We start from the raw sequence: 72,089 nt of genomic DNA on the forward strand, positions 1-72,089 counted from the left end.
GCGGAGTTAACACTCCCAAAGATCCTACACACTTTGGTTCTTCACACGACCTATCGATGTATTCGTTCGATAGCATAGTTTTCCCTAGGCAAGACCCAGCGTAAAATACAAATAATATTTACAAAACAAACCAATTATACATCGACATAAATGCATAACTCTCTCTCTCTCTCTCTCTCTCTCTCTATATATATATATATATATATATATATATATATATATATATATATATTAAAGCAATTACAATATATAAAGACACAGAAATGTTATATCTTCAGGTAACAAAATAAGGAAAAAATTATGGTACAATAGATGGAAATAGGAGGATATGCATTTCCGGCGTTACACGCTGTTCACAGTATATATAAATGATCTAGTAAAAAGCGTCGAATGCTCTTTAACGCTATTCGTTATTGATGCAGTTGTTTATACCAAAGTAACAATGCCAAAAGATAGTAAGAATTTGCAGAACGACCTGTTGAGAATTGATGAATGCAGACTCTGGAAATTGACCCTGAACGTAAATAAATGCAGCATATAGGGCATACATAGGAAAATAAATCCACTACTGTACAGCTATACTATTGATGACAAACAGCTGGAGACAGCGTCTGCATAAAATATCTTGGCGTAACAATCCGGAGCGACCGTAAGTGGAATGACCATATAAAACAGATAGTGGGAAAAGCAGATACAACACTAAGATTCATCGGAAGAATCTTAAGGAAATATAACTCATGAACAAAGGAAGTGACTTATAAGGCGCTTGTTCGCCCGATTCTTGAGTGCTGTTCATCTATCTGGGATCCCTATCAGATAGGACTCATAGAGGAGATAGAGAAGATCCAAAGAAGAGCTGATCGTTTCGTCACGGGATCGTTTAGCAGGCTTGAGAGCGTTACGGAAGTGCTAAACAAACTCCACTGGCAGACGTTAAAAAACAGATGTTGTGCATCACGGAGAGATTTACTACTGAAATTTCGGGACAGCGTTTTTCAGGAGGAGTAAGACAACATATTACCTCCTACCACATACATATCGCGTATTGACCACGAGGAGAAAATTCGATAAATTGGAGCCAATACAAAGGCTTACCGACAATCATTCTTTCGACGTACTATTCGCGAGTGGAACAGGGTTGGACGTATCAGACAGCGGTACCGAAAGTACCCTCCGCCGCAAACCATTAGGTGGCTTGCGAAGTATGATGTAGATGCCTCTTTAGCTGGTAGCTGATATCGTTGGTGCTACGATATGAGACCTGTTTAATTTCTCTGTGGGGATGAGCTTCCGTATAGACAGCAGTATTCGTTGGCTGTTATGTATTTCTTGCCGGAGAATAATATCTTTGCCACGTTTACATTCCGAGAGTCAGACCGCGGTCTATACCACTGCCACTCCACCCGGTTTTCGAGGTAGTCGGGGAAACCATTCTCAGTTTCCTACAAAGAATCTGGTTGTCAAGAAACGCGTTGATGAGCAACTGTACAACACTGAAAGCACTTGCAAAAATACGTTTGAAACGAAGATCACTGCAACTTTGGACATAATTATCAATAAGGTGACCATATTTCTGGGAGTCAAAACTGGGACCAATATTTATAACTGCACACATAGGCATCAAGTGACGACATAACGAATATAATGTAAAAGAGAGGAACATTCATAGTTACTGTATGATTAAATCACGCTTAAACGCTGTGCTAGTATCTGCCACATTGTGTCTGTTCGTTTTCACATGAGACTGTGTCTCACACTTCCCCACATGGGCTAGAGAAAACTTGCCTCGTACAATGAACATCGTAGTTTGTTCGACCTCTCTTTATTGTCAATGGATACATGTTTCAAATGTAAATAAATGGCAGTGTACGAGAGTTTGTTTTCAATTAAATCAAATTTAATTAAACAGTCATATCACATCGTTTTTGACACAGGATAATGAATAGTTTACTTACTTCTCCTGAAATTTCGAACTGAAAATGCAATGCCATTTGGGCATTGCGGAGTTTGTTACAGTCAAAACTAAGTGAATAAGAACCTAGTAGCTGTGCTATATGCGCTACAATACTCACGCCAACGAAATATTTCGTAAGAGAGCATTACGGTTACTGCGAAACAAATCTAACTCAGTAACACCAACTTCTGCGCAAGTATTATTGAAAGTCTCGAACTTCAACACAGCGTATGTTGTGAACGCATTTCATAACACGATGTGACATGGCATGTTAGACTAGGGATGTTGTTGTTGTTGTTGTGGTCTCCAGTCCTGAGACTGGTTTGATGCAGCTCTCCTTGCTACTCTCTCTTGTGCAAGCTTCTTCATCTCCCAGTACCTACTGCAACCTACATCCTTCTGAATCTGCTTAGTGTATTCATCTCTTGGTCTCCCTCTACGATTTTTACTCTCCACGCTGCCCTCCAGTACTAAACTGGTGAACCCTTGATGACTCAGAACATGTCCCACCAACCGATCCCTTTTTCCAGTCGAGTTGTGTCACAAACTCCTCTTCTCCCCAATTCTATTCAATACCGTCTCATTAGTTACGTAATCTACCCATCTAATCTTCAGCATTCTTCTGTAGCACCACATTTCGAAAGCTTCTATTCTCTTCTTGTCTAAACTATTTATCGTCCATGTTTCACTTCCATACATGGCTACACTCCATACAAATACTTTCAGAAACGACTTCCTGACACTTAAATCTATACTCGATGTTAACAAATTTCTCTTCTTCAGAAACGCTTTCCTTGCCATTGCCAGTCCACATTTTATATCCTCTCTACTTCGACCATCATCAGTTATTTTGCTCGCCAAATAGCAAAACTCCTTTACTACTTTAAGTGTCTCATTTCCTAATCTAATACCCTCTGCATCACACGATTTAATTCGACTACATTCCAATATCCTCGTTGATGTTCATCTTATACCCTCGTTTCAAGACACTGTCCATTCCCTTCAACTGTTCTTCCAAGTCCTTTGCTGTCTGTGACAGAATTACAGTGTCATCGGCGAACCTCAAAGTTTTTATTTCGTCTCCATGGATTTTAATACCTACTCCGAACTTTTCTTTTGTTTCCTTTACTGTTTGCTCAATATACAGATTGAATAGCATCGCGGAGGGGCTACAACCCTGTATGACTCCTTTTCCAACCACTGCTTCCATTTGACGTCCCTCGATTCTTATAACTGCCATCTGCTTTCTGTACAAATTATAAATAACTTTTCGCTCCCTGTATTTTACCCCTGACACCTTCAGAATTTGAAAGAGAGTATTCCAGACTAGGGATACGATGTTGAAATAAAGTGGGCTATAGATACTTAACTCACGAGGTATGGTCTCTCAGACTGCGCGAAAATTTTCGAACTCTCTCCCCAAGGCCATTTGTGGTGGAATGCTTCTATACTGCCCCTACCACCCTTAAATCGCCAAGCCTACGATGTTTTGCTGTCGGTTGCGTAATCGCCTTCTGTGTTTATTGTTGACGCTTGTTACTCATAGATGTTGGGGTATCCTACACCGCTCCTCGTGAACTAGATGCGTGTTTTTTCAGTACGGTACCGTATAACTCAAAATGAGTCGGCACGAATAGTCATTTTCAACTTCCCCGAATTTGATGATATTGTTAGTCGGTCTATGGAGGAGGGTGTCAGTGATACAGTTCAAGAAATAAACGAAAGAGAGAACGATTTTACATTAGCCAGTGATCACAGTTCTCCTATCGAACAAGAGTGTCGTTGAGAGGAAGTTGGTGATGGGGATCTGTCTGTTTCTTAGGGTCTGTTAAAATCGAATGTGTTCTAGGTGGTGATAAAAATGTAGTTCACATCAACGAATCTCAATCTGACAGACTTTCTTTTAGTACCTGTCGGGTGGAATTTTTCTGCGCAAATGTAAACCCTGGAATTCAGTTTTATTTGGAAATTTATTTGCTACAGAGATCGTATAATTTTTCAGAATGTAAAATTCAGTACTCTATTTATGTGTACTATTTACAAGAACCATAAAAAATTATGCGCTTTTGTGTGATAAACAGTAAAATGCTACAGCTTTTGTTGAGTACAATAAAATAAACAGGAAGGAACCACTTCAAATGGTGTTTGCCTTAAATCTCAGTTCAAACACAGGGGTTCAAGAAATCCCACCTAGTGGTATACTTTACAGCAGGGCTTCCAACGTGTGGTCCGCGGACCCCTTAGGGGTCCGCCGGCTCATTCTAGGGAGTCCGCGGCCACCTTTCACCAACTCGTGTAAAATAATGAGTAAAATTGTTGAATAAAAATTTGAAAATCAAATTCCTCACTATTTTTTTTTCGTGTGAAAAACATGTGTACTTTTACTTAAGGTCGTATTCCCAAACAGCCTTTGCGGTTCCTAAGTGAGAACGGATACACAGTTTAGTGTCGGAGAATGCGGCTCCTCTGATCGATTGTTTCGCAACAATATGGGTGTCGTTTGTGCTCCGGATCACGGCGCTAGATGCGCTGAAACCTTTTACGCATGCGCGGAGCGAGCTTTGTCGACCAATCACAGCGCTCGCTGGCTCGTATGCGGCCGCAGGCATTATTAAATGTTAAACTTACTTTGTCAGTGCACTACCTATTTCATGAGTCGATTTTTGACCTTCAAATTTCTTCATTCATCTCTAAACCAATGACTATTGCTACTTCGGGGAGGGGGGGGGGGGGGGGCTTGGGAACGTGGAACTTGCATTAAGAAGCTTTCAGTTCCCATGGGTTTCGCTCTGAAATTTAAAATTACTGTGCTCTTGACTGACTAGGGGTCCGCCATGGATTTTCGACTGAAGAAGGGGTCAGCCAGCTGAAAAGGTTGGGAAGCGCTGCTTTACAGAAAAGTCACCTCGCTAGTTAAGGGCTAGGAATATAAAAGTTATGTGCTGAAACCTCACATGATCGAGAATTTTATTTGATTTTTTAAAAACCAGAACATTTAGACGTTCTGCAGAACTCATTATGACAAGGGGACTGGACTCTAAAAATCGGAAATACACCGGCGAAGTCCGGACTCTGGTCGCTTTACTATCAATCGTGAGTACTGTGTGGAGGGTATGTCGAGTCGCTGCCTACGACTATTTCCGCATGTTACGGACGATATATCCCCTTTCCCAACACAAGCTTTTATCTACATTACCTGCATTGACTCAAAGACGAAGTACAAGAAATTTTAAGAACAGCTTGTAACGTCCCCTTAGAAAAATTAAAGAATTACTGTGTTGATAAACCTCTTACATTATTTGGTTTTCTAACAGCTGAGCAGAACTGAACGTACTCAGACATTTCTATCTTTACTTACCCTGATCAACACTAAACTGACACACAATATTTTTAGCGCAACGCAATCTGACTTTCAATAATCCCAACAAATAATGACCCTGACTAACATTAACCCATACCTTTCACAAATCACTTACCTCACAAAAATCTTCGTTACTCGAACTACTGCAACACAGCGAGCGCCACTACTGCCAGCTAAATAAAAGATTCAAACTATTAAAGGCACTAACTACTGATAGGCATAGTTAGCAAATTAAAGATTTTGATAGAGAAAAAACAATGTATTTACCTTAATATTGTTCAAAAGTCATATTACATATATCAGTTCATGACATCCAGTCTTACAAATTTACTGTCTCTGTCCAGATCATCTTGCTCTCAAAACTCCGCCATCTCACCCCCCACATCCACCACTGCAGGCGGCTCACCTCCAACTGCGTAACGCTACGCGCTGTTAACATCTAGCTGCCCAACACTACACTGGCAGACAACAATGCAAACTAGCCACAGACTGCACACAGCACAGCCAATGATTTTCATACAGGGCGCTACGTGGCGTTACCAATAAGAAAACCTAAACTGCCAACTTAATCGCTTCAGCTAAGTAGGAACCTGCCTTGCCAAGTAGTTATCCATTCCGTTCTTTTGCCTCTGGAGGTACTGTTTGGATTTTGTTAACAGACAGGCTAGTCAAGGAATTCTCCTTATTCTGTGTTGTAAGAGCTAGGAAGTAGAAGGCAAGTGTCCAGTCAAGGTCCAATGAGACCATTACATATTGTACAACAAAGGAGAAACTTCATTATTGAAGCATGTGTGGTGTAGTGGCAAGTCGACTACCTACACTGGAAAAGCGCAATAGATTTTCTCAAGCTGACGACAACTGGAACAGAATTTGAAGTGTTACGTTACATCATCGAAGAATGATCAGAGACCGGGAATTTAAACCACGCATTATTTAACAACGTTCTATGTACCTTCCGCGATCGGGATTTTACTAAATTTAACAGAGATACACAGTTTTGGAAAGCACTGATACACCAACAGCCCGAAAGAATCAGTAAGTAATGAAAAATTTCATCTGCTTGTAACACGAGAGCATCGATTAAATTACGAAAAGAAACTAAAAGGCCAGAATGAGATTTTCACTCTGCAGCGGAGTGTGCGCTGATGTGAAACTTCCTGGCAGATTAAAACTGTGTGCCGGACCGAGACTCGAACTCAGGACCTTTGCATTTCGCGAGCAAGTGCTCTACCATCTGAGCTACTTCCGTGAAGTAGAAGAGGGAAAACGTCTGGCACAAGGAAAATAAATAGCTACAAAATGCAGCAATAGATGGCGCTTTAAGCATTATAATTTAATAGTGGTCGATTACAAATGACAAATGAATCATACAACAATGCCTGAGGTGTACGTCTGACGTTAAACAAACTGTAAGACACAGTGTGCGTGAGTGCACAGGTGTGATACTGTTAGCCCGCATCTCGTGGTCGTGCGGTAGCGTTCTCGCTTCCCACGCCCGGGTTCCCGGGTTCGATTCCCGGCGGGGTCAGGGATTTTCTCTGCCTCGTGATGGCTGGGTGTTGTGTGCTGTCCTTAGGTTAGTTAGGTTTAAGTAGTTCTAAGTTCTAGCGGACTGATGTCCATAGATGTTAAGTCCCATAGTGCTCAGAGCCATTTGAGCCATTTGTGATACTGTTAGTTACGTAAACCCGTCCACCACGGCAAGGTCATATCACATCGGATGGGAAAAATTGGTTTTCAGTTGTCTTGAGGCCAAAAACAGCATAAAAAGCGTCAATCAAAACCAAATCTGATTATTAATATCCGTGTGACTGGCGATAAACATGTTCAATATGCTGTCGACCGTTTTCTGCAACAAGTTGAAATCGAGAAACAGCATATTCCACAACTGATGAAAGTGCTTCCGGGGTCACGTTCAGAATGTGTTGCGCAATGCGTGCCTTCAACGCAGCGAAGTTTGCAATCGGAACACTGAACACAACATCTTTCAGATAGCCCCACAACTAGAAGTCACACCGATGAACTGGTTATTGGGGCGGACAGGCTGTAGGAAAATGGCGACTTATAATTCTAACATTTCCGAAATGGCGTAACTGCAATGTGCGGAGGTGCGCCATCTTGCATAAAAATTATCCCATCCACACATTAACACTGTTGAAGATCTGTAATGACGCTCATAGCCCTTACCACTGACGGTAAAAGTAACAGGACTGGTAACACCTGTCTCTTCGGAAAAATATGGCCTATGATAAATGATGCCGTAAACCCGGACCACACAGTGGCCTTTTCAGGATGAAGTGGTACTGGTTGATTTGCATGTCGATTTTCCGTCCCCCATATTCGACAATCCTGTGTGTTGACTTATCTTATCACATGGAAGTGGGCTTCGTCTGTCCACAAAATCTTCCACGGCCCGTCATTTTACACTTCCATGGGAACATTAAATTCTAAAGTAAAGGTCTCTCTTGCTAGCAGGTCAACAGGAAGCAACTCGTTGAAAGGTGGCTACACTGAGTCACAGCGCCAGAGATTGCGCCAAAGAGTATTATTCAGCCGCCTCCACTGGCAGTGCTTGTTGAGAAGTGGTAGTGGACAGTGCTTGTTGAGATGTGGTAGTGAAGAGTGCTTGTCGAGAAGTCGTGGTGGAGAGTGCTTATTGAGAAGTGGGCAGTAGGAGTGCCGATGTAGCCGTGACTAGTTGTGAGCATGTTGTATGCAGTTGTTCTGATGGGCTAGACAGTCGATGCTGTTCGATTGCGGATGTTGTAATGACCAGAGTGTATGTTTCGTCAATATATATGAAGTTAATAAATTTTTTTATTTTTATTTCAAATGTCTTAAACAATAATGCCTCTTGGTCACAGGTTCAGTCAACAAGCATCTGGCTTGTGTCCATGTATTACAGTGTAATTCTGGTTTCTATGTGCAAGTATAGTATTTCAGTTTTATTTAATAAATTCAGTGTAAATGGTATTTAAAATATCTTGTCTTTTTGAGGAAGAACCGTGCCAGATGTGTACGTTGAATCACACTTCCACACACAGAACAGTTACACTTGTGCTTTGTTGTTCGTAGACTTTGTTTCGTAGCTTTATAGTTGCTGGGGACTTAATTAATTAATAGTGTTAACGGAAGTTTTCTTTCATTCTTTGTTGTTATTCTATGCAGTCAGATTGCGTACTAATACTAATCAGGGCCAAACGGTTACGAGACTTCGTAGCCGGACATTCAGCTACTAAAATTAAAATTATTTGCATTATATTTAATTAAGCCCCCATGCATCGTGCACATGGGTAATTTTGAATGGATAGCAAAGAAGCATATTTCGTAGGATCCAGTGTTCAATGTTCGGACAATTCTCTCGCACTACACGTTTGCACACCACCACTCTTCTGCATTTCTGTGGCCATTGCTTCCGCTGACCTCGAATCAATTCGTTTCCTTCCTCCACCAGGTCGCACACCAAAAGAACCCGTCTTCTCCAATTTCTGAATCATTTCCTTCAGACCGACGGCAGTCATCGGACCAACGCCTTTTTGAAAACCGTCAGTGTCCGGAACTTCTGCACAACGACGTGTGCACAGTCATCATTCTTGTAATACAGCTTTAGAAGCAGAGCGCGATCCTGCACTGAGACAGTCATGGCGAACGTCGCAGACGCGAAAGGAGGAAAAGCCGTGCACCCGGCGTGTTTATACCAACTTCAATGCGTCGGGCGCACAGTAGGAGTTTTATTTATGTATTCTGACACATACAGCGCCATCTATTGATCGATTTTCACAATTTTTTCTTCTGTCATACGTTTTCTCCTTTCTCCGATAATATTCCGTTGCAGTTTGACGTCATTGAGACCAGTGGTGTTATTTCTACAGCGGTTTAAAAGTTTAACTTTAATTATAATCACCCTGTAAGTCTTTTTGGGTCATGTTCCGAATATCATTTTTAGCTAACTTAAAAATTGTTCCGCAATTTATGAGTTTGGGTCAGATATATTGAAATTCTGGTAAATAAGTGCCCGCAAAGTTTGATATACGGTAGAAATCTTTTATGACGTGTTGTTTAACTGGCGATTTTAATATAGTGAAAATAAAATTGTCAATAAAATTCTTCTGGGTTTGCGACCGCATTGTCAACTATAAAATTCCGACGTTCCGACGACTATTGCAAGACCCCTTCCTCAGGCGTATTGCTAACTGCTGAATGGGCGCTAGTTTGATTACTTATACAGGGTGAGTCGCGTAAGACGTAACACCCCCTTTATTCAGGGGGCGATTGCTCGTATCGGCACGCGGTTTCCGGCGAATCATAGCGGACTATGGGGCACATACGTTGGTACATGAACAATAATCACAACGCTTATATTGACCGAGATAATGAGGCAAGTACATGTTTTTTAAGTGAGACGCTATACTTTTTGCACCATCATTCGAACGCTCTGGAAAAACGCGTATAGTGATGTAACGAATGTTGCTACTGTGATTCAAACTTTGATTAAAAGAGGGCGGATGAGGATTTACCTACGTAGCGTAGGCCGTGCATGCTGCATAGAGCACGGCAACTCGGCCTGCGGGTCGCGCGAGGCGTGTTTACAGTCTGCAGCGGCTTCCGACCGCATCGACCTTCAGTCGTACAATATTTCGCAGCGTCTTTTAAGCGAAGTTTGCATCACAATAGCAACTTACGTTACATCACTATACGCGTCTTTTCCAGAGCGTTCGAATGATGGTAAAAAAAATACAGCGTCCCATTTAAAAAACATGTACTTGCCTCATTATCTCGGCCAATATAAATGTTGTGATTATTGTGCATGCACCAAAGTATGTGCCCCATAGTCGGCTATTATTCACCGAACACCGCTTGTCTACACGTGCAATCGCCAATGCGGCTCAAAAAAATGGTTCAAATGGCTCTGAGCACTATGGGACTTAACGTCTATGGTCATCAGTCCCCTAGAACTTACAAGGGGAGGCCGCCAATTGTGAAATTCAGATTCGATTCATATTGCGCATAATAAAAGCTCATAGCCAGAGGTGTAATGTGGCAAAGCACCAAGATGCACTTCTCAGCCGTTGTCGAGAAAATCGAGAGTTAAAAGAAACCGTTGAGGTGAAATACTCTCTACGATTTGTAACTTCCTACAACGTCGTGGCGCAGCGGTAAGCGCTCGGGTTCGTAATCCGAAGGTCGCCGGATCGAATCTCGCGCCATGCAACTTTTTTTTTAGTATTTGTTATATATATATATATATATATATATATATATATATATAAAATTCCCGGCAATCAGTTGCAACAATTATGCATACAATAAGTTGTTGAAAGTCGTTTGTCGTGGAAAAACTGGCGACTTCGAACATGATTATGTTTTCTGCAAACAAAGTTGTATTTCACAAATGTTATTAATTGTGTTCATAATGTTTACACGTGTAGTTAACGGAAGACGTAGAAACGATATTCCGAAACGAATACGTATAGTGTAAGTCAAACTTTCGAATTAGAGACCCCATGATATATATATATATATATATATATATATATATATATATATATATATATATATATATATATATTTGAATTACAAAAAGCATGGCGCGAGATTCGATCCGGCGACCTTTGACTTACGAACCCAAGCACTTACCGCTGCGCCACGACGCTGTAGGAAGTTGTACGTCGTAGAGAGTATTTCACCGCAACGGTTTCTATTAACTGTCGATTTTCTCGACAACGGCTGAGAAGTGCATCTTGGTGCTTTGCCACATTACACCACTGGCTATGAGCTTTTATTATGCGCAGTATGAATCGAATCTGAATTTCACAATTGGCGGCCTCTCCTTGTTAGAACTACTTCAACCTAACTAACCTAAGGACAGCACACAATACCCAGCCATCACGAGGCAGAGAAAATCCCTGACCCCGCCGGGCATCGAACAAGGGAACCCGGGCGTGGGAAGTGAGAACGCTACCGCACGACCACGAGATGCGGGCCGCCAACGCGGCTCACCCTGTATACTGTGGATGAGTGCTTTCATTGGATATGAGGGTAAGGAGGAAGGGTATTAGGTACTCTTTATTGGTCTTTGCGTTGCGTGTTGTAATTGGCGGAAATATGCGTTTTCCATTGGAGTTTCCGTTTTTGCTTGCCATTGGTGGAAATCGGCGAATAGGAAATTGAGCGGCGACTGCAGTCTACCGCTGTTTACTAACTGCCTAGTATCAACTAGGGCGCGTCAACCCTCTGTGCACCCTCTGCCATTGTATTCTACTGCGTCCCTGTTGCTATGCGAGAACTGCCTTCCGGAAAGCTGACACTCCTGGCAGCCAAGACGCTTGGAGTCGGTACCCGTCTTCTCCACTCATATTATCGGGTCGTTTAGCTATTTCTGTAGCCTCTCTGATCTTCCTCCTCGAGCCAAACGCCGGCCGCAGTGGCCGTGCGGTTCTAGGCGCTACAGTCAGGAGCCGAGCGACCGCTACGGTCGTAGGTTCGAATCCTGCCTCGGGCATGGATGTGTGTGATGTCCTTAGGTTAGTTAGGTTTAATTAGTTCTAAGTTCTAGGCGACTGATGACCTCAGAAGTTAAGTCGCATAGTGCTCAGAGCCATTTGAAGCCAAGCCAAACGGCTGTTTCGCCAGTAAGCAGGCCTCTCGAAACTGAATCTTCATCCCGCACTGTTTCTGGTGTTCCGCCACGGCTGACCGCTGATTTGTTGTATTGTTTCAGACGGATATATCTCTCGCGTCCAGATAATCTTGTGCTTATTGGACACTCAGTGTCCTACGTAGACCAGTCCTTTTTCTAACCCGATACATCAGTCTCAAACAATACAACAAATCAGCGGTGGCAAAACACCAGGAACAGTGCAAGATGAAGAGTGGGGCAGTTAGTAAACAGCGCTACGCTGCAGTCGTCTCTCAATTTCCTACTCACCGATTTCCACCAATGGCAAGCAATAAAGGAAACTCCAATGGAGAACGCTTGTTTCCACCAATGACAATATGCAATGCAAAGACCAATAAAGAATATCTAATACCATTCCTCCTTACCCACATATCCAATGAGACCACTCCTCCATAGTATATAAGTAATCAAACTAGCGCCCATTCAGCAGTTAGCAATTGACCCTGAGGAAGGCGTCCTGCAATAGTCACCGAAACGTCGGAATTTTATAGCTGACAATGCGGTCCCAAACCCAGAAGAATTTTACTGACTGTTATAACGGCTGCGAAAGCCTACGTTTACAGAAAATAAAACAGTTTGCTTAAAGAGATATTACACTGTTTCCATTTATATTGGAAAAGTTATGTTTTGGTACGGTTTTTATTTTATTTTGAGTGACTTGTTCGAAGCAAAATGATAGGCTTCCTCTAGTTTCATTGGAAAGTAGTTCCTTTCACATGGTGGCAAGACGAACTGGGAGGGCAAGGTGTAATTATACGCGAAGTTCCGAGTCGTTTCTTGCGACACTGGTTGCGGCCACAGAAGTGGTCGTTATCTCGTCCGTCCGCAATGCCAGATAATTGTGACTGGAGCAAGAGCTGGTGTTTCGGTTGCCATGGTGAGTTCGTGTCAGGAGGAGGATGCCACAGATTCCGGCGAGTTTCAACGAAATCCCCGACGCAGTTGGAGTGGAGTAACCGAAATTAGTGGTCACTGAGTCTTGCTCTCCGCCTCTGTAGCGTAGCGGTAGCGTTTCCGCCTACCACGCAAGTGGGCTCGGGTTCGATTTCTGGTCGGGGACTGAGTGTCGTGTGGCCTTCATCATCATTGTGTGATGTCCTTAGGTTAGTTAGGTTTAAGTAGTTCTAAGTTCTAGGGGACTGATGACTTCAGAAGTTAAGTCCCATAGTGCTCAGAGCCATTTGAAGCCAAGCCAAACGGCTGTTTCGCCAGTAAGCAGGCCTCTCGAAACTGAATCTTCATCCCGCACTGTTTCTGGTGTTCCGCCACGGCTGACCGCTGATTTGTTGTATTGTTTCAGACGGATATATCTCTCGCGTCCAGATAATCTTGTGCTTATTGGACACTCAGTGTCCTACGTAGACCAGTCCTTTTTCTAACCCGATACATCAGTCTCAAACAATACAACAAATCAGCGGTGGCAAAACACCAGGAACAGTGCAAGATGAAGAGTGGGGCAGTTAGTAAACAGCGCTACGCTGCAGTCGTCTCTCAATTTCCTACTCACCGATTTCCACCAATGGCAAGCAATAAAGGAAACTCCAATGGAGAACGCTTGTTTCCACCAATGACAATATGCAATGCAAAGACCAATAAAGAATATCTAATACCATTCCTCCTTACCCACATATCCAATGAGACCACTCCTCCATAGTATATAAGTAATCAAACTAGCGCCCATTCAGCAGTTAGCAATTGACCCTGAGGAAGGCGTCCTGCAATAGTCACCGAAACGTCGGAATTTTATAGCTGACAATGCGGTCCCAAACCCAGAAGAATTTTACTGACTGTTATAACGGCTGCGAAAGCCTACGTTTACAGAAAATAAAACAGTTTGCTTAAAGAGATATTACACTGTTTCCATTTATATTGGAAAAGTTATGTTTTGGTACGGTTTTTATTTTATTTTGAGTGACTTGTTCGAAGCAAAATGATAGGCTTCCTCTAGTTTCATTGGAAAGTAGTTCCTTTCACATGGTGGCAAGACGAACTGGGAGGGCAAGGTGTAATTATACGCGAAGTTCCGAGTCGTTTCTTGCGACACTGGTTGCGGCCACAGAAGTGGTCGTTATCTCGTCCGTCCGCAATGCCAGATAATTGTGACTGGAGCAAGAGCTGGTGTTTCGGTTGCCATGGTGAGTTCGTGTCAGGAGGAGGATGCCACAGATTCCGGCGAGTTTCAACGAAATCCCCGACGCAGTTGGAGTGGAGTAACCGAAATTAGTGGTCACTGAGTCTTGCTCTCCGCCTCTGTAGCGTAGCGGTAGCGTTTCCGCCTACCACGCAAGTGGGCTCGGGTTCGATTTCTGGTCGGGGACTGAGTGTCGTGTGGCCTTCATCATCATTGTGTGATGTCCTTAGGTTAGTTAGGTTTAAGTAGTTCTAAGTTCTAGGGGACTGATGACTTCAGAAGTTAAGTCCCATAGTGCTCAGAGCCATTTGAAGCCAAGCCAAACGGCTGTTTCGCCAGTAAGCAGGCCTCTCGAAACTGAATCTTCATCCCGCACTGTTTCTGGTGTTCCGCCACGGCTGACCGCTGATTTGTTGTATTGTTTCAGACGGATATATCTCTCGCGTCCAGATAATCTTGTGCTTATTGGACACTCAGTGTCCTACGTAGACCAGTCCTTTTTCTAACCCGATACATCAGTCTCAAACAATACAACAAATCAGCGGTGGCAAAACACCAGGAACAGTGCAAGATGAAGAGTGGGGCAGTTAGTAAACAGCGCTACGCTGCAGTCGTCTCTCAATTTCCTACTCACCGATTTCCACCAATGGCAAGCAATAAAGGAAACTCCAATGGAGAACGCTTGTTTCCACCAATGACAATATGCAATGCAAAGACCAATAAAGAATATCTAATACCATTCCTCCTTACCCACATATCCAATGAGACCACTCCTCCATAGTATATAAGTAATCAAACTAGCGCCCATTCAGCAGTTAGCAATTGACCCTGAGGAAGGCGTCCTGCAATAGTCACCGAAACGTCGGAATTTTATAGCTGACAATGCGGTCCCAAACCCAGAAGAATTTTACTGACTGTTATAACGGCTGCGAAAGCCTACGTTTACAGAAAATAAAACAGTTTGCTTAAAGAGATATTACACTGTTTCCATTTATATTGGAAAAGTTATGTTTTGGTACGGTTTTTATTTTATTTTGAGTGACTTGTTCGAAGCAAAATGATAGGCTTCCTCTAGTTTCATTGGAAAGTAGTTCCTTTCACATGGTGGCAAGACGAACTGGGAGGGCAAGGTGTAATTATACGCGAAGTTCCGAGTCGTTTCTTGCGACACTGGTTGCGGCCACAGAAGTGGTCGTTATCTCGTCCGTCCGCAATGCCAGATAATTGTGACTGGAGCAAGAGCTGGTGTTTCGGTTGCCATGGTGAGTTCGTGTCAGGAGGAGGATGCCACAGATTCCGGCGAGTTTCAACGAAATCCCCGACGCAGTTGGAGTGGAGTAACCGAAATTAGTGGTCACTGAGTCTTGCTCTCCGCCTCTGTAGCGTAGCGGTAGCGTTTCCGCCTACCACGCAAGTGGGCTCGGGTTCGATTTCTGGTCGGGGACTGAGTGTCGTGTGGCCTTCATCATCATTGTGTGATGTCCTTAGGTTAGTTAGGTTTAAGTAGTTCTAAGTTCTAGGGGACTGATGACTTCAGAAGTTAAGTCCCATAGTGCTCAGAGCCATTTGAACCATTTTTGAACTTCTAGCTCTTTATGTGATAGTAAACTAAACGTCACTCCTTCAGCTATTTCTTCAATTTACAGCACGATGGACTAGTTGTCCAGCACCACAGCTGGAGCTGCCGGCTGGCACACGTAAAAGAGCAGGTAATGTTAGTTTCAAGATTTTATGGTTGCCATCTGATGTGCGTAGTGTAGTTTGTTCCGTGGGAGGTATGCATGTGCGAGCTTCCAACGAACAAGTTTTCTCCGCTCGCCTCCCCGCAGGTGGAACATGGAAGCCCAGCTTAGCACTGATTTTTCATTTTCTGCTGCCACCTGTGATGAGTCAGTGCGATCTTTCCTCTAGGGAAGGGTTTACTGCTGATGCGACCCTTACTGACGCTCTCCCGTCAGTAGACACCTACTGTCGGACTTTTGTGCGCCCATCTCTGGCATCCAGGATTGCTGACAGTTACAGGTATCACATTTGATTTCGGAAGGTCAGTTTGGGTTTCTCGTGTTGTTCCAAACCCGCTTTCGATAACTACCAGTTGTGTGTCACGAACGTGATCTTCGCTAATGACTATGTTCATTGCGCAACGCCTGGTTCTACAACCACAACTAGATCAAGCTCTTTATCACATATAACAGTCTGACTTTGTAGTTCATGCTTTCAAAGGACATTAGGTATCTCTGAGGAAGGCTGAAGTCAATTGCGGGTTGAACCTCGTTAGTATAATTGCAAATTATTTTGCGTAACTTGTGAGCGTGTGGGTGCTATTCTGTCATTCTGCGCAACGGATTAATCTGAGATATACCCTTTACCCTGTGGCTCCTGCAAGATGCAATTTCCGCCCCCACACTACAACAGAAGTCAGACAGACGCTCATAACGTTCTAAAGAGAAATGCCTGAAAAACGTTCAGCAATAAATATCTTCTGGAGTCGTCCGCTGTAAGGAAATGACACAAAAACTCACAAACTTTCTTACGTAACTAGTGGGATACTTGGGTACTGGAGTAGTGCTAGTTAGTGTTAGAAAAATATGAAACAATCGAAAATTATTATTTATTTTGCTAAAATTCTGAGAAATCACACAATGGCACGTTTAGTTATGAACTGAACAAGTTATTTCTAGGCTCTTTTCGGAATGTGAAGTTACCTCTTAAGGATAGGATTCGCTGCTGAAATTTCTGTACAAAGTTTAAGATTGTTATTGACTTGGCAGAATGGCTGAGAGCCACGCCTACTCAACTTGAATAATTATCCGTTAGAATGTTGCTAGGTACGGTCGAGGCTGTCGCATGTGAAATACAGTGAAGTGTGCTGTTGTGGAGGAAATATGGAGCTTGAAAGAGCTGTAGCGCACAATACCGTAAACTGCGATGACTGCTGTGTGCGCCACTCGCTGCTGACAAATAAGATAACTCTAGTTCTATCTGGATTGACCTTCGCCAATCAAACTCTCCCCACGCCTTGATGAAGTGAAGGACTCCTATTCGCCCATAGTCTAACTATTGGCATGGTACACCAGTCAGATAATCAGTCCACCGCAATGCCACTCAAAAATTCGCTTGCAGGCGTTTAACTATAACTCTGTCCGTTCACACCGCACAGTAAGTGTGGTGGTCAACACAGTGAACAACGCTTAATCACAAGGAATCAATATAGAGTCGCACTCCGATTCGCTCTTGACAGAGGTGCTCTCCCAGTGAAGTACTGAGGAGAGACTTGTTCCTTGCTCTTTGAGTACACGTACTAGCACACACGCTCTCGTTACGTGTTCTCGCTCCCAGAGCGACAACGGAACGGCCCCTCTCCACGCCAAATGTGAAGGGGTATATCTTTCGGTCTCTTCCATTACTCCTTCAGCTCCATGCGTCAGGAATATCGTCTGCCAATCAGCATTGCTCTTCTAAAACAGGAGAATGACGTTTCGTTTAAGGCGACCAATCCGGAAATCTGTAGCATCGGCGATTGGCGTTTGCTGTCTCCCTGTGGAAACCTCTGAAACTGCGTGCTATGTTTGTAAAGAATGAGTAGGCTGCACGCTCCCACACAATGTAGCAGAATTTGCTTTTAAGCCGAACACGGGGTCGGTCGTTCTCCCTATCACTCGGGCAAATACTGTCAGCTCCACGGACGGTCGGCGGTCGACGTAGATAGGTTGACTCGTCCTCTGAAAGGACTGGCCCCCCTGGCGTGCGGTTTGCCTCTCCCGAACTAAAAGCCCCTGATACCGTTGTGTCTTGAATATTTGTGTGTACGCCAGCCTCGAGTATTTCAATCTCGGTGCGCATTTGCGATTTACTAGTTATTTGCATATCGTTTACATGAATTCATACAACATTGACTTTATCTTATCGAGTTTGGGTTCGAATGAAGCGTCTTGATGTGCGGAATATGATTGTGAGGGCGGAATATGTAAGCAATGAAGGCCAGGAGACCATGACGTCTTACAAACTCAACACTTAGTTGGTGTTTTTTTTCCATCTGCATGTGCAATGTGACCCTTAGCGCAGTTACTAAAAAGCGATCCTCTATTTATAAAATAAACTGTATTTCTTCTTTCTGTAGTTTACATGTAATACTTTACATTAATACAATTCATAAGTGGTAAGCTTCGCCACTTAACACACATAACGGCGAATTCCCAGGCTCAGCAAAACGTGCGGATCTCTACTGTCCATCTGTTATCGGATTCTATACATTATTCCTAACTCCCAACATTAAACGTAACATGTGGTTTAGGCGCTGGTGAACAGCATGTAGGAATATTACGAAATGCTTAACACAATGATGTCTATGATAATGATATTTATTGTGCAACCGATTTCGGTCTTAAACCATCTTCAACGGCAGAAAAATAATAGCAGATTTATCGCATGTCATACATGCTTTGACATACATTACTACTGAAAACCATGATTGCCAATAAAAATGAAAAATCGTAGCAAGATTATAATATTGTGATCCTTTGACAAAGGACAACATGTGATGCAGAGCAACACAATTTAAAACATATACTATGGCTGTGACTTCTGTTACTGTACCATCACACGTTCCCCTGATCTGTTCATGTTCATTGTGCATTCCGACGAACTTGGGCAATCCGAGCAGGACAATGCGACACCCCACACTTCCATAATTGCTACAGAGTGGCTGCAGGAATACTCTTCTCACTCTAAAACACTTCAGCTGGCCACCAGATTCCCCAGAGATGAACATTATTGAGGATATCTGGGATGCATTGCAACGAGCTGTTCAGAAAAGATCTTCACCCCTCGTAAACTTACGGGTTTATGGACTGTCAATTCCGTCCAGCACTACTTCAGACATTAGTCGAGTCCACGCCACGTCGTGTTGCGGCACTTCAGCGTACTAGGGGGGCCCTACACGATATTAGGCAGATGTACCAGTTTCTTTTGGTATTCAGTCTAATAGTCCTCCACGACACTCCTGAGAGAGGTCTGGAACTTATCGCTGGAGACTGTCACGAAATCTGATGAGCTAGAACTTAAAATAAGCGTCAGTTAAATGAAAACCAAACAGCCATCACAGTCGAACAATGGGTTGGTTCCATTTGAAAGTAATAATCGTATTACCTTAGATGTTTGCCCCACAGGGAGACCAGAAGATCAATTCTTGTATCGTACACCGCTGTCGGCTGCTGACGGGCCACCAACATCACCCGTTCTTGCACTTACTCGTTCGACTTAACCGACGTTTTTCAGTTCGCCAAAGTTGTGAAACTTACACGGCGAAAGTTCCGGGCTGAAATGAGGATGTTGCAGGGTTTCCCAAACAATCCGCTGAAGCGTAACCTTCGTCCAGTTTGCAGTGAGGGGGTCGGTGGGTATTATTGTGGAGCAGGATGATTTTGTCAGACAACATTCCGGCAGCCCGAGGGCAAACTGCAAGGCCAACATTCCCCATCTGTCCACGCCAACGAAATCAAGTGCTGTTCACACAAGGTCCAATGACCACCTCTTTTGGCTAAAGAGGCCATTTGCTCAACTTCCTCGAGCGTGGAACCACAATCAATGCAAGGCTCTATGAAGACACCTCGTACAAACAGTTACGTGAAGTAACTACCAGGAAAGTTGTCGGACTGACTGATCCTCTTACACGATAACACCCGCCACCACACTGTCATTCGGACGAAGTCTACGCTTCAGTGGTATGGTTGGAAAACAATGCAACATCCTGCGTACAGTTCGGATGTTTCACAGGCTGATTTCTCACATCTTTGGCGACCTGAATAAAGACATGCGTGGACTTCGGTTTCAGTAGAACGAGAAAGAGGAAGATCGGGTGCGACTGTGGAACCGCTTTCTACTAAACAGGAGTTGATCCTCTCGTCTCCCGGTGCGTTAAACATCTTAACGCGTGTGGTGATTATTTTTGGATGGAAACCTTCATGGACCCATTGCGGCGGGTAATCTATTTCCAGTTGACTGCCCCACACACAACCTGTCTTCCTTCTGGGAGTTATACAGGGTGGTCCATTGGCAGGGACAGGGCCAAATATTTTACGAAATAAGCGTCAAGCGAGAAAACTACAAAGAGCGGAGCTCGTCAAGCTTGAAGGGGGAAACCAGATGGCGCTATGGTTGGCCCGCTAGATGGCGCTGTCGTAGGTCAAACGGATATCAACTGCGTTTTTGTAAATAGGAACCAGTATTTTTATTACATATTCGTGTAGTACTTAAAGAAATATGAATGTTTTAGTTGGACCACTTTTTTCGCTTTGTGATAGATTGCGCTGTAATAGTCACAAACATACGGCTGACAATTTTAGACGAATAGTGAGTGCAGGTAGGATTTTTAAATAAAACTACAGAGCGTAGGTACGTTTGAACATTTTATTTCGGTTGTTCCAATGTGATACATGTATCTTTGTGAACTTACCATTTCTAAGAACGCATGCTGCTACAGCGTTATTACCTGTAAATACCATATTACTGCAATAAATGCTCAAAATGATGTCCGTCAACCTCAATGCATTTGGCAGTACGTGTAACGACATTCCTCTCAACAGCGAGTAGTTCGCCTTCCGTAATGTTCGCACATGCACTCTCAATGCGCTGAAGCATGTTGTGAGGCGTTGTCGGTGGATCACGATAGCAAACATCCTTCAACTTTCCCCACAGAAAGAAATCCGGGGACGTCAAATCCGGTGAACGTGCGGGCCTGATATGGTGCTTCGGCGACCAATACACCTGTCATGAAATATGCTATTCAATACCGCTTCACCCGCACGCGAGCTACGTGCCGGACATCCATCATCTTGGAAATACATCGCCATTTTGTCATGCAGTGAAACATCTTGTAGTAACATCGGTAGAACATTACGTAGGAAATCAGCGTACATTGCACCATTTAGATTGCCACCGATAAAATGGGGGCCAATTATCCTTCCTCCCACAATGCCGCACCATACATTAACCCGCCAAGGTCGCATATGTTCCACTTGTCGCAGCCATCGTGGATTTTCCATTGTCCAATAGTGCATATTATGCCGATTTACGTTACCGCTGTTGGTGAAAGACGCTTCGTCGCTAAATAGAACGCATGCAAAAATTCTGTCATCGTCCCGTAATTTCTCTTGTGCCCAGTGACAGAACTGTTCAAGACGTTGAAAGTCGTCGCCACGCAATTCCTGGTGCATAGAAATAAGGTACGGGTGCAATCGATGTTGATGTAGCATTCTCACCATCGATGTTTTTGAGATTCCCAATTCTCGCACAGTTTTTCCGTTACTGATGTGCGGATTAGCCGCGACAGCAACTAAAACACCTACTTGGGCACCATCATTTGTTGAAGGTCGTGTTTGGCGTTTCACATATGGCTGAACACTTCCTGATTTCTTAAATAACGTAACTATCCGGCGAACGGTCAGGACACTTGGATGATGTCGTCCAGGGTACCGAGCAGCATACATAGCACACGCCCGTTGGGCATTTTGATCACAATAGATATACAGCAACACGTTATCGACCTTTTCCGCAGTTGGTAAACGGTCCATTTTAACACGGATAATGTATCACGAAGAAAATACCGTCCGCACTGGCGGAATGTTACGTGATACCACGTATTTATACGTTTGTTACTATTACAGCGCCATCTGTCACAATGTGAAAAAAGTGGTCCAGCAAAAACATTCATATTTCTTTACGTACTACACGAATATGTAATTAAAATGGGGGTTCCTATTTTTAAAAAAACGCAGTTTACATCCGTTTCTCCTATGGCAGCGCCATCTAGCGGGCCAACCAAAGCGCCATCTGGTTTCCCCCTTCAAGCTAGACAAGTTTCTTTCTTTGTAGTTTTGTCGTTTGACGCTTATTTCGTGAGATATTTGGCTCGGTCACGATCAGTGGACCAACCCGTATTCTAGCGCAAAAATTTTGTCACCCACCAGTATTTGAAACAGCTACCCCCGACACGAGTGCCGTCGTAGTAGTAAATTACTCAATTTCCACACGAGATGGTAGACACGTTACACTCGCCCCACCCTGTGCTTTAGGCGGCCAGACCGACCTCGACTTCCTTGACGGGGTTCCGCTTTGCAGCTCGCCGGCGCGCGGCGGAGAAAGGCGTGGGAGCCGCCGGCGGTCGATGCGGACATTCGGCAGGTTTCGGCGCAAAATAAAAACGAGTAATTGGTGCAGTTGTAAGGATCGGCGAGGACCCTCGCCGGCTTCCACCAGCAAAAGGAGCCGCATGAAAGGGAACCAATTACGACGCGCCGCTGCCATTCTGCAGTCACAATGTCGCGCCGCGTCTCTAGATGTTTCCCGTCCGACGGCATTCCGGATCACGGCGCAGCGTAGCGACCAAAAGCGACGAAAGAAGTCGATGCACCTGTAGCACTTCACATCCCATTGAAGGTTCTGCAGCGGAAATAAACACAAATATTTTAAGTAGCAGAGAAAGGGAGAACAGGTTTTTTGTTCAAATGGCTCTGAGCACTATGGGACTCAACTGCTGTGATCATAAGTCCCCTAGAACTTCGAACTACTTAAACCTAACTAACCTAAGGACAGCACACAACACCCAGCCATCACGAGGCAGAGAAAATCCCTGACCCCGCCGGGAATCGAACCCGGGAACCCGGGCGTGGGAAGCGAGAACGCTACCGCACGAAAACGAGATGCGGGCAGAACAGGTTTTTAAGGGAAAAGCTAATGAGTGCTGCTTTTTCCCTATTCTCCCCCCTCCCCCCCCACACACACACACACATACACTCCCATCCTGCTTCGTTTCCATGTCGTCTATACAGCTAGGTAAACCTGACAGAAATACTACAACATAGACTTTCAGCACTACATTAATAAAGGTTCTTATAAACTGTCGCTTTGGCAATAAACCTATACGTACAAAATATTTTTATCGATGTTGCTTTCGTGAGTGAGTGCTGTTATTGTGAAACCTTCCCGTCTCCTCTATATCTCTTTTGTGTTACGCCAACTTTACCTTCTACAATAACCTATGGAACATTCCCTTAGGATTTCTATCTCTTGCTTAATAATAACAAATGAAATCTTCCCTTTGAAATTTATTCTCTTTCTCAATCTTTGCATACAAATTTAATTGCTGCTTATTAAAAGTGATTTTCTGATTATTTCGACAAAACGTAGAATGTGTCGTCGTCGTGGCCCTCAGTCGTTATCTGCAATAACCTAACACTGTTCCTTACCATTTTTACTGTTACTGGATCGCCATCTGACTGCTACATCGAACTGCGACATGAATATACTTACTCTGGTTTACTATACTCTATTAACTGCTGGTGGGCTGTCATAATAAGTGGCTGTATTTATTACCAAAGCTGATGTTATTCTTTAATAGCAAAGCTGACGTTATTCTTTAATAGCAAAGCTGGCGTTATTCCTTAATTAATTTGACTTAAGTTACGTAATTCGTAGTTACACTTTTTCTTGACAACAATAAAAATTTTTTCAAAGTTTTACGTTGATGGTTTTTGGGATGGATTATACTCCGTAATGCAACATTGCTGGCAAAAATTAATTATATTCAAAAAATGTTTCTTCAAATATTTACTGCTGGTAATGAAATGATTTTACAAACGTTCAAATGGGACTTACTTTTAACAATAATCTTACAACTAGCATTGCGCAAACATACCTTCAGTAGTCTTGAGTTTCACAAAGAAAATAATTCAATAATATTAGATCCTCTTATGATAATAGTTAGCTGATATCTCTGTACATTTGTTTATAATCTCTTGTAAATCATAGCTGGTGGCTGACAGGCACACCGCTCCTCTCAACCTCTCGCTTCAGACCTGCTACCAACTCGCTTCACATCTCGCTTACTGCTGACTTCCTACGAACGCTAAAGTGCGGTCTCTCCTGCCAATAATGCTTTCTGGTGCAGACAATCCCTGCTACCATTACAAAATGTATCAATGCGCGGTCTTTCCCGCTCTTTTCTTAAAATGTATCCATACGCGGTCTCTCCCGCCCTTCTTAAAATTATGTTAATGTGCGATCTCTCTTGCCAACAATACTTTGGTGTAGACATTCCCTGCTACCACAATTATTTCCAACATGACAAATATTAATTATTCCTACTTAATCCTATTAATAAAATATAAACATCTTTCATAAACTGTGGTTTGACAATAGACAATAGAAATATAGAAGTCTTACAATTGGCACAGTAATATGCCTTTTACTAAAAGCCACTTTTCATTGCTGGCGTTCCGGAACCTCCCAGGATTTTTTTTTTAACTCGCTGGAACAACTGAAGATAAAATCTTCACTTTGATTAGGCCTCACCAAATTTCTTCTATACGTCTGGCGTTTCGGCACCTATGCCGAGAACTTAATCAGGATCTTCTGGTGTCCATGGTTGATTGATCCGAGGTCTGAACCACGTTCTCTTTTCAAGGGGGAATTTTCCCGCGCTTCTGTTGGAGAAGTGGAATAATTGGTTAAAATTCTTTTTGCTTTCCTTGCTCGTCGATCACCATTCAATAGAAATGGATCTATCCCACATTTATGCTGGAGAGGTATTACTGGTTAATACTTTTCCTGCTGCGTTGGTGGGCCACCTTCGATGGATAGAAACGAAACGGCTTTGTAGAAAGTTTATCAAAAATGTTTTTGTCCCCATACGTGGCTTCCTGGAAGTTGTTTGTATTGCTCGCACAATGCGGCTCCGTATTCACTTCCATGATGGCGATTAGCCTCGTAGCGGGAAGCCTGTAGCCATCGTCTCTATTGAAATTACATGTGTTCCTAGGAAGTTCAATCGCTTCTCGAACATTCCTTCTACAAATGTTGATTTTCTTAGCCAGCACACGTTATTGAAATCAATGTCAAGGCTACAGTTCTCATGTTGTTTCTCTACATGAAAATTCATACTTCATTTTAGCCGCGTGTGTCGTCCGTGTACTTTAATACGTTTTGTAACAGTCCATCCCGTTTCACCTATATACACAAATGAACCTTGCGACGGAACCGGTTTATAGAATTTTGTGACTTTAATTACTTATAAATGGTATTTCAGGAAGATCAAAAAATATAAAACCAGTTACCTATTGTCAGCGTAACAATTCGTTTGACCTCAAAAATGATTATATTTGCAAATATTTTTCACTCTGCTAAAGAAATCTCCACTTGACGTTGTGTAGAAATGTTGTCTGTAAAGTCGTGTGAGTGGCACTAAATTTCACATCATTCAGCAGATTTTACACAACTGTTACTTAAGATGGAAGCACTTTTCTCTAGCAAAAGGAACATTTAGTCACAAAACACTACCCGCGCACAACACTGACATATGTCTTCTATTAAAATATTTCATGAAAATCGTCCAAAATAATTATTCTTCATACATCAGCAAATAAGAAATTGATATTACGTAACGTGAAGTGAGCACTATTTTTAAAAGATTCAATCTGAGTTGAATTCTGTCTTTTAAAGTAGATTCGGAACCACCGGTGCACATTTATTTCCATTCATTTATATCTAACAACATTTATGTTTGTTAAAATTGTCGATTCAAAACTGCCGCGGAGATATTTTTGCTAAGATGGCGGCAGACAGACGATAGTCAGTTTGTCTATTGTTATTCTCGATTCCTTTTATATCAAGTTAATATATTTAGATAAAACTCGTTAAGCCGTTTATCTCTATTCTTTAGCATTTAAAATTATTTTCAATGGAAGTTACGTCATATTTTTTAATACCAGCTACTAGTAAACTCCGCTGTAAGTTACTAGCGCTAATGGCTGCACTCCTAATTGCGGAGCTGAAAATTAACACTTAACAACATTAATTAGATTGGAGTACAACTGAAATAAATACAAATCCACGTTTAGGCAATAGCGACTCTATTTTTCAAATAATAATTAACAATATATAGTTACAGGTTTTCTCTTTACAGACCTCACACGTCTCACGTCCGAGTTGCTCATCAGTTAGCACAGGAACAACAACTGCACTACAATTAACACAGATAACAAAAAATATTATAATTGTCGTTGTCCATGAATGTAGTTCTCTGATAATAGTTTTAATTCACACAGAAATTGAGTTATTACAGAAACAATGAAATAATTATCGTCATTTTTACGCGATACAGTCTTTTTTATACTTAGTATCGACAATATTTGTTGAAGTTTGTACACTTGGTTCATTTTAACATCTTGTGGCTAGAACATAGTGTTGTGGATATTACAACCTACACCTTTTGAAACATGTTTAATAGCTTGTTTCTCGAACTTTGGGACGAAATACATCTCTGACTCATGCGTATCATTGACGCGACAGTTTGTAGGTAGTTTTGTGGAGACATGTGACATTAAATAGCCACCCACATCGTTTCCGTAGGATTTATATCAGGCGAATTTCGTCCCAGAGACACGAACGCGAGTGCTCCTCAAACCACTGTAGCACAGTTCCGGCACCGAGACACGGACAACTATACTGCTGCGAGATGTCAACTCCGTCGATGAAAACATAAAGTATGAAGGGATGCAGATGGCTCGCAGCTGTCAGCGTGTCTTCGATTACTACCACAGGTCCCAGACAAGCGCAGGAGAATGTCTCCCATATCACAGTACTACTCCCACCAGCCTGCGTCCACGACACGATGCACGATTCGAACCACCATTCACCTCGATGACGGCGTTTGTGGAGGGCCAGCGACCTGGCGTAGCAAAATGTGATACATCCGAAGGGCAGGCGCGTTTCTATTGATCTACGGTCGAAACCCGGCGGTTCAGTGCCCACTGCAATTTTAATTGACGATGTTGTTGGGTGAACACGTGAAGATGTAGGTGTGGTCTCTGTGGACACGTTCAACAATGTACGATTAGCGGCGTGCGGCAGCGTTCTGCTCTTTCGGCAACACAGATGCTACAGGTCACCACCAATCCTACTTTACAGATCAAACAAGCCTCCGAACCTCACGTTCTATGAAGAGTCGTAGACGTCGAACCATTTACTGCCTAGTGGTAGTTTCACTGTCCTTCTACCTCCTCGCGTAGACGCTCACTATAATTGCTGTGTTGGCAGAAGAGCCAACACCGTGTTGCTAGAGGAGGCCGAAATGCACGCGTTTAATTACACGCAGACTGGCGTGAGGTCTGGAACAGGTCAGAGAAATAAGACTAGCAAAACAGGAGGTAACTGGTAGAATACTTAACTTTAATCCACAATTGGAGAACATTGCTCTTTTGTATACATCATTTCCATCTCAATATAAACTGGTAATGGCGCCTTGCTAGGTCGTAGCAAATGACGTAGCTGAAGGCTATGCTAACTATCGTCTCGGCAAATGAGAGCGTATTTGTCAGTGAACCTTTCCTAGCAAAGTCGGCTGTACAACTGGGGCGAGTGCTAGGAAGTCTCTCTAGACCTGCCGTGTGGTGGCGCTCGGTCTGCAATCACTGACAGTGGCGACACGCGGGTCCGACGTATACTAACGGACCGCGGCCGATTTAAAGGCTACCACCTAGCAAGTGTGGTGTCTGGCGGTGACACCACAATAATAGTACATGAACATTCGACCAGCATCGCCGTTTTGAGATAGTCGATCGGAGGCTCTGCGTAATTGTAATCTGCCCTTTGTCAAAGTCGCTTCTCTCAACGGATTTGCCCAGCGCCCCATATCTTTGCTAGGGTGATTCCCCGCCCCTATCTACTCGGCTTGAATATTTTTGCTATCGGTCACATGCCCATAACGTCATCAGGTGGCATCCAACGTCGTGGTGGGCAGTGATCATAATGTTTTGGCTTATCAATGTACAGTGCGTCAAATCGTCAACAAAAATTGAAAACAGTACGGGTGTATTAAGTCGCAGCGTAACTATAGTTTGGCGCTGCGCGGCACCAGCGAACGTATCAGTGGGTGACCAATGGGATGGATGGTCAGGAACATGTGTGTGTGTGTGTGTGTGTGTGTGTGTGTGTGTGCGTGTGTGTGCAGCATAGCCGAAACTGTGATCGGTACATATCGCCTTTTGTTTGCGACTGCCTCTGAACTCAGTGATTTAGTACCATGGCGACGTAAGGAGTGTTTGAACATGAGCGTGCGCATAATGTGCTTTCACAAAATCTTATTTCTTCCGTGTGATGATTGATGCCATAGTCGCTGATCAACTGCGCGCAAGCGCATATATGCCGAAAGGTCGGAAGCCATTCGTTCCGATACACTGTAGAAATGGAACCACTGCTCAGAATGAAGTCAAATGTGTACAGCGTATTATTGGCATAGGGGGAAATGCCATGCACCAAAAAAAAATTTACGAAAATTTTCCTACTAGATGGCAACAAGTGACGGATGAGTCGCATTACGACGGCTATGGTTCGAGTTGCATATTACACTGTCCGTACTATTCAATATGTATGGCTGCACGATTTAGGAACTCAACAATTGTGGCACTGTCTGTTAGGTAAGCATATCTACCATAGTAAGATCGTATCACATGAGATGGGAAGAAAGGTTTTCTAGTTGTCCTGAGGTCAAAGGCCGTATAAAAACGAAAATGACATCGGATTTTAATTGTTCTGGGGCCGAAACCACAAAAGAAGCCAAATTAAATCTGTTTTGAATTGTCGTGAGAGCAAAAGCCGTGAAAAAGCAAAATTATATCAGTTTCTAATGGTCGTGAGGCTGGCGCCAGACATGGTCGATGTGCTGTCCACCGATTTCTTCCGTTATTGCCGGCCGGAATGGACGAGCGGTTCTAGAGGCTAGAGTCTGGAACCGCGCGACCGCTACGGCGCAGGTTCGAATCCTGCCTCGGGCATGGATGTGTGTGATGTCCTTCGGTTAGTTAAGTTTAAGTAGTTATAAGTTCTAGGGGACTGATGACCTCAGATGTTAAGTCCCATATTGCTCAGAGCGATTTTTTTTCTTCCGTAATTTGAAACTGAGAAACACTATATGCCCCACAGCCGATAGAAGTTAGGTAAATGACGGGTGATAAGTCTAGCATTACCCAAATGCAGATGCCGCTTCACTGGCTACGCAATGTGCGGGGGAGCGCTTGCATAAAAATGATCCTAACCTCACATCCACGCTATTGAACGGTTGGAATAGCGTTGGTGCGGAAAAGACTCTCATAGCGTTCACCAGTGACGTTACAGGTAACACGACTCGCAAGACTTGTCTCCTCGAGAAAATACAAACCTAATGGACACCCTGCCGTCAACCTGCACCACATACTTACTTTTGCAGGATGAAGTGGTACCAGTTGACGTGCGTGCGGATTTTGCGTTGCCCATGTTCTACAACTGACATGTCCTTGGACATACAAAAGAGCTGTGCCCGTCCACAGAATGTTCCATGGCCATTCATTGTCCACTTCCATGCGAGCAAGAAATTTCGAAGCGAACGTTTGTCTTTCTAGTAGATCAGCGAGAAGAACATCCTGAACATCGGTGATTTTATATGGATAGAAATTCAGGGTGTTTTAGGATTTTATGCACAATGCTCGCAGGCACGTCCAACGTTCGGGCAATTCCCTGCACACTGCATGTTTGCAAACCACCGCTAGAGCCCTCCTGCAATGCTGTGGCCACACCTTCGGCAGATGTCGGACCGGCTGCTTTCCTCTCTCTGCCACATTGCACTTCAGAAGAAACTGTCCTTCGAATTTTGTAATAATTTTCTCCAGTTCATGATTGAACAGCCGATCGACGCTTTTTTTCATACTGTTGAGTATCCAGAACATTTGCAGAGATACAGGTCCACAGTCACCGTTCTTGTAGAAGAGCTTTTACCAGCAGTGCGCAATCCTTCTCGGAGACAGCCATCTCGGGTTTCTCGGACACAAATTGAGAAATAACCGTGTGCCATGCGTCGGTTGGTGCGCATATTGTTTGGTTGGTTGGTTGGTTTGTTTGTGGGAGGGGACTAAACAGCGAGGTCATCAGTCCAATAGGAGTAGGAAAGTATGTGGAATGAAGTCGGCCGTGCTCAAAGGAACCATCCAGCTATTTGCCTGTAGCGATTTAGGGCAATCACGGAAAATCTAAATCAGGATGGCCGTACACAGGTTTGAATCGTCGTCCTCCTGAATAAGAGTCCAGTATGCATATTCTGACGCTTACAGCGCCATCTATTGGTCAAATTGTCGTTAATTTAATTCTTATTTTGTTTTATTTATTAATTTATTTTTTTTGCTCCTTGACGTCTCCCTTTCGTCAATAATATTTTGGTCAAATTTGTCGTTATTCTGAGTCGTCGTTCTCTTTCTACAGAGTTCTGGAACTTTAATTATGGACACCCGTAGCCACCCAAACACCAGTGAGCGATAAACGATCATCTCAGTGAGAATGTGGAAGAACAGTCTGCATACCAAAATATCAATTAAACTTCCGTAACTGCTATACAAGTGCTATACAAGATGTAACACGTTCATTCGAAGCACCAAATCTCATTTACCTCCTTCTCCACTCCATTTCAGCTACACGACTGTGGACCAAATTACCCAGTAACATGTGACTGGCTCAAAGTTGTGCCGCATTCAGGACCAGAGTATGATAATGTTTTATCTGTTACCAAAGGCAGTGATTCCCTCTCAGAATATCTAACAAGGGGAGGCCGGCAATTGTGAAAGTCAGATTCGGTTCATACTGCGCATAATAAAAGCTCATGGCCAGAGGTGTAATGTGGCAAAGCACCAAGATGCACTTTTCAGCCGTTGTCGAGAAAATCGACAGTTAAAAGAAACCGTTGGAGTGAAGTACTCTCTACAATTAATAATTTTCTACAGCGTCGTGGCGCAGCGCTAAGCGCTCGGGTTCGTAATCCGAATGTCCACGGATCGAATCTCGCGCTATGCAATTTTTTTTATTATTAGTTTTTTGTAATTCAAATATATATATATAAACTATTAATGAATTTCTTATGCATGTTGGTGAAGGCGGATCGCTCTCCAATTCTACCGACTCCATTTTTCCGTTTTTTAACAGGGTGTACCAAAGCTCTCCCGTCCGCACTGATTTTCGACGATACAAGATGCGCTACGGACCGCATCTACCTTCTTTCGAAGTTAGCAGGCAACTACGCTGTTATGCGGCGGCTCGTTTCGACCCATTCAACATCTGCCCTTCAAGTGTATCGAGCGAGTAACGGAGTTTATATTTCATACCTGCCCCAGCAAATTTGTGTTCGTGGGGTCTATTCTAATTCGAACGTTTGACTTAACGCTATACGTATTCGTTTCGGAATATCGTTTCTACGTCTTCCGTTAACTATACGTGGTTAACATTATGAAGACAATTAATAACATTTGTGAAATACAACTTTGTTTGCAGAAAACATAATGATGTTCGAAGTCGCCAGTTTTTCCACGACAAACGACTTTCAACAACTTATTATATGCATAATTGTTGCAACTGATTGCCGGGAATTATATATATATATATATATATATATATATATATATATATATATGAATTGCAAAAAAACAAATACTAAAAAAAATTGCACAGCGCGAGATTCGGTCCGGCGACCTTCGGATTACGAACCCGAGCGCTTACCGCTGCGCCATGACGCTGTAGAAAACTATTAATCGTAGAGAGTATTTCACGCCAACGGTTTCTTTTAACTGTCGATTTTCTCGACAACGGCTGAGAAGTGCATCTTGGTGCTTTGCCACATTACACCTCTGGCCATGAGCTTTTATTATGCACAGTATGAATCGAATCTGAATTTCACAATTGGCGGCCTCCCCTTGTAAGCTGTCTTCCTGCTATCCAGCAACCAATCAGTATTTTTCTCACAGTCTGAGTACGATCAACGCTTTCCTCATCCTTATCTATTTATGTTCCTCTTCTCTTCTTTCCATCGCATCTGATGTCTTAATATTTCTCGCTCCTCCCTGATTCCTTGTGTGACACTGCTACGCATCTCTTTTAGTAGTGTATATCATTACCCAAATTCGACAGTAACGAATTGAATAATTATAGTAAGACAGCATTAATATGAATTACATAACTGAAATAGTATGTAGTCATTACTGTATCCGATACTATTTTCATTATATTTACTGTAATTACTGAGCCGTGTGTGGGTTAGTATCGATACCTGTCACTCGTTAACTTCCCTGAACTTCGCATCATAGCGTCGGGTTCCCCTTCATTCAGCGCGAGGTAGCATAGCCACTCGCCGAACGGATTTTTAATTGCACTGGCGCTCTCTAGCGAGAGAGTTTTACTTGCTGTTCCACACGGTAACTCGGATTCCTCAACGAGGATAGAGGACCGATTCGTCACGTCATCTACGATGATCCATAACTGCGACAGGTGTCCCTGTGATTACTGAAAAATTATTTCATCGTTCGTTGGTGCTTTCGTTATTGCGAGTTCGCGTCTTCAGAATCGGGACGTTTCTAATTGCTTTGGATTGTGGATGTCTAGATGCCACTATACCGGGTTTCTCATCTAAGAGCCGTCAGGAATATATTCTTTGGTCTTTCGGCAGGTATCTGCAATTTCGTTTTTGCGTTGTGTAGCTACTGTTCATCACGTCTTTGATCCAACGCCCACAGTCAACAGAAAGCGTCGGTTCGTTTCTCAAAGTTATTTTTAAATTGGAATTTTACGTGTCCATTCGATAGGGCGCTCCCACATTAGTCTAGTCCCATATTCATTTTGAAATCCAACAGCGACTCAGTAGCGTTGCGTGCTTGGCGGTAACAATCAGTGCGGGCCAGGACAGTTCTGTCGCAGGCATATTCCTGTTTATTCTTCGGGTTTTACTGTACCTGTTAATACAAAATGATAAAACAGATATCGCGTTAGACTAAAATAGGACCGCTCTATCGAATGGACATGTACAATTACGTTCAAATGGTTCAAATGGCTCTGAGCACTATGGGACTTAACATCTAAGGTTACCAGTCGCCTATAACTTCGAACTAACCTAAGGACATCACACACATCCATGCCCGAGGCAGGATTCGAGCCAGCTACCGTAGCGGTCGCGCGGTTCCAGACTGAAGCGCCTAGAACCGCTTTTTTTAATTTATTTTTTCGTTGCGTCGAGTTGGGGACGCACATAACTAAAAACATGCTTATAGTTGTAGCAAAAGACATAAAGAAAGAGAGCAAAGTGTGGGGCTAAGGAAGCCATGAAACAAAACCTAAGAGTGGAATCCATACCACAATTGACCGGTGCTACATCTTGCACCGGATGGGAAACAAAAATTGCGAAGACCTTTTCGCACCGGGGACAAAAAGAGGAAACGGGGCAAATACTGCTATAGAGTGCGAGGGTTCACGACGAAACTCTCCATCTGCTGTATCATCCAGGTACGACTTCTCGTAACGACCCAGGTAGATCCCACGTTGTACCGTGTAGTGTTCTATCATCGTCTTGTAATTTTAGCTTCTCTTACCCGTGATGTTCCAGCTACGTGGAGGGTCGTGGAATACACTCCACAATTAATTGAAAAATATTGTCGATACTTTGTGTTACGGAGGATCTAGCAATGGCGTTCCTGCCAATAGTTCCAAAAGTCTAAAGTGTTGTTAGTGCCGTCTTGAAACAAATAATGCACTGCATGTCTACGGAGCCACGTCATGGCATTAGTTTTCGTGCCTGGGTAATACGTCTCATCCGGGAATAAGAGAGTCTTGGGGTCGATATGATTCGGCATTACTCGAAGGAAGTACGCTGACATTTGCCTCACTAAGTGCCACACTGCCGCAGACTCGCCACAGCTAAGACGGTGTTCATCGTTGTCTTGAACGCCACAGCTTGTGCACGTGGGTGTGTCTACGATATGGATCGCATGTAGCCTTGATCTGGTCACCTGCTTGCCGTTAACAGTGATATACCACATCGCCGTGACGTCAGTGTCCAGTGTTACGTGGTGAATTGTCCTCCATACCACTCGCCAGTTGGCGTTCGGGTGCTTCCTCTCCACGACGTTATCGGGTCGTCCAGGTTGCAGGACCCGATAAACCGTCTTTGCCGTCGCCAGTTGAGTCGCTGGTAAGGCAAATCGAACGTAACTGAGTTCGAGGTAAAAGACACCGATGTAGAAGAGCGAGGAGGGGACGTGGTGTATCGGCACAGGTGGCAACAGGGAGGGCGCTACTAGTTCTTCTATTAACAAACTCGACAGACTGTCCGGACGGCGGTGCCATAGTTTCACTAATGTTCTCACAAAAAGGGCGACTGCTCTGTCATGAACGTGATAAAGGCTAAGCCCTCTCCGATCCGGGGAAAAGGTGAGAGTCTCATATTTGATCTTGAAAAGCATTCCTGAACTCACGAAGGGCCCAAAAGCCGCAAGTATACGGCGAGCTAACATCACCGGTATAGGTAATATCTGGGCGATGTGCGGAATTCGTGACGCTAAATGTGTGTTTACATACTGGGTCCGTTAGACGATGTCCAGGGCTCGTAGGCGGTTGTTGGCAATCCCAGTCCGAACATTTCGTAAAAGCCGTCGAAAGTCGGAGCTGTGGTTCGACTTACATCGTCTGTAAAATCAATGCCGAGACATTTCAAAGTATCTCTGAGCTGTAAGGGGGTGACACTGTCCTCAGACAACGCGACCCCGATGTTCATCGCCACCGATTTTGCGACGTGATACGACTACCAGTGGCCATGCTATATGTAGCTATCCAGTTCAGTGCGCTAGCGGTGTCGTCATTGACAATCACCAGGCCGTCGGCGTACGTTTTACATCGGAAAGTGTGGCCTCGTAACGTCATACCCGTTAGTCGTTGGGGCAGGCCGCATATGAGTGGTTCCATGGCCACAGCGTAAAGTAAAGTGGACTGTGGACAGCCTTGGCGTATCGACCGAGAAATGGTGAGGGGCTGCGTAGGTCGGCCGTTAACGATCACCATGGATGTCGCGCCATGGAGTAGTCGCACGACGACGTGACGAATGGCTGTGGGGACCGCATATGTTGGAGGACCGCTTCCAAATAGTCGTGGTCCACTCGGTCGAAAGCTTGACTGAAATTGATTGCCCCCAGTGCACCCTTCAGACGACATGCCCTCGCCAGTGAGATCAAATCACGATATTCACTGAGTGCTGTTTGAATATTCCTGTCGCCTCCCAATGACGTTTGATCAGGTGAGATAATATTTCGTAAGGTCTGTAGCATCCGCGCCGCCAAAGTCGAAAAAAGATCTTAAAATCGCAGTTCAATAGCGTCAACGGGCGGTAGCCCTGCAGCCGTGAGCCACCAGACGGTTTGTGAATAGGAATAATCATCCCTTCCACAAGGACCGCAGGGAGTGTCACTTCCGGGGATAGTAGTTCGCGACAGATGTCCGTCCATCGGGTGGCCAATAAATATTGAAAAGTCCGGTAAAATTCCAAGGGGAGGCCATCAGGACCCGGAGACTTGCTGACAGCTCCTTTTCTAATGGCGTCGATCACTTCTTCTTCCGTAAATTCTTCCATCAAGGCCGCTTCCATTGCTGGGGTACGGTGCCGTAAATCGTCTAAGAGAAGTCCTCCAGTGCTGTCGGATCAGGGGTCTGAGCGGAAAAGAGCTGGGAATAATGATCGTAGAACGCTGTGTTTATGTCTTGTTGCGTGGTGAGGCGGCGACCGTCTTCTGTGACGATGAAGCGTATCAGCGCTCGTTGGCGTCGTTTACGTTCCTGAAGTACGTGGAACATCGACGGGCGTTCGCTCGGTATCCGATCCTGCGTCCTCGATCGGATGATCACCCCCTCAAGGTGGCGTCACATATTAGTTAGCGATGATCTGAGCCTTAGCACAGTGGACCGTCGTTTGTCGTTCCGGAGACGGCGCCATAGCATCGCAGTAGAACCGCTCTGCCAAAGCGGCCGGCTGTAAAATTACGCTTTAAAATAATTTTATTTGTAATGAAAACTTCACTTTCCGATACCTGGCATAATAAAAGACTTCATAAACACAATTTGTTTGGGTTGATTCCAGCTACGCAATGCAAAAACGAAATTACGAATATCTGTTCAAACACAAAAGAAAAGGCCCCTGGTTACAAAACCGACAGTAAAGGGTGATGATATCAAATATAAAAAAAGGAAATAAATTTTTATAAAGATCTGCGCCTTTTTTCCTGGTGACAGTAGTAGAAAACCATATAGTTTCAGATTTACGGTAGAGCAACAGTGCATCAAAGCACAGTGGTCACACTAACTTGTTACAGAATATTGAAAACATCAGTTCTACCGATCACTTACTGATTCCGAGAAAATAGATTGATAAATAAATAGTAAGATTAACTTCGCAGAGACTAAGGTCTTGTGGACATGCCCAGGTGAGTTTTCTTCATCACCGGCTAGTAGTTTTTGCTTAAAACATCTTTCGTGACAGTATAACTGAGCTTCTTTTCCATCAGTCTTCTGACTGGTTTGATGCGGCTGGACCCAAATTTCTGTCTTTATGTCATCCTCTTCAGCCGACCTCTGTGGCCGAGTGGTTCTAGACGCTTCAGTCCGGAACCGCGCTGCTACTACGGTCGCAGGTTCGAATCCTGCCTCGGGCATGGATGTGTGTGATGTCCTTAGGTTAATTAGGTTTAAGTAGTTCTAAGTTCTAGGGGCCTGATGACCATAGATGTTAAGTCCCATCGTGCTCAGAGCCATTTTCATCCTCTTCATCTCAGAGTAGCTCTATCGTTCTACGTTCTCGATTATTTGTTGAACCAGTGACAGCCGTTTCCGACTTTAATACAGATGTGAGCCACCACAATCTGCGGTAGTTATTGTCCAAACGTGTGTTTGTGATTTCCAAGAACACCCGATCACTTTATTTGTTTATTTTATCCCGTAAACAGTTCTACGGGTGCATCTATTCTCCACAGTACAGCACATGGCGGAGGGTACTTTCTATCATCAATAGTCGAACCTTTCCCTGTTCCACTCGCAGGTGCAATGCCGCGTCCTGACAAAAGTTCAAGCTCCCACCATAGATTTGTTGTCGCCTGCTTAGTGGAGTCAGGATGTCGACGACAATATAGTTTCCAAAGTAACCTTTATAACAGAGTCGAGAGGGAGTAGAACCTCTTTGATTGTTTGAAGGTTGTTGCTGGGGAACGGAGAAGGTTCAAATGGCTCAGAGCACTATGGGGCTTAACATCTGTGGTCATCAGTCCCCTAGAACTTAGAACTACTTAAACCTAACTAACCTGCCACCGTAGCGGTCACGCGGTTCCAGAATGAAGCGCCTAGAACCGCACGGCTACACTGGCAGGCGGGGAACGGAGAAGGACCTTCGTCATGGGTGGTGATCTGCCAAACCAGCAAGATGATGTCAACTCGTTAAGTAAGTATACTTACCGTTTAACATATTTGTAAGTACATTTTCCTCGACACATTTGAGTCTCATGTTTATTTACGATACTGATGGAATCTGAAGGAATGAGCCGGCCGCTGTGACCGAGCGGTTCTAGGCGCTTCAGTCTGGAACCGCGCTGCTGCTACGGTGGCAGGTTCGAATCCTGCTTCGGGCATGGATGTGTGTGATGCCCTTAGGTTAGTCAGGTTTAAGTAGTTCTAAGTCTAGGGGACTGATGACCTCAGATGTTAAGTACCATAGTGTTCAGAGCCATTTGAACCATTTTTTGTCAGTTTTTCTGTTGTGTACTGAATCAATGGCCAGTTTACCCATACACTTGCAAAATTGTTACGCATCTTTCAGCTGTTGTGTTGCCTGAAGCAGTACCCAGTGCGGTCTTCTCACGAATGAAGTACTGCTGTCCCATTAGGAGCTGCTGTTGTCCAAACCGCTGGCGCTTTCATTGATACTCTGCTTGCTCCATTACTGCTGACTACTCACTGACTCTATAACTGTTCATTCTGCCCGTGAATGACACTTTATTAGTTTCCTATTTGACTTTTTCCACTCTGATCTGGTTGGACATGACCAGCTTCGTTATCTTTCTGTAACACTCCATCTACACATTCCTGTCTACTAACCCGAATGCGGAGCTGGCTTTCTTCCGTCACGAGTTGGGCCTCAGCCATTAACTCCTTTGGCGGGTTGACAGGGGTTACTCGCTTGATGTAACCTTGGCACCATAGTCTGTCCCACATTACTGTACAAGCCTCAAAGTTTCTTTGAAGGCTATAAGCGTCCTTTGTCTACGGAAGTAGAGATAAAATGAGAAAAGCAAACAAGTAGATGACGCCCAACACACCGTTCTCACAGTATCTAGCACTAGTTATCTAAAGAAAGTTCGATGAAATGAGAGAAGTTGTATAGTAATATCAGATGTACTACTCTAGTAATCTTTTCCGCCTACTGGGTGGAAACAATTTTTTCTGATGTGCGTATTTTTGCTCTGCAGAGTCTTCATTTTGTACCTTAAGTTTTTATATTAACAGTACTTGATTGTTAGAGAGTGTAGTTGCCAAACACAAATCCCATACAGTCTCGTAGGCCTCTGTTACTTACGCTTCCCCTAAATTACTTCAAGGGAATGCTACGACGAATCTTTCAGTACTACTACCACTGTCTATTCGTTTCACGATTCCTTAGGTCTTTCAGTAGTTGCTACTTACTCAGTACCTGCTACACCGTTGGAGTACCTACTCACTGCTCTGTGGATAAGTGCCTTCCGGTATCACGAATTACTGTTCCCTTCGACGCATCGCATTGCCACAACTCACTGTTGCTGTCCTGTTCCTTCAGTTGCCTGCCGAACTGCCCCCAGCTCGTTCATATCTCTCTCTCTCTCTCTCTCTCTCTCTCTCTCTCTCTCTTTCTCGCTCTCTCCCCCGTCTCGTCACTCTTTCGACGTTGCTGACAGTTTTATGACAATACACCTAAATTCAGCCATCTGTCATAACCCACTTGTTACTGCTCTCCTGAGGATATATATTTGCAGACGTAGACACACTGGCGATGCAGTGTGAACATCTGCCTTATCTCTCCTTCTTGGTCTACTAGAGAAGACAAACAGAGGACACACTACGCCTTGTCACTTCTGTTGTTTTTCATTTTTTATCTCATTATTCTATCTACTGGATTGATGCTCGCCTCAGTCAGGAACTACCCTTCGATCTGTACCTGTCTCCTTCTCCAAGGGGTCATTGAGGTTGCCCATTGTACTTGACATCTGCTCCTATAACTATCTCTGTCATTATCTTACTAGCAAAACGTTAATATCCCAAATCATTAGCAGATGATCCATCAAAATGTCACTTTCTTAGGTAAGGGTTTTCTATAGGTTTATTTTCTCGCCGTTCTAAACAGCACATCTTATTCTGCTTCTCCATCTGATTTTAACATTCTTATGTGTCACAACATCCTAAATACTTTCCTGCTTCTATAGATCCTCCAGCGATCTTCTTACAGTTGCATGCTGGACAAATACAGTTCCAAATATATATTTTCATCTTTATGTCTATTTCTTTGACTAACTATTCTGTTTAAACGAACTTTCCATATGGAATTTATTATTGTTTTCTTTAAGTACTACTGTGACTACCATGATTTTCTTCTTAACAAAGTCTGTTTCCTCCTCCCTACTGAAGTTTGTTTATTGTGTCTTCAGTTTACTTATAAAATAATCTGCACGTGATACATTGCCTGATTCATTTGACAGATCTACTGAGTTTCCCTTACTTTCAGCCACAAATCCGTCGCCTGCGAATTTTAGCATTATTACATTTTTGTCTTGTAGTTTCATACATATAAGGAGACTGCCATTTATTTTCTTCATTAATATTCCAGCATACAAGTTAGACTATATTGCCTATGAACTGAATCCTGGCTTCACAATTGTCCTGACTCAATATCTTCCTACAGTTCCCACTTTTATTTTTCTCACCTTTTAAATAATATTGACCATGCTTTTGTGTGTTGCATATTATCCGTATTCGTTTTAGGTTTTACTATACCGTTTAAAATAGCCAGATCAACAAAAATGGTTTCTGTGTATACAGACTGAAGCGGGGAGTGAAAATCTGTAGCCGGCCGTGGTGGCCGAGCGGTTCTAGGCGCTTCAGTCCGGAACCGCGCTGCTACTACGGTCGCAGGTTCGAATCCTGCCTCGGGCATGGATGTGTGTGATGCCCTTAGGTTAGTTAGGTTTAAGCAGTTCTAAGGTCTAGGGGACTTATGACCTCAGATGCTAAGTCCCATATTGCTCAGAGCCATTTGAACCATTTTTTGATAATCTTTACCAGTGCCAGAAATCGAACCCAGAGGATTTTGCTTACAAGATAGGTTCATTAGCACTAAACCACGCTGGCACAGCGGTTTACACAACTGTACCGATTACCCTGCTACTCCTCCCTCCTTGATCCAAATTTTCGCTGCCGCCTCAGTCTACTTCAAATTATCCCTTATATTCCATGCATCAAGGAGGGAGACGTGCTAGGGAAAACGGTGCATTTGTGCGTAACGCTGTGCAAGGGCGCTTAGTGGCTAGAGCACTTGGCTAGGAAGCAGGAGTCTCAAGTTCAATTCCCGGACGTGGTACATACTTTCACTCACCGCATCAGTCTCTATACACAAAATCATATCTGTATGGAACCAGCAAAGTTTCTGAAACTGTGTCATTTTATCTGAAAAAATATTGTGATGTTACTCTGGTTATTCTTTTTCTTTCCTTCCTCCCTCTGCCGAGAGCAAAGTGATACTTCCTTCACTAGTTAGTTTACTTTTGCTGCAACGAAAGTGAGCTCTACTACCATCCATTTCATGGATTGGAAAGTAGAATTCCGGCGAACAACCGATGGTATGGATAAGTTTTAAACACAGAGTCAAGTGCTGCCGATTTTATAGTAAGACGAGGACATTATGTCCAAATATTTTTATTTTGTTTCGCTTTCAAGATTATTTCGTGTTCTGTTATGAGCGTGTGTGTGAAGGTTCGAACGCAGCCAGACAAATGATGGACACTGAACTCGCAAGACACTTAGCTGCGCCTTAGATTCCTCATATATATAAGTAAGCCTAGTTATTTCGCCAACAACACGGGAGAACGCGCCACATCTTCAAGACTATGACAAGTTGCATATTGTGTAGCAGAATAGCTACCAAAATAATTGGACAGTAGCATTATGGAAGTTAAATATAAACATTAAACCCACTGATGATAGCACAAAAGTGCTGAAACAAGTACGCGTGGAACAAAACAATAAAAAACGTGTCTTGCATAAGGTGGAATTTCTCATCTCATTTTCGTAGCAAGCAAGAACATAACGAGAAGAACTGCACCACAAGATGGTTATGCTGTTTCTAGGACAGTTCAGTTAAATATTGTATCCTGTATACTGTTGTATAGTAAGTCGTGCTTATAAGTACACCGTTACTAAATAGTCGCCCGGGTTGTATGGATGCCGTCCATGAAACTTTTTGTTCCTAACGTTACGCTATGAATTGCGTCGGATATCTTCAGACATGCCCCTGGTTCTGTTGCGAATTGTTCAGCAATACTCAGCGGAATCACAAATACCCCTGAAGATGTACGGCGAAGCTCTGGAAGAAACGTTGGGAACGATAAAGTTTCATAGACCGCAATCGTACAAACCTGAAAATTTATCAGCAGTTCTGGTGCAATTATGTGGCATATCACAAAAAACTGACATGCGCCTATAAATATTTTGAACGGCAACAACAGAACCACCATTTTCTAAATACTGCCTGAGAGCTGAAACAGAATTTTCTGCTGTTCAATTCTCAATTACCCAAACATCATACTCTGTTGTACTCGCTGGTGGTGATGGTAAGTCGACAAATCCGCCCTGCAACTGGAAACGGTGCTTTAGAACTGTATGTTCTTTTTATGACATCCTTTTCCTCAGAAACGTTTATTGCACTCGAGCATTACACTGGTAAGCCGAAACATTATGACTACTGCCCACGGCGAAGTTGGATCCCGCCTAATGCCGTTGCGGGAGCGTGACGCGGGAACAAAAGTATGTAAGCGGAGTTGACACGGACGAGAAATCACCCTAGCGAAGATATGGGCTGCCAATGGGTAAATCCGCTGATATAAGAGACTTTAACAAAGGGGGTATTATTATTACGCAGAGCCTGTGAACGAGTATCTCGAAAACGGAGTAGCTGGTCGAATATTCACGTGCTACTGACGTGAACATCTCCGGAGAGAGGTGGGCTGACAGTGAAACTAGTACTCGGCCCTAAATGATTGGTCGTTCACCACTCTTCGCGGAACGCTGGGTTCGAAGGCTCTTCTCTCCTGTAAATAAGGATGCTTGGTAATCTGTAGCATCTCTGCTGGAACAGCACGATACTGATGCCCGCACAGGTGTTTCGGAGCACACCGTCCAACATACATTGTTGAACATGGAGCTCCGGAGCAGACCACCCGTATGTGTTCACATGTTGACTCAACGACATCGTTAACTAAGATTGCAGTGGGCACGGGTCCATTGGGATTCGACCGTCGGTCAATAGAAAGGTCTCGGCTCTTCGAGTAAATCACATTTTTGTTACACAAACGCCGTCATCGAGGTCACTGGCTGCTCGAAACATGCCGCACGCCACAGAAACTGGCTAGTGGGAGCCATGTTATGCTATGTGAGACATTCTCCTGTGCTTGCATGGGACTTGTGGTACTAATCGAAGGTACGCTGACAGCTGCGTACCACCTGCATCCGATCATGCTTGATATCGTCCCGTACGGCGTTGTCATCTTTCAGCAGTAAAATTGTGAGTGACTCGGAGCCAGAACTGTGCTACAGTGGTTTGAGGAGTATTGTAGCGGACTCACTGTGATGTCTTGGCCACCAAATTCGCCTGATGTGGATCCGACGGTACCCCTCTGGATCGCTATCGAGCGCCAACACCGCTTATGAAATCAGCGGTCCGTTAATTACGCGAATTATTTGACCCGTGCATACGTATCTAGTGCCATGTACCTCCTCAAACCTATCATTGAACTGTCGGATCGCTAATAAGCAGAATCGATGCTGTATTTCGTTCCAAATCCCGACAGAGAAGCTATTATGCAAGTGGTCAAAATGTTTGGGCGCAGCAGTATACAGGTACCAGCTGGGTCAGATGTAATTTACATGAGTGAAGAGCTGAAGTGCTTCCCTCGTCTGCTGCGACTGTCACTGTCGAAACAGAATTACGAATGAGGCGACATGCGAATGGCAATGCCGTTTGTGAGCGGCGAGTACGGTACCGTACGATTGCCAGTGAATGCGTTATTGGCCAGTGTCAGAAGAAGACGCAGGAAACGATGGCGCTGACGCTAAATTCCTCGGAATCGTACTGGTTAGCTACAGAGCACGCGAGTGTGGAGAGTACCGCTCTTACATACTCTAGCCCACCAAGCGTCAGCAGATATCTAGAGATAAGGACACTGATACGTATATACAGAGTCAACGAGAACTCCGCCGAGAAACTTTCAGAGGTGGTGTTATGGGTTACAAGAGAAATACTAAATATTCATAGATCTGCAGTTAAGATGCTTTGATCATGCAGCAGGTGAAAAATGACTATACTGGTCAAAAAGTATGCATGACGCGTTTCGGAAGTATTCCCATCCTCAGAAATCGAAGAGCAATGGTAGCAGAAGGACAAGAGCGTTACCATTTGTGCACGTAACATGAGAGTCAGGCAGCAGTAGCCGACCGAGACAGACGCAGCAACAGGGAAGTAATCGCATTTGAGTCATTTAAGAGTTCCTAACCAGGAGCGAATTTTATTGTATCATCTGTGTACTTTAATAGTTCAGTTTCTTGAGTTTCTGCGTGTAAATTTGATATCTAGTAGCCACAGTTGTCGCGTTTTCTTTTGCGTCGGAAAGTAAAAAGATGTTGTGACATATTACAACTGCCTAATCAAGGGCAAATTATTTAGTTTCACCTGAGTGCTTCGGTAGTTAGGATTTCGAATATCTGCGTATTACTAGACAAAGTTCTTTTGCGTCGGAAAGTAAACCGATTTTGTGACATATTACAAGTTCCTAATCAGGGGCAAATTATTTAGTTTCACCTGAGTGCTTCGATAGTTAGGTTTTTGAATATCTGCGTATTACTAGACAAAGTACGTGAGTTTCCTTCAAGGTCTACGGTAGATTTCCGTAGCGCGAGTCTATTGTCATTTGTTTGCTAGTTTTGAAAACTAGTGTGACCGCTTGTCGGCGTTAAGTCAGCCAGTCAGGCAGCAGTAGCCGACCGAGACAGACGCAGCAACAGGGAAGTAATCGCATTTGAGTCCTTTGCGAGTTCCTAACCAGGAGCGAATTTAGTTGTATCATCTGTGTGCTTTAATAGTTTAGTTTCTTGAGTATCTGCGTGTAAATTTAATATCTAATAGCCGGAGTTGTCACGTTTCCGTTTGCGTCGGAAAGTAAACCAATTTTGTGACATTTTACAAGTTCCTAATCAGGGGGCGAATTATTTAGTTTCACATGAGTGCTTCGGTAATTAGGTTTTCGAATATCTGTGTATCACTATAAAAAGTTCGTGCGTTTCCGTCAGGATTTAGATTAGAGTTGCGCAGCACTTGCCGATAGTCCGTTTATCTGCATAGTTTAGTTTCCCGCGGTCTTTAGTATGGACAGGGACTGCGATTGTTGTGTGCGGATGCGAGCCGAGTTCGTCACACTTCGCTCTCAGCTTCAGGCTGTGATGGCTTCGGTTACAGAGCTTGAGGCTGCGGTGGATGGCATCACTGTTGTGGGCCAGCTGTAGGGATCCAACGGACGTCCAGCACGTCAGAGTCCTCCGATCGGTCCTCACCAGTGGCAAACCCAGTTACTGCTCCACTGAGGCCGACCCCTCATCTGTGGTCGAGTGGGAGGTCACCCTGGCTCGAAGCAGGCGGCGAAAGACTTCCCAGGCGGCCGCACGTAAGGCCTCCCCGGTTTGTCTGACAAACAGGTTCCAGGTGCTGTCTGTGGCTCACACTGTCGCTGAGCCAGATGCTGTCGCCTGTCCTGTTCCAGAGGAAACAACTCAGCCTTCAAGATCCGGGCAATCGATGAGGTTGGGGTTATCGGTAGTTAGGAGCTCCAATTTTAGGCGGGTTATGGGGTCCTTAGGGACTTGGCTGACGAGAAGGGTAAGAAAACCAATGTGCACTCCGTGTGCATACCGGGTGCATACCGGGTGGAGTCATTCCAGATGTGGGAAGGGTCGTCCCGGATGCCATGAAGAGCACAGGGTGCAGCTAACTGCGGAGGTTGCTCACGTCGGTACCAATGATGTGTGTCACTTTGAATCAGAAGAGATTCTGGATTCGAGTGGATAACAGAAGTGGTAAAGGCTGCTAGTCTTGCTTGCAAGATGAAAACAGAGCTGACCATTTGCAGCATAGTCGACAGGACCGATTGCGGACCTCTGGTACAGAGCCGAGTGGAGGGTCTGAATCAAGGGCACAGACGGTTCTGCGACCGTGTAGGCTGCAGATTCCTCGACTTGCGCCAAAGGGTGGTTGTGTTTCGGGCTCCGCTGAATAGGTCAGGTGTTCAACAACATACGCAGGAGGCGGCTACGTGGGTAGGAGGGGCTGCATTGCGTGGAATGGGCGGTTTTTTAGGTTAGAGGGTCTCGAGAAACCACAAGAAGGGCTTCAGTCACAAAGGGTGCAGGCTGAACACAGGAAGAACGTAGATACAGAAACCTTTGGTATAACAGTTGTAAATTGTCGTAGCTGTGTTGGGAAAGTACCAGAGCTCCAAGCGCTAATGGAAAGCACTGATGCTCAAATAGTTATAGCCACTGAAAGCTGGCTGAAGCCGGATATAAGCTCAGCCGAAATTTTTGCGAAGAACCTACCGGTGTTCCGAAAGGATAGGCTAAACACGGTTGGCGGTGACGTGTTTGTTACTATTAGAAGTAGTTTATCTTGTCGGGAAATTGAAGTAGATCGTTCATGTGAGTTAGTGTGGGCAGAGGTCATTGATGCCAACCGGAATGAAATAATAATAATACCGACCCCCCAATTCAGATGATACAGTTGCCGAAATGTTCAAAGAAAAATTGTCTTTGATTTCAAACACGTATCCGACTCATACGATAATAGTTGGTGGTGAATTTAATGTAACCTCGATATGTCGGAGAAAATACATGTTTAATTCCGAAGGTACGCATAAAATATCATCCGAAGTTGTGCTAAACGCATTTTCTGAAAATTATTTCGAGCAGTTAGTTCATGAGCCCACGCCAATAGTAAACGCTTGTGAAAATACTCTTGACCTCTTAGCAACAATTAATCCTGAGTTAATACCGAGCATCAAAAGCGATTCAGGGATTAGTGAACACGGAGTTGTCGTAGCGAGACTGAATATTGTAATTACCAAATCCTCGAAAAATAAGCGAAAAACATACCTATTCAAAAAAGCAGATAAAAATTCAATTGATACCTTCCTAAGAGACAATCTCCATTCATTCCAAATTAATAATATCAGTGTAGACCAGATGTGCCTTAAATTCACAGAAACAGTATCGGCAGCAATTGAGAGATTTATACCAAATAAATTAACAAACGACGGAGCTGATCCTCCTTGGTACACAATACGGGTTAGAACACTGTTGCAGAAACAACGAAACAAACATGCCAAAATTTAAACAGACGGAAAATCCCCAAGATTGGCGATCCTTTACAGAAATGGCTCTGAGCACTATGGGACTTAACATCTATGGTCATCAGTCCCCTAGAACTTAGAACTACTTAAACCTAACTAACCTAAGGACAGCACACAACACCCAGCCATCACGAGGCAGAGAAAATCCCTGACCCCTCCGGGAATCGAACCCGGGAACCCGAGCGTGGGAAGCGAGAACGCTACCGCACGACCACGAGATGCGGGCGATCCTTTACAGAAGCACGAAATTTAGCGCGGACTTCAATGCGAGATGCCTATTACAGTTTCCACAACGAAACTTTGTCTCAAAACCTGGCAGAAAATCCAAAGAGATTCTGGTCGTATGTGAAGTATGCTAGCGGCAAGAAACAATCTCTGCACGATAGCAATGGAGATACTGTAGAAAACAATTCTGTCAAAGCAGAATTACTAAACACAGGCATTCGAAATGCCTTCACAAAAGAAGACTAAGTCAATATTCTAGAATTCGAATCGAGAACAGCTGCCAACATGATAAACGTAGAAGTAAATATCCTCGGAGTAGTGAAGAAACTTAAATCAGTTAATAAAAGCAATTCTTCTGGTCCAGACTGTGTACCAATAAGGTTCCTTTCGGAGTAAGCAGATGCATTAGCTCCATACTTAACAATCATATACAACCGTTCGCTTGACGAAAGATCAATACCCAAAGACTGGAAATTTGCACAGGTCACACCAATATTCAAGAAAGGTAGTAGGAGTAATCCACTTAATTACAGGCCCATATAATTAATGTCGATATGCAGCAGGATTTTAAAACATATTGTGTCCAAAAATTACGAATTACCTCGAAGAAAACGGTCTATTGACACACAGTCAACATGGGTTTGGAAAACATTGTTCCTGTGAAACACGACTAGCGCTTTATTCACATGAAATGCTGAGTGCTATTGACAAGAGAATTCAGATCGATTCCGTATTTCTAGATTTCCGGAAGGCTTTTGACACTGTAGCACACAAGCGGCTCGTAGTGAAATTGCGTTCTTATAGAATATCGTATCAGTTATGTGACTGGATTTGTGATTTCCTGTCAGAGAGGTCACAGTTCGTAGTAATTGACGGAAAGTCATCGAGTACAACGTAGGTGATTTCTGGCGTTCCCCAAGGTAGTGTTATAGATGTAGTGTTATAGACCCATTGCTGTTCTTTATCTATATAAACGATTTTGGAGACAATCTGAGCAACCGCCTACGGTTGTTTGCAGATGACGCTGTCGTTTATTGACTAATAAAGTCATCAGAAGATCAAAGCAAACTGCAAAACGATTTAGAAAAGATATCTCAATAGTGTGAAAAGTGGCTGTTGACCCTAAATAACGAAAAGTGTGAGGTCATCCACATGAGTGCTAAAACGAACTCGTTAAACTTCGGTTACACGATAAATCAGTCTAATCTAAAATCCGTAAATTCAACTAAAAATCTAGGTATTTCAATTAAGAAGAACTTACATTGGAAGGAATACACAGAAAATGTTGTGGGGAAAGCTAACCAAAGACTGCGTTGCATTGGCAGGACACTTAGAAAATGTTACAGACCTACTAAGGAGACTGCCTACACTACGCTTGTCCGTCCTATTTTACAATACTGCTGCGCGGTGAGGGATCCTTACCAGATAGTGGCGGAATACATCGAAAAAGTTCAAAGAAGAGCAGCACGTTTTGTATTATATGGAAATATGGGAGAGAGTGTCACAGAAATGATAGAGGATTTGGGCTGGACGTCATTAAAAGAAAGGCGTTTTTCGTTGCGACGGAACCTTCTCACGAAATTCCAATTTTCTCATTTGAATGCGAAAATATTTTTTTTATACCGACCTACATAGGGAGGAATGATCCCCACGATGAAATTAGGGAAATCAGAGCTCGTACGGAAAGGTATAGGTGTTCATTCTTTCCGCGCGCTATACGTGATTGGAATAATAGAGAATTGTGAAGGTGGTTCCATGAACCTTCTGCCAGGCATATGAATCTGATTTGCAAGAGTATTCATGTAGATGTAGATTTAGATGCTACAACAACCTGTAGATGACAGATTACAGATACTGTGCTGCTAAAACAACTGCAGCACGATTCTGGTTTTTCAGAGCGGGCAATTACGCTGGTGGAAGGTATCATCGCTGCCGGCTGCTGTCATGGCGCCTTTGATTACTACCGAACATCTCTCTTAGCCGTATCTCACACACCGACCTTCGTCTTTGGCGTGGTGCATATTTCGACCAACAGTCCGTCTGGATGACAGAGTATCAGGTCACAACCATCGACCCTGAGCACACGAAATTTCATGCATCAAACAAAACGACACTTTTCCCCTGTACCACGGTTCAGTCTCAAGTTTTCCATGCGCACTACAGTCGTAAATGATGATAATTTAGCGTCAACATGGGGAAACGTAGGCGTCGATTGTTGCAAACTTCCATGATCAACAACGAACACTGAATAGTCTGCGCAAAAACAATTGTTCCTGCACGTGCGTAGTCTTCTGTCGTCAGTTCTGTAACAGATCGCCGTCTATCCAGCCTTATGGAACTGACTGTCTCCCACCCTACATGTTCAGTGATGAAGCATAGACGTCCAACTACTGGCCTGTCAGTCACTGTTTCCCCGTTCTTCAACTGTTTTGCCGAGATGTTCACGACTGCAGCACACGAGTAGCTGACCATGTTCATAGTTCCAGAGATGCCACAAAAACCTGCCCTTTGTCAAAGTTGTTTATGGAGTGAGTTCTAATATTAGGACTGTATCGTTGCTCCACACCGCTTGTATACTTTCCTTGACGCGTCACGTGCCCTCCACACTACGCCGCGCAGCTCACCCTAGGGGCTGGCCGTTGTCGTAATGTATTGCGCCACATGGCTATGCTCTGAGACATAGTTTAATTTTCCTCGACAGTGCTTCTATTCAAAATTTGTAATCTGTTATTTGGTAAGAAATATTAACTACACTACTGGCCATTAAAATTGCTACAAGAAGAAGAAATGCAGATGATAAACGGGTATTCATTGGACAAATATATTTCACTAGAACTGACATGTGACTAAATTTTCACGCAGTTTGGGTGCATAGATCCTGATAAATCAGTACCCAGAACAACCACCTCTGGCCGTAATAACGGCCTTGATACGTATGGGCATTGAGTCAAACAGAGCTTGGATGGCGTGTAGAGGTACAGCTGCCCATGCAGCTTCAACACGATACCACAGTTCATCAAGAGTAGTGACTGGCGTATTGTGACGAGACAGTTGCTCGGCCACCATTGACCAGACGTTTTCAATTGGTGAGAGATCTGGAGAATGTGCTGGTCAGTGCAGCAGTCAAACATTTTCTGTATCCAGAAAGGCCCGAACAGGACCTGCAACATGCGGTCGTGCATTATCCTGCTGAAATGTAGGGTTTCGCAGGGATCGACTGAAGGGTAGAGCCACGGGTCGTAACACATCTGAAATGTAACGTCCACTGTTCAAAGTGCCGTCAATGCGAACAAGAGGTGACCGAGACGTGCAACCAATGGCACACCATACCATCACGCCTGGTGATACGCCAGTATGGCGATGACGAGTATACGCTTCCAATGTGCGTTCACCGCGATGTCGCCAACCACGGATGCGACCATCATGATGCTGTAAACAGAACCTGGATTCATCCGAAAAAATGACGTTTTGCCATTCGTGCACCCAAGTTCGTCGTTGAGTACATCATCACAGGCGATACTGTCTGTGATGCAGCGTCAAGGGTAACAGCAGCCACGGTCTCCGAGCTGATAGTCCATGCTGCTGCAAACGTCGTCGAACTGTTCGTGTAGATGGTTGTTGTCTTGCAAACGTCCCCATTTGTTGACTCAGGGACCGAGATGTGGCTGCACGATCCGTTACAGCCATGCGGATAAGATGCCTGTCAACTCGACTGCTAGTGATAGGAGGTCGTTGGAATCTAGCACGGCGTTCCGTATTACCCACCTGAACTCGCCTATTCCATATTCTGCTAACAGTCATTGGATCTCCACCAATGCAATCAGCGATGTCGCGATACGATAAACCACACTCGCGATAGGCTACAATCCGACCTCTATCAAAGTCGGAAACGTGCTGGTACACATTTCTCCTCCTTAGAAGAGGCATTACAACAACGTTTCACCATGCAACGCCGGTCAACTGCTGTTTGTGTATGAGAAATCGGTTGGAAACTTTCCTCATGTCAGCACGTTGTAGGTGTCGCCATCGGCGCCAACTTTGTGTGAATGCTCTAAAAAGCTAATCATTTGCACATTACAGCATCTTCTTCCTGTCGGTTAAATTTCGCGTCTGTAGCACGTCATCTTCGTGGTGTAGCAATTTTAACGGCCAGTAATGTCTGAAAGTACGTTAGCTCGGAAATTAATACTCTCCCTTGATACCGCGCTTACATGCAGCCCACGACTATTTTCCTCTTCAGTGAACGGTGTCGTCTTTCCTCGAAAGCCTATTCTCGTAATATAGTAATGAGTAAACGTAACCTGAAACTCAGAAGACGAAAAAACGCATAAATTCCTTTCACCACCAAGATTCAAGCTTGGTACTACGAAGTCGAGCTGTGAATACAAGTAAAAACTGTTTAATGCAAGAAACTAGAATTCCTCGGTTATCTTCACGTCTAAGAGTAATCCTGTCTATAGTAAAGTGTAGTCAGAAACTTCAATGCCACGCACAAGCACACACACACACACACACACACACACACACACACACACACACACACACAGATGATGATGATCAGATGTGTGTCAAAATCTTATGGGACTTAACTGCTATGGTCATGAGTCCCTAAACGTACACGCTACTTAACCTAAATTGTCCTAAGGACAGACACACACACCCATGCCCGAGGGAGGACTCGAACCTCCGCCGGGACCAATAAGTAGCCTGTTTGTATGTTGGCAGCGCTATAATATCGCTGACAGTGCTCTGTGCCCTCAGCAAGAGATTCTGTGGTTGGACGGACTAGCAGTTAGCGAGTGGATGAGGTAGTGTACGAACCTCATATTCTTAGTGGAGACTCTGTGTTGGTAGGACATCCGTTGTAAACTGAAATGGAATGATGTGTTTATAAGAAAATACGCAAGGAAATGTATGATGGTGGGTGTTTGATTGATAATGTTTAACCAGTGGAATTATCGAAAACTACATAGTGAGTGGATGTCACACGAATAAGGTTAAATTTTCTAGATACATAGTTTGCTTTCCAACCAAGTCTTTCTTTCGCTAACCATATGCCTCCTAGTAGTAAAGAGTCTATAGCAGTTAGAATCCTTTTATTAAGCTGGCTGTAGTTGCTACTTGCTGTAACTGCTGTAGTTCGTGTTATGTAGATTTTCTGTGAGGTAAGTGACTTATGAAAAAGATTGGGGGTTTGCGTTGTTGGGATTCGTGGCTGAAATGAGTTTACGCAATTAACAGTGTTGGAGGCAGTTCCATATTCCTCTAATTTCATTTGATTTTGTTTCTGTTATTGTTAGGATTTCTTGCAGTTCATAGTCTTTCAGTTGTGTTAATTATTGGAAGTCATATTGTCAATGTATAGCAGTCAGACTGCGTTGGGCTGTATGTTGTTCGTAATAAATGAATAGGTTAATTTTGAGTTGTCTTTGTCAGGGAAAGGTCTGTAGATCAGTCTTTAACAAAAATGATTAAAAAGGTAGTTTGAGAGTTAACATATTGGTGGACAGGGTGATAAGAATCAGTGAGCCATAATATTTCTGCAAGAACTGAATCATTTAAAAATTATAGTCAGAAGAAATCACTACTCTGACAGAAAATGATAAATAAGGTTGTTTGTAAAATCATTCACACACCGCAGCAGCAAAGCACTAAGAAAACATGTTATTGACACAGCGTCTAAATCGACAAAAATATTAAACTAAACTTCCTGGCGGATTGTAACTGTGTGTCGGAACCCGGGATCTAAGCCTTTCGCGGGCATGTGCTTTAAAAACTTAGTTTTCCAAGCACGACTCACTCCTCGTCCTCAGAGCTGTACTTCCGTCAGTGCCTCATCTCTTACCTGCCAACTGCACAGACCTTTCCTTGAAGGAAAGGAAAGGCCCTGAGTTCGAATCTAGGTCCATCACACAGTTGTAATCCGCCAGGAAGTTTCGTTTAATATTTCTTTCGATTTAGACGCTGTATCAATAACATGTTTTCTAGCACTTTGCTGCTGCGGCGTGTGAATGATTTTACAAACATGAAGGAAAATTTTTGTTCAGCTAGATACTTTTTCGAGAGGTTCCAGGTCCTTTGCCCTGTTTATCATTTTCTGTCAGAGTAGTGATTTCTGCTGACCGTAATTTCTTCACTGTCTTCCGCAGGACTGCTGCAACTGTACGAAGTACGTTTCCCACACGTATAACATCAGCTTACACATAGATTATGTTGTCCCATTGATAGTAAGTTTATCTGAGACAATGTTTGAAGAGATTAGCTACATGTTTTGAGAAATTATATTACAACTGTGATATCATTTCGTTTAGACTCACCAGGTTGAACTATGGAGTGTCAAAACTGGACATCAAATTTTTCCAAAAGAGAGCAGAATATTTCATGTAAGTGTCAGTTTTCACATAAACTGCTTTAGGTTAGTAATCATTTGCATGACAACCATATAGGTTGGGCAGTCAGTAGCGTTAGTGCGGCGTCGATTTGCGTTGTACAGTCCCACTCGCCTTGTAGTGATTCGCTTCTCGCACACACGCGCCTCCTAGAAGTTACTAAACTACAGTTCTGAGCAGGAAAAAGCTATCGACAAAATATCTGTACATCTCCTAACCACGTGTCACACTAAAATCTGTTTTCTCGGTGAAAGGAATCGTTAAATGAAAGTATTTGTGTGTGTAAAATTTCACTCTGTTACGGTAAGTTCAAAAATGGTTCAAATGGCTCTGAGCACAATGGGACTTAACAGCTGAGGTCATCAGTCCCCTAGAACTTAGAACCACTTAAACATAACTAACGTAAGGACATCACACACATCCATGCCCGAGGCAGATTCGAACCTATGACCGTAGCGGTCGCGAGGTTCCAGACTCAAGCGCCTAGAACCGCTCGGCCACTCCGGCCGGCACTCTGTTACGGTAAGCTTGCACACGTCAGTCAGTACTAAGTCTTGTTGTAAGTTGTAAAAAGACTGAAAAGTTCACACGTACACATCGTTCATAACTGTAGCCAGTGTATATTAATCTATAAATATTTTTAACCCAAAGATTACAAACGGATTGTTTTTTTTTTTCAGTATAACTCTCTGGAATGTTGGTACAATCAGTCTCACGTAACAAAACGTTCACGTTCGCGAGAGTAATCAACACTCCATGCGGAATTTAGTTATTCACAACGTCACCAAAATCCTTGAAATTTATTCCGTGTATTAAATCGCACTCCCTTCCACACTTTACAGCACTTCTGAAACGTTTTGGTACCGAAACATCACAATATTAATAATTTTCCTCGGAGCACATCTCAGTAGCTCTCATCACTATGAGATCTAAGCCCCCGACTCTCCTTCTTTCTATACAGAAAAGAAATTTCTAGTTCCCACAATACGAGACATTATGCTAGTTTCTGATTGGCAGAAAAACATCACAGCCAATCGGAAAGCAGCATCAAATCCGCTCAATCCCTCGCGTGTATACACAACTAATCAAAATTCGTCGCTGAATCAGAACATTAAATTAACAACAATAAATTCTGAACACCCACAAATATTAAATTAATTCCTTCTTAACAAAACTAATTTACCGAAATCACAATCTCGTTTCCCCAGCACCATAAACTGGCCAAATAGTTCGTAACAGATTCCCTGGTACGAGTGACTGACACGTCATTCCCAAACTTTCCTCACGAGTATAAAAACTTTACATAAAACATTATTTCACTTTCACATCTTCATTCACTCTCGTAGCTAAGCACAGTTACAATAGTAATTAATAAACAATTAGAAAATTAAAAAAACAGAACTACAAATAAAAATGACAGTATTTTCAGTGCAGCTCAAACAGTGTTCGTCAGCTATTGACCTCTGTCGGATCGGATAGAAACTACATACACTCGGGCTCCTGACACCCCATGTCCTGCGCGTGACTCAAACTGTACGTCTGTTCACTGCTGTTGCGATCTCAATACGCACGATGCAAGGCGCTACCCCTCAGTTACCATACGATCTCAGTATTCAATGTTACCCTTTGAGACTGCAATTATCTCACCTCATATGGTTATCCTGTAAATAAGATATGGTGCTTCTAACCTACTTTTGTACACAGAAAATTAGTTTCCTGCGGAGGTATGGCTGGGTCAAGAACATACATCTATTTGCTCGCAAAGCACGAAAGTATTTAAAGTATGTGAATGGTTGCCTTAACAATTCAATTTCTTTTCTTCACAAGATTCTGCAGTCAAACGTATTTCCTCGGCTTCGTAAGGGAACGGAACTTCTCCCGACTGCATTTACCGTGTAACAATTTATCTTTTTGCAGTACTTCTGGCTTTGACACATTAATTATTTGAGCGTAGTAGATTCCGATCGGGTCTCATACTTTGCCGTTGTTCCTTCAGAAAGATCTGAGACAATTGAGTCCACATTTCTTATATTCTATTGCTTCCGCAAATTGCTTCTGGGAGCCGAGACAGAGGAAGTGCAGTTCTATCAGGATCTGTAATAGTCCGGAATTTATTTTTAACTTCAGACAAAAGGAAAAATATCGGTCTCCCGAACTCTTTCACATGTCGCCAGCGATGCAGCGTTGCTTACGCACCTGCATTTTGTGACGCAAGGGTACCGTGATTCCGTATTTCTGGATTTCCGGAAGGCTTTTGACACGATACTACACAAGGGGCTCGTAGCGAAATTGCGTGATTATGGAATATCGTCTCAGTTATGTGACTGGATTTGTGATTTCCTGTCACAGAGGTCATATGTTCGTAGTAACTGACGGAAAGTCATCGAGTAAAACAGAATTGATTTCTGCCGTTCCCCAAGACAGTGTTATAGGCCCTTTGCTGTTCCTTATTTATATAAACGATTTGGGAGACAATCTGAACAGCCATATTCGGTTGTTTGCAGATGAAGCTGTCGTTTATCGACTAATAAAGTCATCGGAAGATCAAAACAAACTGCAAAACGAATTAGAAAAGATATCCCTAAATAACGAAAAGTCTCAGGTCATCCACATGAGTGCTAAAAGAAACTCGTTACACTTCGGTTACACGATAAATCAGTCTAATCTAAAAGTCGTTAGTTCAACTGAATACTTAGGTAATACAATCACGAACAACTTCAATTGGAAGGAACACATAGAAACTTTGTGGGGAAGGCTAACCAAAGACTGCGTTTTATTGGCAGGACACTCAGAAAATGTAACAGACCTACTAAGGAGACTGCCTACACTACACTTGGCGATGCTCTTTCAGAATACTGTTGCGCGGTGTGGGATCCTCACCAGAAGGACTGACGGAGTACATCGAAAAAGTTCAAAGAAGGTAAGCATGTTTTGTATTATCGCGAAATATGAGAGAGAATGTCACAGAAATGATACAGGATTTGGGCTGGACATCATTAAAAGAAAGGCGTTTTCCGTTGCGACGGAATCTTCTCACGAAATTCCAATCACCAAATTTCTCCTCCGAATGCGAAAATATTTTGTTGACACCGACCTACATAGGGAGGAACGATCACCACGATAAAATGAGGGAAATCAGAGCTTGTACGGAAATATATAGGTGTTCATTCTTTCCGCGCGATATACGAGATTGGAATAATAGAGAATTATGAAGGTGGTTCGATGAACCTTCTGCCAGCCACTTAAATGTGATTTGCAGAGTATCCATGTAGATGTAAATGTAGATGTAGAACTAACAATATAATATTGGTAATATTAATAATGCTGCAAATGAAACGCACAATTAGGTTATACATTATAATCTTACTTTCTTAATCCGTTTTCGATTCACTTTAAAACTTGGTAATGACTTTGTAAACTGAAAACCAGTTAACACTGTAGAACATAAACAATATTGTACGTTTCAACTGTAATTATAAAGTTAAGCCAAGAAGCGAAGAAAAGTGAGTAAACATGAGCAATGGTGGTAATGTAGATGTAGATTAACACGCTAGTATGGAAACCTCATCTCCAAACTTGGTTTTCTGATTTTTCTGTAACGTGTTCGCGTAGTTTATCTCTTCTTTTACTGTAACACTACTAGATCTGCGATAGTTTTGATATTGTGTTGATCATCATTTCGGATATTGTAAATCAATAAGACTTCTTGATGTTTGACAAGAGCCGTTAATCTACTTAGCGGATCATGAGCTCCTATTTCATAAGAGTATACAGAATTCATGGATAGGTATCATTTCCTAAATAAATTGGTGGAAGGAAAACTTAGTTTAGTGTTAAGAAAAAAAGGATATTAATTACGATATACAATTTTATAAAATGACCAGTGCCCCTTGTAACCGGCTCGTAACCTTAATCTCTTGAGATAATGTTGTTAAAATAGATAAAGCGATGGGAATAGCATAGGTAAAATAATTTCGTAATTTTCCGTGCACCAGGAGAATTCTAATAGATGCCTGAGTGGGACAAGAGACAAAAAACCAATATTACCGCGTAATGAAATTTTATATTGCGGTCCAAGAATCGTTCGGTTCCGCGGTATGTGTTTTCGTATACAGATACACAAGGGGAAGTGTGGACCTCTGGATCATATTCTTCAAACTGCAGAATGTGACGGGAGGTCCCTAATGTTTTCATCAACATCTGTTGGAGCCACTATTAAGACATGTTCCATTAAGAACTAAATAACCATTTACCAGAAAGACGTGTCTTCTCAGTTGAAGCTGGACACCTGGACATCAGTTTTTAATTCGACCACGAATTAATTTAGTGAATTATGTGGTGTAAAATTATCTGTTTATAATTAAGTTCTATGTGCAGTTTGCATTATAGTGAATTGTATCACAGTGAATTTTCTATTATATATGGGATATAACCTGTAAATTGTAAAATACAGAGTTGTATCTAGAGCATAGTGTACCTAGAAACGCGTGATGTTTCCTGGTCGGTGTTTCAATACAGTGACTGATTTTAGAATCACATAAAGAAAACTACACTGGAAATTGCCATTGGCAGTATCTGACATTTTATACTGTTTTTGTTGCGAGACCTGAGACTGCGTTTGTGAAGATTTGTAAATATTAAGAGTTCCACATATTTAAGTTCTTTGTAAAGTAATTTAAGTTCTTTGTAATATAATAAATGTATTTGGAGGATACTGTTACTCCTTCAATTACAGAGGTTTTCTGGGAGTAAAATTCAGTTGCATAGCGCGTGTATGGTTCAGCCATACTTGATCGGTCCAGCGCCATCTTGCACCCTGAAACGGATCTACCAAAGAATATACAGTGAAGCGCCAAAACAATGAAGCGCCAAAAAAACTGGTATAGGCATGCGTATTCAAATACAGAGTTATGTAAACAGGAAGAATACGACGCTGCGGTTGGCAATGCCTACATAAGACAACAAGTGCCTGGCGCAGTTGTTAGGTCGGTTACTGCTGCTACAATGGCAGGTTATCAAGTTGTGAGTGAGTTTGAACGTGATGTTATAGCCGGTGCACGAGCGATGAGAGACAGCATCTCTGAGGTAGCGATGAAGTAGGGACTTCCTTGTACGACCATATCACGAGTGTATCGTAAATATCAGGAATCCGGTAAAACATAAACTCTCCGACAACGCTGCGGCCGGATAAAGATGGTGCAAGAACGCAACCAACGACGACTGAGGAGGATCCTTCAACGTGGCAGAAGTGCAACCCTTCCGAAAACTGGTGTAGATTTCAGTGCTGGGCCATCAACAAATGTCAGCGTGCGAAGCATTCAACGTAACATCATCGATATGGGCTTTCGGAGCCGAAGGCCCACTCGGGTACCCTTGATGACTGCACGACGAAAAGCTTTACGCCTCCCCTAGGCCCGTCAACAACGACATTGGACTGTTGATGACGGAAACATGTTGCCTGGTCCTACGAGTCTCGTTTCAGATTGCATCGAGCGGATGGACATATTCTGGTAAGGAGAGAACCTCATGAATCCATCAACTATACATGTCAGCAGAGGACTGTTCAAGCTGGAGGCGGCTCGGTAATCGTGTGAGGCGCGTGCAGTTGGAGTGACATTTGACCTCTGATACGTCTAGATACGAGTTGACAGGTGACACGTACGTAAACATCCTCTCTGATCACCTGCATCCGTTCATGACCATTGTACATTCCGACGGACTTGGGCAGTTCTAGCAGGAAAGTGCGACACCCCACACGTCCAGAATTGCTACAGAGTTGCTGAGGTTAGACACTTCCGTTAGCAACCAAACATTATTGAATATTATTGAGCATATCTGGGATGCCTAGCAACGTGCTGTTCGGAAGAAGTCTCCACCCTCTCGTACTCTTACGGATTTATGGACAGCCCTGCAGGACTCATGGTGTCATTGCCCTCCAGCACTACTTCAGACATTAGGAGAGTCCATGCCACGTCGTGTTGCGGCACTTCTACGTGCTCGTGGGTCCTCTACACGATATTAGGCCGAGCGGTTCTGGCGCTACAGTCTGGAACCGCGCGACCGCTACGGTCGCAGGTTCGAATCCTGCCTCGGGCATGGATGTTTGTGTTGTCCTTAGGTTAGTTAGGTTTAAGTAGTTCTAAGTTCTAGGGGACTTATGACCTCAGCCGTTGAGTCCCATAGTCCTCAGAACCCTCAGAACCATTTGAACCATTTGAACACGATGTTAGGTAGGTGTAACAGTTTATTTGACTCTTAGTGTATGATATTTACAAACACACTAATGTCTTTAATAATTATACCTGTCTCGAAAATGGAAAGTTTTGTTAGCTTCCAGTAGCTTCTACTTCAAAATAATTTTAACTTGTAGCTGGTTGCAGATAATACTTTACCTTCATTTCTTTTCGCTTAGTAATTGTTGCTTTGTACTGGGGTTCAAAATGGTTCAAATGGCTCTGAGCACTATGCGACTTAACTTCTGAGGTCATCAGTCGCCTAGAACTTAGAACTAATTAAACCTAAGGACATCACACACATCCATTCCCGAGGCAGGATTCGAACCTGCGACCATGGCGGTCGCTCGGTTCCAGACTGTAGCGCCTAGAACCGCACGGCCACTCCGGCCGTCTGTACTGGGGTAATAATATAACATATAGGCTATAAAATACAATATTGACAAGATTTACTCGATTGCAAAAATTCTTAGTTTTAATAGAGCGTTTCTTCCTAGATATATGACCATGTTTACCTTAGAACAGTTTTTCACACTTGGAAAAATCTTGCTTTTCCGGAGAAATTTTTCAACTTTGAAGGGAAGACTGAACACACAGTACATGAATCCATAGTTTCCAAAATGGAATAAGAGGGCTGGCTGGAGACGAAAGTCCGAGTAGTGTTCCATCGCACAACATTCTCCCCCAATGTATGCTTTTTAAAGCATGTGAATAAATTCCTTTCATTTAATTCTATACTTCTAACAGCTTTTGTTTTGTAGTTAAATACCGACATAACTGAGTAACACTGGGCTATTAATCAACTAACTCAAAACAACGAAATAATAGCAAGGCCACAGGGTTGGACCATACACTATTGATTGTCCAATGTGTCATCGTGTACCTTTACCGTACATTGATGTTAGTGAAATTAGGCAGGCAGATAATAGTCCACAGGTCCGGCATTTATTGATGACAGCTTTCTGAACATCTACGTCTTCCTCAAACAGATCCTCAATCAACAACTGAGCGACGTGCAGCACGAGAGACACTTATGGCAGGCGTTAAATACCATCCTTCGTTCAGATTTAGTTTTTGTCTGGTTTCTATGTGTCAAGTAAAGCGATTGTCATTGATTCCTAAGAACATAGTGCGCCGAGATCCTGCGACGTCCTTGCTTTTTCAAGCTTACTACCTGTGCTTATGATCTCATCGTCCAGAATAAGTTCTAGTCAACTGGATAAGTTATGTTTTGTACCGAGAATAAAAACTGGGCTTGCCAGTTCGGCACTCAGACGCACTGAAAGCTCAACCATTTTATTTATCACAATATTTTTCTTGAAAGAACATCATCTTGCTTCTATGTTTAAAAAATTTTTCTTCGTAAACTCCGTCCGAACAGACCTCTGAAAGCCAATGGTACCAACCGATTCACGTGTCATCTTCAGCCTAATGGTGTCTACATCTACATCTACATTCATACTCCGCAAGCCACCCAACGGTGTGTGTCGGAGGGCACTTTACGTGTCACTGTCATTACCTCCCTTTCCTGTTCCAGTCGCGTATGGTTCGCGGGAAGAACGACTGTCTGAAAGCCTCCGTGCGCGCTCTAATCTCTCTAATTTTACATTCGTGATCTCCTCGGGAGGTATAAGTAGGGGGAAGCAATATACTCGATACCTCATCCAGAAACGCACCCTCTCGAAACCTGGACAGCAAGCTACACCGCGATGCAGAGCGCCTCTCTTGCAGAGTCTGCCACTTGAGTTTATTAAACATCTCCGTAACGCTATCACGGTTACCAAATAACCCTGTGACGAAACGCGCCGCTCTTCTTTGGATCTTCTCTATCTCCTCCGTCAACCCGATCTGGTACGGATCCCACACTGATGAGCAATACTCCAGTATAGGTCGAACGAGTGTTTTGTAAGCCACCTCCTTTGTTGCTGGACTACATTTTCTAAGCACTCTCCCAATGAATCTCAACCTGGTACCCGCCTTACCAACAATTAATTTTATATGATCATTCCACTTCAAATCGTTCCGCACGCATACTCCCAGATATTTTACAGAAGTAACTGCTACCAGTGTTTGTTCCGCTATCATATAATCATACAATAAAAGATCCTTCTTTCTATGTATTCGCAATACATTACATTTGTCTATGTTAAGGGACAGTTGCCACTCCCTGCACCAAGTGCCTATCCGCTGCAGATCTTCCTGCATTTCGCTACAATTTTCTAATGCTGCAACTTCTCTATATACTACAGCATCATCCGCGAAAAGCCGCATGGAACTTCCGACACTATCTACTAGGTCATTTATATATATATTGTGATGCTGATTTGGAGGGACATGTAGTCAGTACATCGCTCTCCCAGCTATTGTCAGTTTCCATGACCGGAGTCGCTACAGTTCAGTTAAGTAGCTCCCCAACTTGCCTCACAAGGGCTGAGTGCACCCCATCTGCCAACAGTGCTCGGCAAATCTGGATGGTCACGCATTTAAGTGGTAGCCATGTCCGACAGCTCTTAAATTCAGTGACCTGACGGGAAGCGGTGTTACCACTGCGGCAAGACCCTTGGCTTTCTTCTTATAGCTTAGATAGTTCTACTGACAGCTAAAGCTCCTTATGCCAAATGAAATATGATAGGAAACCACTCTGCCTGACAGAAAACGAAAGCACCCCGAAGAAATGTTTTTACATCAATCTAACTTCGCAGACGGACGCACAATGGTCGGGAATATAAATGTTGCAATGCTCTCTGACAGGTAGACTGACTATCAAAGTTCAACAGTGTTGTTAGTTATTAATTTTTATTAACAGACCTGTTAGGGTATATAGAGGGTAGTTTCAGAGCAACGGATAGTCTGGAAGCAAAAAAAATAAATCATACGTCATATATACACACAATTACATTCTTACAAGTGTGGTTTGATGAGGATGGGGCAGGGAATCGGCCACCGCCTCATATTAAAAACCATCCTGGGATTTGCCAGAAGTAATTCAGAGAAGTCACGGGGAATCTATACGTGGATGGCCCGTCTAAGGTTCGAGCCTCCATCCCCCGAACTCAAGGCCAACAGTGCAACCTTATTTGGTTTCTGCCTGGCGTACAATATTGTTTTACAAAGAACGTATTTAATTACGTAAAAGGTAGTACTTCACTGCCCATCCAGTTGACAGTACAAGACACTGCACACACTACGCACACTAATTATACCATTATTCGACACTGTACGCATTATCAGCTGATCTCAGGACCGTAGTGAAGTTTTTAGGTTTTCATTTTATGAACCACATCATCCAATTTACTTGTCTGAAAAACTGAGTCACTATGAGTGATACATAAATCTCAGCAGAGCTTTGGAAGTGAGGTCTTCGAGGAGAAAACAAAACATTGTAATGCGAACGTTTTCTGCGTAGTGACAGACTCTTTTTATAGTTATTGTATACTTCTGTTAATTCTTTTAACAGTTTGACTGCCTGAAAAAGAACTGAGTCATCAGTCTTCCACAATGAGTGAGATGCTCCTCTCAGGAGGAGAGTAAAGAGATAATATTTTACAGCGTGGTTAACGTTAAAATTTCTCTGCTTGAGCCAGTGTAGAAGGAAAACTATATACTGTATAGGTGCCCAACTTTATAGGAATTAGACTGCACGCTGAAGGACCTGCATTGCTAACAGTGTTAAGTGTCATGACCTCCCGTTAGGCGCCAGTACTGGTACGGCGACGTAGGGCTGAAACACAACCATCAGTGGGCATTACAGTTGCAGCGATCACAGGTCTGGACAAGGTGGGGAGCGTGTAACTAGTAAAATTATTTTGTAAAAACAACAGTAATAGTGGCGCTGCTCTTCGCTAAATTTCGGCACTGTCTGGGGATGCGGGAATTGCTCTTTCCGCACCAGGGCTCAAGAACGTGATTCGGAAGTCAGAATTAACAGGCGATTTGTTAATTGTTCCCGGGAGAGGTCGGCGGCCAGTTGCACCAAATTTTGTAGAAGTCACTGTAGCCATGTGAGGCGTGGCATCCTCATATAGCTCCTGTCCGTAGGCCATGTATCTGGAGAATGACTCATGCATGCACATTAACAGATGGTCTGAAGCCGGTGCAATCGAGTGCATAGTTCGAATTTTCAACCACCAGGGTATAGTAGCAGACAGACACATTTAACAAACGGGTAAAGAGAATTTTTTTTGTGAGTTGTGCTGTTTATTTATTGAAGGCTTTTTTTGTTTATTTATATTTGTAGAGTTTTGTATATGTTTTTAGTAGGGTCAACGAAGTGTCGATGTGGTCTAAAGTAAATATTTAGATTACTGTTACACTTACACACACTGTACGAACTAGCGTGAGAAAATTTTAAGACAGTGTGAATGCATACGACGGGGATTTTGTATTATAATATGTTAAGTAAGTTTATGGTTGATGGAAAGTTAATTCGAGTGCAAATGAAAATAGGCTATGAGGTAACGTATAAATAAAATATCAGTGTGTTAAATATTTATTTCGAGATAAAGTACAGTTCGAACGTGTGTTATTTGTTGATTGGTTAGTGATGAAAAGCGCGGACTAACGCGACAGAATTATGTTTTACTGCTGGCCTTAAAAAAACTGACCAATCAGAACGGAGCATTCTTGGCGCGTCTTTTCTCTTGGAGGTAGAGAATGCTTAGAGCAGTCTAAGTTGTCGAAGCCCACCCTTTCAATGGTACGGTCGTGCGTAGTAAGAGCACAGCAAGGAGGTTATAGTTAGCCGCTTTTAGTTGTACTACATTCCTCAAAAGTGATTTAAAGTGAAGGTGTATTTATTCCGGTGTTTTTTTAGAAAGTTCGGATTTTTTAAGTAATTTTGTGTATGAGGAAAGACAGTAATTCCGCGTGGCATACTGATCAGATTGGTCACCAAAACTTGAGGGCATTAGACACCGATAAACTTAATAGCGTGGCGAGAATTTTTATTAAAAACAGTCCGTGTTTAGTAGCTGTACAGATTTCGGGAACTACGTTGCCATAAACATGCTAACGTGAATGAAAGGGTTTGTGGATGACTGTGTTAGGATTAGCAGGGGCTTGGCTGTGAATGTGTAATTCTGAACTTCAGAATATACCGAAGTTTTGCCAGTATTTCCACCTTTCATTCAAAATTAAGACCTTTTCCCGCTTTTTAGAATAGTTACGTTGTATGCAGCCTGGTGTGAGTCGCAGTACGGTAGGTTTCTGCACGACTTTCCTACCGGCGATCTGCTGCGACGAGTTGCCAGGTAGGTGCTGGTAAAAACCCAGAAAGGAACCGCGTCGCTGCACGTGGCTGAGAACGCTGGAACCAAGTGCGACCTTCAAGCAGTGCACTAGCAGCGTCACCAGAGCTGAACATTCCATGGGCCACCTTTCGAAATGTGCTGCCAACAATGGGGTATCTCTACTGATGAGGCAGGCTGTCGTTGATGCAGGTGGTTGTCACATTGACCAAAGTTCCTAACCTGGAATGTAAACATGGTATGCAATTCACAAACGCCACCTTATCTTGTCCTAACAAAAATGTGTTTCTTTCAATGTTTTGCTCGTTATATCTCTTCTGCATATCCTTAGTAACGTTTCCACAAAGTTTCACTGGCTTACTATTCCTAGTTAATGGGTGTGCCTCTAGAGTAACGAAATTAAATTACAGCCTCCCTGTGCAATCCAAAGTTTTTGGAGTAAAGACTTCCAGAAAAGAAAAAAAAAATAGTGTGCAAGGCTTCTATGAAGTAATAGAACTACATCTCCATATGTCAGTTCATAGTTTAGTATCTGGAAAAGGGTTTTTCGAACCAACTTCAGACTATTCTACTGTTCCACACACTAACAGCACCCGTGAAAAACGAACACTTAAATATGTCTGTGCTCTGTACTCTGTACCCTGTACTCTGATTTCTATTATTTTATTGCGATGATCATTTCTCCCGATGTAGGTTGGCGACAGTAAAATATTTTCACATTCTGACCAGAAATGTCGTGATTGAAGTTTCGTGAAAACATCTCGCCGCAAGGAAAAACGCCTTTGTTTTTCTGATTGCCATCTCAACTCGCTTATCATATTCGTGAAACTCTCTCTCATATTTCGCGATAATACAAACGAGCGGCCCTTCTTCGGACTGTTTCGATGTCCTCCGTCATTTCTATCTTGTAAGGATCCCACATCGCAAAGCATTACTCTAAGGACGACGAACAAGCGTAGTACAGGCAACCTCCTTAGTAGACCTGTTTCATCTTCTAAGATGCTCTGCCGTTAGAACGGTCTTTGGTTTGCCTCAACCGCATCATCATCTACGTGATCCTTCCAATTTCAGTTCTTTGTGAACGTAGTTCCTATGTATTTAGTTGCTTTTATGCGTTTTACTATAATTATTCATTTGTATTACGCTGTATTACCTAAGCTCTACTCGGTGTTACTAAAGTAATGCTTCACTGTGGAGAGTGCATTGTCATTGTACTTTGTTAAGGACTTTTTAAATAAGTTTTTTTAGTAATCTCTTTAATCTTCTTTTGTAAATTATTGCACAAATTTAATAGCTGTTGTCACATGACGCATTCAAAATTCCCAATGATTCTAACAGACCTATAGCTATATCTACATAAATACTTCACAGGCCAACATCAAGTGCATGGCGGAAGATAGCTTTTACCGTTACCAGCAATTCCCTTTCCCGCTTAGCTCTAAAAGAGCGACGGAAAGGCGACCATCTATATGCGTTTGTACGAGCCCTAATTTCTCTTATGTTGTGTCCTCAGTTCTTATGCCAGATTTATGTTGATGACAGTAGAATCATTTTCCAATCATTGCAAAATCCGGTTCTCTAAACTTCCTCAATAGGGCTCGGCCATAAGAACATTCCCTTCCCTCTAGGGATTCTCATTTGAATTCGCAATGCATTTCCTTAATACTCCCATGTTGATCGAACAACCTGGCAACAAATCTAGCAGCAAGCGCTACTAAGAGCGTGAAAGGTTCTTGTTTATTATGCTCACGGCCCTTCCTCCCGTTTAAAAACTTTGTGTGTCATTAACATTTGTTCCACAGAAAAGTGTCCCATAGCTAAGAGTTCGGTGTACACGTGAACGGTATGTAAGTAAATCACACTTGCTGATGTCATACTGAGTGCAAGTATCTTCGTGTGCTCACAGTTTCTATGCTATGCTTTTTAGCCCATGCTTACTATATATTTTTGCTTGTTTGATCCTTGCCACCATCTGTGCAGTCTTTGCAAACAACAGTACCGATGCACGTATTTCATTGTCAGAGGTATCAGAACGATTTTCGCTTTTAACTTTCGACTCGATCGTTCCCGAACCAGGGTCTGTTACCTCAAAGCGATACATTTACCCGTCTCCAACACCCTTGAAAGTTTATAACTTCATCACGGAATCACTCTGTATATCCACGTGGCTTGTGTTCATTCATACTGATACTACATGAAACTTACTGGCAGATTAAAACTGTGTGCCGGACCGAGACTCGAACTCGGGACTTTTGCCTTTCGCGAGCAAGTGCTCTACCATCTGAGCTACCCAAGCGTGACTCACGACTCGTCCCCACAGCTTCAATTCTGCCAGTTCCTCCTGTCCTACCTTCCAAACCTCACAGAAGCTCTTCTGCGAACCTTGCAGAACCAGCACTCCTGGAAGAAAGGATATTGCGGAGACATGGCTTATCCACAGCCTGGGAGATGTTTCCAGAATGAGGCAAAAGTCCCGAGTTCTAGTCTCGGTTCGACTCACAGTTTTAATCTACCAGGAAGTTTCATATCAGCGTACAATCCGCTGCAGGGTGAAAATATCATTCTGATACAATATGGTCACATGGAACCTAGTAACGTTTCTTGTGTGATTTTGTTTTGAAAGCAAAGCACCTATTCACTTTGCAACTCATGCATCACATAGCTTTCGTAAGATTTTTCAGCAGTCAGGTATTTACGCCACGACGCAGTTCACGAGATGCAGCGAGGAGTAGCAATTTGATAATTTTCAGATCCATCTCGGCTCACTGCATAGTTCCTTTTCAAGTAATAACTATAACGGTTGCCAAGCGCATTTGCCTTGCACGAACTAAAACTATAAGACTTAATCCATTTTAACCCTTCTCTCTCTCTCTCTCTCTCTCTCTCTCTCTCTCTCTCTCTCTCTCTCTGTGTGTGTGTGTGTGTGTGTGTGTGTGTGTGTGTGTGTGTGTGTGTGTGTGTGTGTGTGTGTGTGTGTAAATTCCTAAGGGACCAAACTGCTGAGGTCATCGGTCCCTAGACTTACACACTACTTAAACTAACTTATGCTAAGAACAACACACACGCCCATGCCCGGGGGAGGACTCGAACCTCCGGCGGGAGGGGCCGCCAATCAGTGACATGGCACCTCTAACCGCGCGGCCTCTCCGCGCCGTAACCCTTATCCGTGAATACTGAAACCGGTTCATATTTGGGTTTAAAATAAAACACTGCTGATGGTCATTTGATACACTATTTTTTTCATGGTAACGGTTCTGCATTAACGCACTACATATCTACCGAATTTCGCTTCCGTAAGACGATTACAGCCCACAGTGGATCTCTGTGAGTTACTGCACTGTAGTTATAACCACCCAGTACCAAATAAGTTTGATGTGTTTGACTGTTTCTGTGAAACTATACGCCGAAAGTTGGCAAAGAAGTCCACAGAGATGCCTAGTGAAGTTGTATATGGTTACAGTGCCTGCACTGCTCTGTGGATGCGAAAACTGGAACCCTAAGAAAAAAGGGATAACGTGAATAGAAGCATGTGAAACGAACTTCTTTAGATACGTAGCTGAAAATACTTTAACGGATACTAGGAGAAATTACGATATTCGAGCTGAACTGAGAAGGCAAAACGAATTTGACACAATGAAACAATATCAACTGCGATGGAAAGAAAACATAAACCGTAAGCCAGATGCAAGAATCATTGAAACCGTGAAACAATATAAACAGAAAAGCCAAAGATCTTCAGGAAACCTATAAACAGATGGCTAATCAATTTTGAAGAAGACGGAAGAGGCAAAAGGTCATATCCCCTCATGGAAGCTAAGCTTGCCCTTTTCCCACAAGATACACTAAGAACCATGGAACAGGCAGATTCCATATTTCTAGATTTCCGGAAAGCAATTGACGCGGTGCCCCATTGCAGGCTGTTAAAGAGGGTGCGAGCATATGGGATAAGTTCAGAGGTATGTGAGTGGCACGAAGAATTCTTAAATAATAAAACCCATTATGCTGTCCTCGACGGCGAGTGTTCATTAGAGGCAAGGGTATCGTCTGGAGTGCGCCAGGGAAGTGTGATAGGACCGTTGGGTTCTCTACATACACAAATTATTTGGCGCATAGGGTGGGTAGCAATCTTCTGTTGTCTGCTGATGATGCCATGGTGTACTGTAAGGTGTCGAAGTTGAGTGACTACCGGAAGAAACAAGACGACTTAGACAAAATTTCCAGTTGGTGTGATGAATGGCAGCTATCAGTAAATGTGGAAAAATGTAACATAATGTGGATGAGTAGGAAGATCAAACCTGTAACTTTCGGATACAGTATTACCAGTGTCTTGCTTAACAGAGTCAAGTCATTAAAATATCTGGGCCTAACGTTGCAAAGCGATATGAGATGGAACGTGCATCTGACTTCGTTTTATTTGGAGAATTTTAGGAAAGAGTGGTCCACCTGTAAAGGAGACCGCATATAAGACGCTGTTGAGACCTATTCTTGAGTATTGATCCAGTGTTTTGGTTCCGTACCAGGTCGGATTGAAGGTGGACATAGAAGCAAATCAAAGGAGGGCTGCTAGATTGGTTAGCGGTACGTTCGAACAACACATAAGTGTTACGGAGATGCCTCGAGAACTCAAATGGGAATACCAGGAAGGAAGGCGATGTTATTTTCCAGAAACACTATTGTGAAATTTTAGAAAAACCGCAGTTTGAATCTGACTGCCAAGCGATTCTACTGCCGCCAACATACATCGCGCGTAAGGATCACCAAGATAAGGCGCTGCAGTCATGGACTGTGCGGCTGGTCCCGGCGAAGGTTCGAGTCCTCCCTCGGGCATGGGTGTGGGTGTTTGTCCTTAGGATAATTTAGGTTAAGTAGCGTGTAAGCTTAGGTACTGATGACCTTAGCAGTTAAGTCCCACGAGATTTCACACACATTTGAACATTTGAACCAAGGTAAGGTGGGAAAAATAATGTCTCATAACGAGGCGTACAGACAGACGTTTCTCTCTTACCCTATTTGCGAGTCGAACAGGAGAGGAAACGACCGGTATGGTACAAGGTACCGTCCGCATGGTGGCTTGTGGTGTATCTATGTAGATGTAGATGATGACGACGAAGACGTGGTAGGATTTCGTAAGTTAAACATCCCGCGCGCATTACAGGCGCCTATAGATGGTCTGCTTGTCGTACGCGCTCTCGACGCTTCGTAACGCACAGTTAATATCGCTCGAGACGCGGCCATTGTCCGCGAACCGCACGCATTCGGCAAGGGGCTCCGTGCTGCCGTAGGCGCGGACTTGGTTACCTCCCACCGACAGACGGCAGACGCTCTCCACCTGCCTCTGCTGGCCGCCGCCGAAGACAATGGCCGGCGCTACAATGGGACGCGCCCCGCTCTGCCCCTCAGAAAGGGCGGTATGCGGTTTCCCGGAATGCTGGCTCCTACAGTGGGAACTCCAGGGGCAGCACTGCGCTCTGGGACCGCAAAGGCGCGGGAGCTAATTTGTCCTGTGGCTGCCAGCGAATCCGTGAGAGAGGGAGGTGAGAGAGGGAGGCCTGGGAATGGGAGACCTGATTTTGCACTCTGCCGTCGTATAACACGCGGCGATTGCCTTATGTACTGTTAACTGGTGTACCATCATTAACTGAAACTACAGGGTTTTTCACGATTCTTCTTACACACAGAGATTGTAGAGGGGACTTAGTACATCAAGTTTCACATAAGACCCCATGCGCAGAAACTTCATTCAACGACGTTACAAAGCGTCGAAGTTAGTCACCGACGCCTGTAAATGTACGCTACTGGCCATTAAAATTGCTACACCAAGAAGAAATGCAGATGACAAACGGGTATTCATTGGACAAATATATTATACTAGAACTGACATGTGATTACATTTTTACGCAATTTGGCTGCATAGATCCTGAGAAATCAGTATCCAGAACAACCACCTCTGGCCGTAATAACGGCCTTCACACCCCTGGGCATTGAGTCAAACAGAGCTTGGATGGCGTGTACAGGTACACCTGCCCATGCAGCTTCAACATGATGCCACAGTTCATCAAGAGTTAGTGACTGGCGTATTGTGACGAGCTTGTTGCTCGGCCACCATTGACCAGACGCTTTCAATTGGTGAGAGATCTGGAGAATGTGCTGGCCAGGGCAGGAGTCGAACATTTTCTGTATCGAGAAGGGCCCGTACAGAACCTGCAACATGCGGTCGTGCATTATTCTGCTGAAATATAGGGTTTCGCAGGGGTCGAAAGAAGGGTAGAGCAACGGTTAGTAACACATATGAAACTTCCATTGTTCAAGTGCCGTCAATGCGTACAAGAGGTGACTGAGACGTGTAACCAGTGGCACCCCATACCATCACGCCGGGTGATACGCCAGTATGGCGATGACGAATACACGCTTCGAATGTGCGTTCAACGCGATGTCGCCAAACACCGATGCGACCATCATGATGCCGTAAACAGAACCTGGATTCTTCCGAGTCCGCAGCTCGTGGTCGTGCGGTAGCGTTCTCGCTTTCCACGCCCGGGTTCCCGGGTTCGATTCCCGGCAGGGTCAGGGATTTTCTCTGCCTCGTTATGACTGGGTGTTGCGTGCTGTCCTTAGGTTAGTTAGGTTTAAGTAGTTCTACGTTCTAGGAGACTGATGACCATAGATGTTAAGTCCCATAGAGCTCAGAGCCATTTGAACCATTTTTTTTGGATTCATCCGAAAAAAATCACGTTTTGCAATTCGTGCACCCAGGTTCGTCGTTGAGTACACCATCGCAGGCGCTCCTGTCTGCGATGCAGCGTCAAAGGTAACCGCAGCCATGGTCTCTCAGCTGATAGTCCATGCTGCTGCAAAAGTCGTAAAACTGTTCGTGCAGATGGTTGTTGTTTTGCAAACGTCCCCATCTGTTGACTCAGGAATCGAGACGTGCCTGCACGATCCGTTACAGCCCTGCGGATAAGATGCCTATCATCTCGACTGCTAGTGATACGAGGCCGTTGGGATCCAGCGCGGCGTTCCGTATTACCCTCCTCAACCCACCGATTCCATATTCTGCTAACAGTCATTGGATCTCGACCAACGCGAGCAGCAATGTCGCCTCAAACGCGATAGGCTACAATCCGACCATTATCAAAGCCGGAAACGCGATGGTACGCATTTCTACTCCTTACACGAGGCATCACAACAACGTTTCACCAGGCAAAGCCGGTCAACTGCTGTTTGTGTATGAGAAATCGGTTGGAAACTCCTCGTGTCAGCTCGTTGTAGGTGTCGCCACCGGCGCCAACCTTGTGTGAATGCCCTGAAAA

Source organism: Schistocerca nitens, chromosome 7, assembly GCF_023898315.1.
Source record: "Schistocerca nitens isolate TAMUIC-IGC-003100 chromosome 7, iqSchNite1.1, whole genome shotgun sequence".
NCBI classification, from domain to species: Eukaryota; Metazoa; Arthropoda; class Insecta; order Orthoptera; family Acrididae; genus Schistocerca; species Schistocerca nitens.